The sequence below is a fragment of the Aquarana catesbeiana genome, linkage group LG02 (genome assembly GCF_042186555.1).
Source record: "Aquarana catesbeiana isolate 2022-GZ linkage group LG02, ASM4218655v1, whole genome shotgun sequence".
Lineage (NCBI taxonomy): Eukaryota > Metazoa > Chordata > Amphibia > Anura > Ranidae > Aquarana > Aquarana catesbeiana.
In genome coordinates this window covers 550,930,606-551,002,694 of record NC_133325.1, presented here as the reverse complement: position 1 = coordinate 551,002,694, position 72,089 = coordinate 550,930,606, and the positions used below count along the sequence as shown (strand labels likewise).

The window sequence follows — 72,089 nt, the reverse complement described above, 5'->3', positions numbered from 1 at the left end:
GGTGTCAGGTTGCTGGGACAATATTGCGTGGTTGCAGGGGTCTCGATGAGTATGAAGGTTTGTTTTTTGAGATGACATTGTGTGGTTGCAAGGGTCTCAGTCTGGTTTGCTGAGATGTTATTGCGTGGTTGCAAGAGTCTCAGTCTGGTTTTGCTGAGACGATATTACGTGGTTGCAAGGGTCTTGATGAGTATGAAGTTGTTTTGAGACAATATTGCGTGGTTGCAAGGGTCTCAGTGATTGTCAGGCTGCTGAGACGATATTGGGTGATTGCAAGGGTCTCGATTAGTATGAGGTTTCTTTATTTTATTTTTTTTTATGATGAAATTGCGTGGTCGCAAAGGTCTAGATGAGTGTGAGGTTGCTGAGATGATATTACATTTTGCAAGGGTCTCAAATGAGTGTCAAACTGCTGAGACAATATTGCCTGACTTTTTTTTTTGTTAAAATGAAAACGACTGTAAATGAAACGTTGCTATACGTGAGTTACCACGTTTAGCAGCGCTTACAAGCTGTTACAGGCATTTGGCATTTCAAATGCCTCTGAACATCCGTCTGAAAATTTTTTTTTATTTTTTTGCGTTCCAAAAAAAGCTTCTAAACTCAACTGCCTAGAAACGACTATAAATGACCCTGTGTACATGTACTGATAAGATAACATAGAGGAGAGTTCAGGGGCAGCAGAAAAAAAAGACCAACTGCTCCTAAACGTCTGTTTACCAGCAGCAGTGTACATGAGGCCTAAGACGATTTGTCTGGCTGCAAGGGTCTTAATGACTGTCAGGTTGCTGGGGTGAGACTGTGTGATCACAAAGGTCTTGATGAGTGGGAGTTTGCTCGAGACGGTATTGCGTGGTTGCAAGGGTCTCAATGAGTGTGGGGCTGCTGAGACGGTATTGCATTTGCAAGGGTCTCAACAAGGGTATCAGGCTGCTGAGACGATTTTGCGTGGTTGCAAGGGTCTCAACAGGTGTAAGGTTGCTGGGCCGAGATTGCGTGGTGACAAAGGGGGTATTTACTTATTTATTAATTTTATTTATTTATATTCATTTTTTAATTTATTTTTTTGACAAGTGAGAGTGAGAGTGCAGCCATAAGACCGTACAATAGAAGAAAAATATTACAGCGCACACATGCAAAAAGACATTCACCTCCAGCAAGGCTAGTTTAAAAACACCTAAACATTCTCAAAAAAAAATTTTCAAAAATATGGGGATTTGGTCACACCATATTGCTATATGGTGCTAAGCCCACTTACTGCGACAAAGTACCCCATGATTAGTGGGTCCTACACTATCCATAGATTTGGGAGATCCTGCTTCTTTGAACCATGAAGGCTACACTCTTCTAAATGGGAGAATATTGAGGTCTCCACTTATGACACAAGTGGACACTAATGAGAGGTACTTAATGAGGGAGCAGGGTGCTCCTATCCCAAAAGGATTTGGTCAGAATCCATACAATACACAAACAAAATATTTGGAGGTTACACCTTCTCATTAAAGCTGGTGCAGCCATAAGACCATACAATAGAAGAAAAATATTACAGCACACACATGCAAAAAGACATTCACCTCCAGCAAGGCTAGTTTAAAAACACCTAAACATTCTCAAAAAAACATTTTCAAAAATATGGGGATTTGGTCACACCATATTGCTATATGGTGCTAAGCCCACTTACTGCGACAATCATGGGGTACTTTGTCACAGTAAGTGGGCTTAGCACCATATAGCTTCTAAAGATAATGCACAAGAAAGCCCGCAAACAGTTTGCTGAAGACAAGCAGACTAAGGACATGGATTACCGGAATCATGTCCTGTTGTCTGATGAGACCAAGATAAACTTATTTGGTTCTGATGGTGTCAAGCGTGTGTGGCGGCAACCAGGTGAGGAGTACAAAGAGAAGTGTGTCTTGCCTACAGTCAAGCATGGTAGTAGTAGTGTCATGGTCTGGTGCTGCATGAGTGCTGACGACACTGGGGAGCTACAGTTCATTAAGGGGACAATGAATGCTAACATGTACTGTGACATACTGAAGCAGAGCATGATCCCCTCCCTTCGGAGACAAGGCCACAGGGCAGTATTCCAACATGATAACGACCCCAAACACACCTCCAAGATGACCGCTGTCTTGCTAAAGAAGCTGAGGGTAAAGGTGATGGACTGGCCAAGCATGTCTCCAGACCTAAACCCTATTGAGCATCTGTGGGGCATCCTCAAACAGGAAGTGGAGGTGCGCAAGGTCTCTAACATCCACCAGCTCTGTGATGTCGTCATGGAGAAGTGGAAGAGGACTCCAGTGGCAACCTGTGAAGCTCTGGTGAACTCCATGTCCGAGAGGATTAAGGCAGTGCTGGAAAATAATGGTGGCCACATAAAATATTGAGACTTTGGGCCCAATTTGAACATTTTCACTTAGGGGTGTACTCACTTTTGTTGCAGTTTAGATATTAATGGCTGTGTGTTAAGTTATTTTGAGGGGACAGCAAATTTACACTGTTATACAAGCTGTACACTCACTACTTTACATTGTAAACAGTTAAATAAGGTGTAAATACCGCGCTAAGACAAAAGCAAAATCAGCAAAAAAGCAGCAACAATAAACCATCTAGTATCTAATGGTGCTAATAAATGTCAATGTAAGAAAAGTTGCGCTACATTAAATATTTCTTATGTAAGAAATAGTGTGAACCACTACCCTGCAGAAAACCAGGACACACCCAAATCAGGAGTGCATCCTGAGCATCCTAAACTCCTTCAGATGATGTATACATAAATGAATTTTGAAATATCTGGACCTTGATACCTGCTGTGGATTATAACTCACATATTTTTTACTTTTTTATTACATCTAAAGAAAACGCTGCTCCTTTTATTTTATCTTTATATGGACACCAATGGTCATATGGACATTGTTTTTTCATTTATTGATTGATGTGCACATGATTTAGTTCAATTGTCGCTATTTTGTTTATTTTATTTTGTTTATTTCACAATTCATTTATTTCACAATTGTATACATCACCTGAAGCAGTTTAGGATGCTCAGGATGCACTCCTGATTCGGGTGTGTCCTGGTTTTCTGCATGGTAGTGGTTCACACTATTTCTTACATAAGAAATATTTAATGTAGCGCAACATTTCTTACATTGACTTTACATTGTAGCAAAGTTTAATTTCTTCAGCGTTGTCACATGAAAAGATATAATAAAATATTTACAAAAATGTGAGGGGTGTACTCACTATTATTGGATACTGTATGTATATATATATATATATATATATATATATATATATATATATATACACACATACACACACACACACACACACACATATATATATATATATATATATATTCCCTTTTTATTGATTGAACTAGATGGACTTGTGAATTTTTTGTAACCAGACTATGTAACTATGATGGACTGATGGACTGGAGGGATAACCAGTGAGGAGGGAGTTGCAGTAGCCGAGGTGAGACGAGGTAAGCCATCTGGTCCTGGCCATTCATTCACATGAAGTTTTTCTAGTCTTTTTTGAACAATGGTCTCTGTCAGCCACACGGGTACATTCTGAACAATGTTATTAATACTACTGTCTTGTTTATGTAGCACCACCCCCGAAGGAGCCGCTTGGTAAATTTGGATTTTCTGATCTCCGCCTCAACTCTAAAAATGACCTCAGCCCTTCTGACACACCTGGTTAAATAAAATGACTGCAAACACATTTAAGGACACGTGGTAAATACCGTTATCCTGGCTGTGGATTATCACCAAAAATAGACACACGCCTGGTAGTGATAAACAAGTTGAATATATTAGCACGGTTTAAAGCGTATGGAAACTTACAACACTGTTAAACCTTGCTACAAGTAACTAATACATTAGAAAAGACAACCTTCAATATTTAGCAACTGCAGGTACAGAAAGGGCAGTAATCTCTATGCCCTTAACACAGGCGCTGAGAGGGAGGAAAGAAGACTTGTCAACTTCTCAGCTCCTTCTGGGCCGCAAACACCTTTGAGATGCAAACACACAATGAAAAGAAAAGGGTTATACAAGTACAGTAAGCACAGTTCTGTAATGTTGCAGGTCCTGAGGTGAAGAATACTAGTGTCTTCTGCCAGAAAATGGTGGGGCCCTTGTTTTAAGAGATGGTTTAAACAAGCTTGAATGGAGCAGTAATCCTCTAGAATGTTCCGTTAGAGATTTAAAAGGGCAAAGTACTAGAGATGGCAGCTCCAAACAGGCATTCCATGACACTAAAAAGGGAAATTGGTGTCTGCATGCAGTGTCAGTATGGTGTCAAGAAGGATGTTGGGTTTACACCTGCTCACCAGTCCTCTGTGCTATGACACAACAATAGCCCCAGGTGCTGGTTCAGGCTCCTGATGCTCCTAGCGATGTTTTAAGCCACTGGATCTCTTGCTGATGGCTGATCGAGATGACTGGTAGCGAAACTCTCAAGGTGAACAGTCAGTGGCCGATCCAAAACCCATATGGGTATTTCGATCCCTGAAAGGCGTGGGTCGTCTCTGCTGAGCTGAGTGGTGCTGGGCTGCTGAGTAGGGTCCCTGGACTAAATAGTAGTGGACCACATGGCTGTCTCTGCTCCTGGCTCGCCTCAGGCGTCCTCACTCTTCCGTCTCCAGGCAACACTCTCTTGGCAGTTTCTGGAAAAGCTTGGCTTTCTCCCTCTCTGATGCTGCCAGAGTCTCTCTCTCTCTCTGTCTCAGCGGTTTTCCTCACACCTGGCACCTCACCACACTCTCTCTCTCTCTCTCTATCCCTCTTTCTCTCTCTCCTTAGACCGCTCTCCTTATTCTCCTCACATACTTTTTTTCCCGAGCTTCAGAATATCCCTCCTCCTCTGTTGGGGCACACAGTCCCTGGTGTCCGCGTGTGCCTCTCTCCTCACTCTGGCACCTCAGTTCCTTCCCCTCACACACTCCTCCTCATCTCACTGTTAAGTGTCACTGTGTCCCAGCAAAGAACTTTTTGAGATTTGGTATCTCCCTCACTTTTAAGCAATCTCCTCTCCTCTGTTTCAGGTCGGCACTCTATCTCTCTTTTACCTCAGTACTTCCCTCTCTTCTGTCCCCCTCAGCACTTCCTGATACTCCCCCTTTTTTTGCAGTGTTCTCTGTCTCTCTCGGTTTTTCTGGAAGGACCAGTCAGCATCTCTCTGTCTCCATCTTGTGGCCAAAAAGAGAAATTGCATTACAACATGCCTGCTACATTTATTATACACCTTCTTCTCATGTATAAATATTAATAATTTGTCAATACAGCAGTTACCTTCTAACTGGCACTTGTGATCAACTTTTCCTGATTATCTTATATGGGGCCAATATGTTCTGACATAGCCTTCTTGCTATTACTGTATTTTTCACTCCATAAGACGTACCTAACCATAAGACGCACCTAGGTTTTAGAGGAGGAAAACAAGAAAAAAATATTCTGAACCAAATGGTGTACTAAAATATTTAATATCATACTACAACTATAGGTGGGTAGTGAACACAAAGCAATACCACCCCCTATCAAATCAGCTCAGCTGCACTATACCTGACTGGTGGTGGTGGACACAGAAACCTCCCCCCTTCCCAGATCAGCATAGGGGGCAGGGCAGACACAAACACCCCTTCAGGGTCTTCTATCACAACAACTCAGGTGACTGGGCAATGGATACCATGCCAGCCCACACCTCCCAGCCCTTTATCACCAGCTCACCTCAGGCAGCGGAGGACACTGCCATTACAATGCACAACGCTGGCTCACTGGCTGGCTCTCAGCCTCAGATGCACAGCAAGTAGGAAGGAGGACTGGGGACATAGTTTGAATCAACAGCTGCCAGGGGAAGGAGCAGGAAGTGAGACTGGACCAGACTACAGCGCTTGGGGTGTTCCAGGTGAAAAAAGTACAGCCAGGGCTCTCGCTGCTTTCGGTATGGTGTCACCTCTGGCGGGTGTCACCCGACCTGGGTATCCTGGGTACCATAGCGATGCCACTGACACCTTCCCCCATTGGCACCCAGGGCGGACCGCCTCCCCCAGCTCCCCCTTGGTATGCCCCTGCCAGGATGCGCCTCACATCCTGTCCTCTCTCCTCCACAGAGAAGCCGAGCACTGGTATTCTGACGTGGCGGTGGCGGCGGCGGCGACAGGGGGGGGGGGGGGGGGGCGGTGCCTGGTCAGTGTTCACTCCAAAAGACGCAGGAAAATTTTCACCCCATTTTTTGGGGGGGGGGAAAGTGCGTCTTATGGTGCGAAAAATACGGTAATATATTTGAAATAATTTTTTTTTTTTTTTTTTTTACTCTCCTCAGCAATGTGTCTCTCAGTCTATTTTAACTGCTCTGATTGTTCTCTTGCATTTCTTATTGCATTCTTTGTAATTTTGGAATACTTATGGTGACCCTTCGGCCTTATATTTTTTAAAGGACAGCCTTTTCTGAATAATACTGTATGCCTTTGTGCATTAGTATTTAGCCACTCAAGTTTAACTCAAGTTGTTTTATTTGTTTGCGCATTAATTGAGTGCATAGTTCCACATGCCATTGCCCAATCAATATCAAGATAGTGGATGTCTCCCATGAATATACCATTACCCTGCTTCCCTGCCATCTCTAACTGTCAAAGTAGATGCGTCTGTTCCTCATCCTTAATATTTGGGGGTCTATAGCAAACCCTCAAAATTAATTTACCATCTGTTTTGTCCCTTTGAAGCTCCAGACGCAAAGACTACACCACATCAATAGCCCCGTTAGCAACGTCAAACCTCATATTCACAATCAAAATTACTGTTGACATTCAGGCCCACCCCTCCCCCTCTTCACATGAGGAACAAACCAAAGTGAACTGCATGGAAAGACTATGCTTACACTGTAGCTCATATAGTAGATGACATTAACCGCTTAAAGACCGGCCGCCGTCATCTTCATCGCGGTTATACCCAAACCAGGGAAGGACAACTCCAGCTGCTGGAATTACAGACCTATTTCTCTCTTATGCCTTGTGCACACGGTCAGACTTTCCCACGGAAAATGTACAATCGGAGCTTGTTGACGGAAATTCCGACCGTGTTTCAGCTCCATTGGACTTTTTCCATCGGAATTTCCGACACACAAAGTTTGAGAGCTGGCTCTGAAATTTTCCGACAATAAAATTCGTTTGCGTAAATTCCGATCATGTGTAGACAATTCTGACGCACAAAGTGCCATGCATGCTCAGAATCAAGCAGAAGAGCAGCACTGGCTATAGAACTCGGCTCGTCGTACGTATTGTACGTCACCGCGTTCTTGACGTTCGGAATTTCCGACCAACTTTGTGTGACCGTGTGTATGCAAGACAAGTTTGAGCCAACATCCGTTGGAACAAATCCGATGGATTTTGTTGTTGGAATGTGCGATCGTGTGTACAGGGCATTAAATGTGGACCTCAAGTTAGTTTCAAAAATCTTGCAAACTGTGTAGTCCCACACTTACCAGCTTTGATACATAGAGATCAGGTCGGCTTCGTCCCAGGACGAGAGGCGAGGGACAATACGACCAAAACCCTTCATCTCATTTCATATGCCCATCAACATCGCATATCAACGTGCCTTCTAGCTTGTGATGCAGAGAAGGCATTCAACAGGGTTGACTGGTCGTTTCTCCACCTGTCTCTCCAACAGATAGGTTTGGTCCCTAAATTACTCTCTAAAATCATGTCCCCATCATGTCTCCTCTCTCTCAGCAGTGGTTCTCACCAATGGGACGAAGTCTGACACATTCTCTATAGCTAACAGCATCAGCATCCCTATACTGTTTACCATAGTTATTGAACCTTTAGTGTAAGCCAGTGGGCACAACCCCTCTATACATGGCATCCAAACAACATCCGCCCATTGTATTACCAGATACGCAGCCCTCATAAGCATCCCCTCCTTTTTACAGAAACTTCACAGATTTGGTACCTTTAGCAACTTCATGAAGTCATGGCATCACTTGAAAATTATCTGGTTTGGCCATATAAATATCCTAAAGATGGACATATTACCTAAATTATTGTATCTTTTCCAAGCCATATCTGTTAGTTTTCCTGTAGCATTTTTCCACACCTTACTTTCCTTGGCGCTTCGGTTTCTTTGGCAGCAACTTCCATCTAGGCTGAAACATAAATTCTTATTTGCCCAAAAGTCAATTGGGGGGCACAGGCCTCCTTGCCTTTGATATATACCTTGCTTCAGCTCTTTTTTTCCCGCTTGCTTGAGTGGTTTCCTCGCCCGTTTACAAAGTGTTCTACCATCGTAGAACAAGATACTGTATGTCCCCAGTCAACTGCAGGCTCTTTTATGGGGCTATGATACCGCATACCACTCTCTCTTAACTAACATCTGTGGTTTTGTGGGTCTGGTATCGCCAACGGGGGGCCCTATTCTTTTATCACAGAACCAAGCAAACTGATCACACATAAATCTTCAGTCTCCTTCTATGCTCAGTAGAAAAATTTCAAAATATTGTCCAGATGGTACCCCATTACCCTTAATAGGATTTTTCCTAATCCTTCGGACCGTTGCTGGCGTGGTTGCAGAGAGAGGGGCACCTATTTACATGTATGGTGGGAGTGTGACCGAATCTGCCCTTAGGGACTGGAAGAATTTACCCCTTAATGACCAGGCCATTTTTTGTGATACGGCACTGCGTCGCTTTGACAACTGCGCGGTCGTACAACGCTGTACCCAAACAAAATTGACGTCCTTTTTTTCCCACAAATAGAGCTTTCTTTTGGTGGTATTTGATCACATCTGCGGTTTTTATTTTTTGTGCTATAAACAAAAAAGAGCGACAGTTTTGAAAAAAAACAAACAATATTTTATACTATTTGCTATAATAAATATCCCCAAATTTCTTTTTAAAAAGAAATTTCTTCATCAGTTTAGGCCGATATATATTCGTCTACATATTTTTGGTAAAAAAAAATCGCAATAAGCGTATATTGATTGGTTTGCCCAAAAGTTATAGCACCTACAAAATAGAGAATAGATTTAGAGCATTTTATGGCATTTTTATTATTATTATTTATTTTACTAGTAATGGCGGTGATCTGTGATTTTTAGCAGGACTGTGACATTGCAGCGGACAGATGGGACACTTTTTTTTTTTTTTTTTAAATTCTTTATGTATTTATTTTAAATATGGTTCCTTGGCATACCACAAAATACTTCAATTCTTTAGACATACGCATCTTAGTCAAAATGTTCCATATGTTAAAAGACATTTCATGACTTGAAACAATTTCATTAACCACTTGCTTACTGGGCACTTAAACCCCCCTCCTGCCTAGACCAATTTTGAGCTTTCAGCGCTGTTGCACTTTGAATGACAATTGCGCGGTCATACAACACTGTACCCAAATTAAATTTTTATCATTTTTTTCCCACAAATAGAGCTTTCTTTTGGTGGTATTTAATCACAGCTGGGGTTTTTATTTTTTGCTAAACAAACAAAAAAAGATGGAAATTTTTGAAAAAAAAAAAAATCATGTTTAATAGTTTGTTATAAAATTTTGCAAACAGGTAATTTTTCTCCTTCATTGATATGCACTGATGAGGCGGCACTGGTGGGCACTGATAGGCTGCACTGATGGGCATGGATAGGCACAGATAAGGCGGCACTGATAGGCACAGTTAAGGCGGCACTGATAGGCACAGTTAAGGCGGCACTGATAGGCACAGTTAAGGCGGCACTGATAGGCACAGTTAAGGCGGCACTGATGGGGACAGATAATGCGGTACTGATGGGCACAGATAAGGCGGCACTGATGGCCACAGATGGGCGGCACGGATGGGCGGCACGAATGGGTGGCACGGATGGGTGGCACGGATGGGTGGCATGGATAGGTGGCACGGATGGGGGGCACTGATGGGGGGCACTGATGGGCAGTGATGGGCGGCACTGGTAGGTGACACTGATGGGCACTAATAGGTTGCACTGATGTGGGTGCTGATGGGTGGCACTGATGTGGGTGCTGATGGGTGGCACTGATGGGTGGTACTGTGGGCACTGATGGATGGCACTGTGGGCACTGATTGATGGCACTGTGGGCACTGATGGGTGACTCTGGTGGGCACTGGTAGGCAGCACTGCTGCCTATTGCTTTGTGTTATAAGATCGCCGTGCTCGGGACTAATGTCCCGATCACGGCCGCCGGTGATCGGGTTTTTTTTTTCCTCCTCACGCTGTCAGCGCGAGGAGGAAAAATAGCCGATTACCGGCTCTGTTTACATCACATGATCAGCTGTCATTGGCTGACAGCTGATCATGTGGTAAGGGGTCGGGACCAACCCCTTACTCTGATCTGTGATCAGGCGAGTCTCATAGACTCGCTGATCACCGAGCGCGCCGCGCGCGCCCTGCAGGGGGCGCGCAGGCCGCTCGTGCACGGGACGACGTCAATAGACGTAGTCCCGGCAATTTAGATCCGCGCTGTTGCCGTCATTTGGCAATGGCCCGGATCTGAAGCGGTTAACATGATAACAACTACTTCATCTCAATCATACCTATAAAAGGATATAAGAAACCAAAGGGCCTCATGGAGCCCCCTGCACATTTGCCAAGTTAACCATAGTATATATATCTGGTCTTTCAAATACTTGAACATATATCATCATTTCAACAGACTAAATTGCAAACTCAATGGGGCTGATTTACGAAGCATTTGCGCCATGACTTGCAGTGCATGCCGATGCGCAAATGACATTTTCATATTTACAAAGCATTTGGGCCGGTAACACAGCGCGATCCCCCATTTACTATTCTCTTCCCGGCGCACGGGAAGAGGTGATCTGTACGCCACTATAGACCTGATGCACAGCATGTTTAACTTCAAGTTTAAACAAGCTGGAAGTGCCAATAATATGGGGGTGATGTGGGGTGATGTGGGGAAGTGTTGTACTAACTGCCCAAGTCACAAACATGGCCAATATAGAACGAGAAAGTGACTTTCTCGGAACAAGCCGGCAGCGCCGGCAAATACATTTAAACTGCGGGAGGTGAATTTATACACTGCGCATGCTCAAACGGAATTTGCGCTTGTTCAAATACTTTAGTTCAGTGCGCCGGAAAAATATTAGTAAATATCTGGCAACGTAAAAACATTTGCATAGGTTGAACGGGCGCACCTCTAGACTTTTTTTTTTTAACGCTGGTTCACTTTGTGCGGCATTAAGAAAACAAACATAATTCAGAAAAAAAAATGCGTGGGGTTCCCCCGAAATTCAATACCAGGCCCTTCAGGTCTGGTATGGATATTAAGGGGAACCCAACGCCATAAAAAAAAAAAAAAAAAAAAAAAAAAGACGTGGGGTCCCCCCAAAAATCCATACCAGGCCCTTCAGGTCTGGTATGGTTTTTAAGGGGAACCATGCGTCAAAATTTTTTAAAAAATTGGCGTGGGGTCCCCCCAAAAATCCACACCAGACCCTTATCCGAGCACGCAACCTGGCAGGCCGCAGGGGGTACTTTTGTACCCCCTTACCATTTCACACGGGGGGAGGGCCGGGATCTGGGGGTCCCCTTGTTAAAGGGGGCTTCCAGATTCCGATAAGCCCCCCACAACCACCGGCCAGGGTTGTGGGGGTGAGGCCCTTGTCCTCATCAACATGGGGACAAGGTGTTTTGGGGGGCTACCCAAAAGCACCCTCCCAATGTTGAGGGCATGTGGCCTGGTACGGTTTAGGAGGGGGGGCACTCTCTCGCCCCCCCTCTTTTCCTGCGGCCTGCCAGGTTGCGTGCTCGGATAAGGGTCTGGTATGGATTTTTGGGGGGACCCCACGCTGTTTTTTAAAAAATTTTGGCCGGGGTTCCCCTTAATATCCATACCAGACCTGAAAGGCCTGGTATGGAATTTAGGGGGACCCCCCACGTCATTTTTTTTTTAAATTTTGGCCGGAGTTTCCCTTAATATCCATACCAAACCTGAAGGGCCTGGTATGGAATTTAGGGGGACCCCCCACGTCAATTTTTTTTTTAATTTTGGTTCGGGGTTCCCCTGTGGGGAATTCCCATGCTGTTTTTATCAATGAACTTTTATGTGTATTGTTGGACCGGCAATTCATTAATAGCCGCGAGTAGTTTTAAATGACTTTTTTTTCTTTGAAATGTCATTTTGCTGTCAGACTGTTCTAAACATGGGAAACATGTGCCCCTTTACAGGCATACTATAGACACCCCCCAGGTACGAAATTTAAAGGGATATTACACTTTTATTGTTTCACTTTAAGCATTATTAAAATCACTGCTGCCGAAAAAACTGCAGTTTTTAAAACTTTTTTTTGCATTGATACATGTCCCCTGGGGCAGGACCCAGGTCCCCAAACACTTTTTATGACAATACCATGAATATAAGCCTTTAAAATTAGCACTTTTGATTTCTCCCATAGACTTTTAAAGGGTGTTCCTCGGCATTCAAATTTGCAGTGAACACCCCAAATTGTTCGCTGTTGGGCGAACTTGCGAACAGCCGATGTTCGAGTCGAACTGAAGCTCATCCCTACATATAAGCCTTTAAAATTAGCACTTTTGATTATTCATGTTCTTCTCCCATAGACTTTAACGGTGTTCGTGTGTTCGAACACATTTTTTGCCTGTTTGCAAGTTCTGGTGCGAACCGAACAGGGGGGTGTTCGGCTCATCCCTAATTGCCGGACCGACATTTCATTAGAGCCGCGAGTAGTTTTAAATAACTTTTATTCCTTAAGGGCCAGTTCACACCACATGCAGTCCAGTGCGTTTTTTTTCTGCATTAAAAATGCACGGAAAGTAGGTTATATGGTTTTCAATGGCATAGTTCACACCAGTGCTTGCAGTTCCAGTGCGTTTCCAGGTCCCCCCCAAAAAAAGTCGAACATGCTGCATTTTTTATGCACTGGACTGTACTGGAACGCTGTAAAATGCACTGGAACACACCTAAATGCACCAAAAACCCACTGCAATACACTTGTCCTTATTTAGGCCTGATTCACATCTATGCATTTTTAGTGCTTTTTGCATTTTGCAGATTTGCACTACAGAACGTGTTCCACAGGAAACCATGTTAAATGGACTGTAGTGCAGATCTGCAAAATGCAAAAAGCACTAAAAATGCATAGGTGTGAATCAGGCCTTAAGGTTAAGAAAAAAGAGGGGGGGAGCACTGGACTGCATCAAAAATGCACCAAAAACGCACTGGAACACATAAAAAACGTGCATGCAGAAAAGCACCTGGAACGTGTCCAGACTGCGTTTCTATGGTGTGATCTGGCCCTTAGGGCCAGTTCACACCATAGAAATGCAGTCCGGACGCGTTCCAGGTGCTTTTCTGCATGCACGTTTTTGATGCATTCCAGTGCATTTTTGGTGCGTTTTTGATGCAGTCCGGTGTTTTTTTTCACCCCTCTTTTTTCTTAACCTTAAATAAGGACAAGTGCGTTCCATTGCATTTTTCATGCGTTTTACAGCTTTTCAATACAGTCCAGTGCAGAAAAAATGCAGCATGTTCTACTTTTTTTTCTGGAACTGGAACACACTGGAATGGCAAGCACTGGTGTGAACTATGCCATTGCACACCATATAACCGAATTTTCATGCATTTTTGATGCATAAAATATGCACTGGACTGCATTGGTGTGAACTGGCCCTTAAGCAATTTGGCATATTTAAAGGCATTTCTCCTTGCTTCGTTTTTGGGGTTGTCCAATTGGTGACATTGATATATGTCCCTTAGGTGGGACCTGGGCCCCATACTAATTTTAAGGCCAATAACTAGAAGATAAGCCAGCCAAGTGGGGACTAGTAAAATTGCCAAGTCAGTTCCCTTAGACTGCAATGGTATTTGCACATGTTAGGCTCTATAGTTGCCCCCCTGGACTGGGGGGTGTTTTGTCCCATCTGTAATTTTGGTGCATGCTGGATGATGTGCTTAATTTTGGACAGTGGGTGGCTTATTTTGTGCTAGCTACATTTGTGTTGTTCTGAGCATGCTCAGGTACTTTGGTTTTTTTGGTGGTGCTTTTTGTGTGTGAACAGCATTTGGATGTTTCTGGGCATGCTCAGAGTGTGTTTTTTGGGTTAGTAATTTAAGGACATCCTTAACAGGTGTACCCACTTTAAAGTTCTCTCTACATTGGGTGAACTTGCATTTTGTGTTTAATGGACTGTCCATGTGTTTGCAATTGCCTCATTAGCAGACAAACCTATGTTATATAAAGCTTGCAGATAGCAATCTTTACTTTGCCCTGAAAAGAACCAAGATTGGGGAGGGGGGGCTGGAAAGAGTACATTTGGGTGTCCTTATCGAGTTTTTAACACATGTATTTTCTATTTGTATTTTGTTTGGTATGTTGTTGCAAAACAGATGTGTTTTTATGCAATTTATTTGTTACTTTGGTTTGCTGTTTTTTTTTTGGGTGGTGGTTATTTTACCATGAAATCTTTTTTATGTTGGCAATTTTTGTTTTTACATTCACTTTGATTTAACTGTCTGTGCTGCCTTATTTTTAAAATTCTTTCTCAAGATGTGCCTAATGTTGTTTTAATCCTTAATAGATGTCCATTTGTGGGTGCACTCCTTTTAACTCCTGTTAATTTACACTGCAAAAGGGTCAAACCTATTCTGTTAGTGTCTCAAATTAACATACATGTGTGTATTTTTTTTTGGACCAATAAAATTGTTTCAAATTCTTTGTTTTATGTGTGTTCTTTTCATGCATCGGATTTCCCAGCTGCAGCTTAACTAGGCTGATTGGCATGTCTTGGACAAATCCCTTTTTCATTTTTTTTAGTTTTAAGTTACTTTCCTGGTGCCTTCATGGTAGCACATGCATGGATTGTACATATGCTGCCATGGCTAGTGACCAGGAAAGTAACATTTCAGAGTGGTAAGTATTCAATTTTCTTGTTGAGCAGTGGTTTTCAGCCTCAGTCCTCAAGTACCCCCCTGACAGGACATGTTTAGGAAATTTTATCTTCTCTAAAATAGCTGTCCAAAATACAAAGCCATTGACTTTGATTAAAAGCACCTGTGCAAGATGAAGGAAAACCTACAAACATGGCCTGTTGGGGGGTACTTGAGGACAGGGTTGAGAAGCACTGATTTAGAGCACTGAACTAAAATCAAGCTGAAGCCAATCCTTTTCCAATTGTGGACATTTGAGGGAAATCAAGATTTTTATTTATTTATTTTTTTTTTTTTTTTAAAGGTTGGGCTTTGTCCCTTTTCTTAAAATTGGCTTCACTTCCTGTCATAGCCAAACAGGAAGTGAGAGTAAAACCCTAATTTTTCCTTGGGGACACACAGGTCAATCTAACTAGTGCCCCCATTATGCAAATTGCACTCTAGCACTTTGTTGTGTACACCCCAAATTATTAGGTATTTTGGGGTTTATTAAAGGCAAATCCTTTCTGCAATACAAGTGTAGTTGATGAAAATCAGAAGGGTAGCACTGGTGATTTTATCATCCAATCATGTAGAGGCAAAGATGCTGTTTTTTTTCTTTTCCTTGCATGTCCCCCTCGGATCTCCAGCAACTGAACTTCTAAGTGCACTTGTGGTGCAAAGTGGATTTACCTTTGTAACAAGCCCCTTGCTCGCTCGGTTCCACTCTCCCGACACTCCTCTGCAGCTATAGAATCAGATTGCAACATCTGATGGTTCGGTCATCCAATGCTCCGGGATTAGAACTTCAGCTATGTGCCGTTCTAACCCAATTGTGATAGCTCAGAACAAACACCAGGCAGGCTGTATGTAAGTTCAAACAGGAATCTCTCTTTATTGACAAAATACAGGCTTTTATACACTCAAAGTGGAGGTGCAGACCTCCTGCTCATATTACTCTAACAATACAGCTGTAACCTAATTAACCTAATTAACATGAGCTAATTAACTAATCCCTTTAGACAGCCTAGATGACTCAGACATGACCGTTAGGCCAGACTGGCCGTCTTGTAGCTCAGAAAATCCAATCAACATTATCACAATCAACATAGACTCTTCTTCACACAATAGCAGAGTTAATTAACACAAATAGCAATGGGGATCGAATGACTCTTAGATCCCATAGTAGACTTATTCACAATATACATTTTAGCAGACAATAGACAGACAGGTGTTGGAATTTACATCAGCATCTCCTAACAGTATCTGTCCCAGCATTATGAATCAGCCACTATTCCAATATGGCAAATCCAGGGTCCCCAGACATACAGCTCACAAAGAGCACCGTTCCCCCAAATGCAAGGGCCCCCGATCGATCGGCAAGAGGCTAGCATACAGTCCCCTCCAAAAGTCTCTTTCCCGGCTAGGTCTGTCACATTTCTCCCCTTTCGGCAGGAGACTAACACAGGAGGAGACCCCAGACGGGTTGACTCCGAAGTTAGTCAGTAGTTCCAGTCCTCTAATGCCAGTACCCACACAGTACCCCAAACAAATTGTTCCAAACAAAGTATTACTCACCCAGCCAACCTCTGCCTCTCTCAGAGAACATATCTGCCGCTGGGGAGAGGCCTGGACTGGCCCTTCTCCCTGGAGTCCTTTCTGCCGCTGGAGAGAAGACAGGGTGTCTGGGCTCACTCCGTCATGCTGTTGTGGATCTGGGCCGACTCCCCAGCATCCCTGGGGTATACAGGTGGAGACTGAAGTCCCATCCAGCTTCACAGGACATCCATCCTCTGTTAGTTGAGGGCAGAGTCCAGCAGTACTCAGCCCTGTTGCCAGCCCTTCTGCTGGAAACCCCACACCATCTGCTCCGGCTAACTGTTGGGGAGGGATGACGAACACCTCCTCTCCCTTCTCCCCCTGTATCCTGATCTGCTGCTGGCACGTGACCACCTCCTTCTCACCCTGAGCCTCTGGAACCGCCGCCGGTGTAGGGCAGAGATCTTGGACCCTCTGTCCGGTTGCCAGCGCTTCAGCTGGGGAAGTTCCTTGTGACTTCACAGATACTTCTGTTGGTGCATTCTGCTGGACAGGCACATTCCTCCATCCAAGATCATCCAATGCAGAAACAGGTTCATCAAGGTCAGTCAGCACTTGCTGCATCCGCCATAAGACCTCCGCCTCCATAGCTGAGGGTGCAGGTTGGCAAAGCACACCATTACTCTGCCACATTGTCAACTCTTCAGCCAGGATTTCAGAGTTGTCAACTGGTATTTTCTGATAGTCCCAGGCAAAGGGAGCACCACCCTGCTGCTGAGCAGAGTCTAACAGCTGTTTGTAGGCGATCTCCAACTCCCATTCCTGAACGGCCAGAAACTCCAAATCTTCCAGTGCCCAGTGCACTTCTGAGACATTCAGTCTCCGCTCTCTGTGCTCCATTATTTTCTCCAAACGCCACTCCCGATCACTTCCAAAGTCAGGGTCCCTGGACAGCCTCCAGTATAACAATCCCAGGCCATCGTAGTCAAAGCCTTCCGTGGGGCTGTCATCCGCTGTCCATGGGCACACTTGGGCTACATACCACTGGAGGGCTCTGTAGCTCTCGTCCAACCGCATTTCTGCCCGGATCAGCCTGCTTAACTCGGCTGTCCACTCCTGGCTGTTCCCCCAAAAACAGCATTCGCACTTCATACTGCGACCAGTACCTCACATGGACGGAGGGGAGAACTTTTCCCTGGTGTCGCTGCTCACGGGCTAGCGCTTCCTTCCAGAGCTCACAGACAGAATCAAACCATCCTAGCAGGACCTGCTCTGATATTGGTCCTCTGTGCTGTATCTCCTCTCGCAACCTCCTTCTGAATTCCTCATCCATGGTGGCTGGTATTTCTCCTCTCCTGCTATCCTGCTACCTTGGATCCAGGTGATGGTTTGGATGTGTTCACGGCAAGGAAGCACGATCCCACCATTCCCTCCACGGCTCTCAAGTAAGTCTTTCAGCGTGGCTCTCCTGCAGGCTGGTTTGGAGTGTCCCAGTAACTGGAGAGCAAATCCCACGGCTGCCAACCAATGTAACGAGCCCCTTGCTCGCTCGATTCCACTCTCCCGACACTCCTCTGCAGCTATTGAATCAGATTGCAACGTCTGATGTTTCGGTCATCCAATGCTCCGGGATTAGAACTACAGCTCTGTGCTGTTCTAACCCAGTTGTGATAGCTCAGAACAAACACCAGGCAGGCTGTATGTAAGTTCAACCAGGACTCTCTCTTTATTGACAAAATACAGGCTTTTATACACTCAAAGTGGAGGTGCAGACCTCCTGCTCGTATTACTCTAACAATACAGCTGTAACCTAATTAACCTAATTAACATGAGCTAATTAACTAATCCCTTTAGACAGCCTAGATGACTCAGACATGACCGTTAGGCCAGACTGGCCGTCTTGTAGCTCAGAAAATCCAATCAACATTATCACAATCAACATAGACTCTTCTTCACACAATAGCAGAGTTAATTAACACAAATAACAATGGGGATCTAATGACTCTTAGATCCCATAGTAGACTTATTTACAATACACATTTTAGCAGACAATAGACAGACAGGTGTTGGAATTTACATCAGCATCTCCTAACAGTATCTGTCCCAGCATTATGAATCAGTCACTATTCCAATATGGCAAATCCAGGGTCCCCAGACATACAGCTCACAAAGAGCACCGTTCCGCCAAATGCAAGGACCCCCGATCGATCGGCAAGAGGCTAGCATACAGTCCCCTCCAATATTTGGTAGGTGTCTTCACTCTATCAGGGGTGTAGACATCCCCCAAAACTTATAATCTCTCTGCAATCTATCCCCAAGCAAAAATAAGAAAGGATTTTAATGAGTTTAACTTTGCAAAGACACATTCCTAAGTACAATTGTGATGCATGTTAATGGCCCATTTAGACCTTTAATAGAAAGTCATCAGTTGCCTTTGACTCTAAACATTATTTTTGGCCAGTCCTAGAAATCTGCATCTGTTTTTCTATTAACCACTTGGTGTCTGTGCTATAGCCAAACGATGGCCACAGCGTGGACCTGAATTTCTGGGAGGCTGTCATAGGACGTAGTCACTGAGACTCGGGTGATCACAGATCGAAGTAAGGGCCGATCTGTTTATTTTTTCTACTCACGCTGACAGCATGAGGATAAACATAAAAGCTGATCACCGGCTTAGGTGCAAGGGACATTGGTCCCGAAGAAGCAATTCTTGCCTCATCTGTGCCCACCAGTACCCCCTTCCAGTGCCACCTATCAATGTCCACCAGTGATCCCAAGCAGTGCCGCCTCATCAGCATACATCAATGAAGGAGAAAAATTACCTGTTTGCAAAATTTAATATCAAAATATCCAAAAATATACCAAATTATTTTTAAAATTTATTTGTGGGAACTTAAAAAAAAAAAAAAAAAAAACATTTGGCTAAGTATGACCGCGCAATTGTCATTCAAAATGGATCAGCGCTGAAAATTGGTCAGGACAGCAGGGGGTTTAAGTGCCCAGTAAGCAAGTGGTTGATTTCCATGCCAACTATGGATTTCTGTAATAAGGATGTGTGCCCGCTGTGTATACGGTGGATGTGTATGTGCGTAAGCAAGTCGCACACATATGAACGGTACTCATTGTAAATCATGGGGTAGAACTTGTGATGCAACTTTTCAGTCCCTAGTGGCATGACAAGTTGCAATAGTGGAAAACAAGCCGAAAAAGCACATTGTAAATCACGCAACTTTGGTGTTGAAATAGTGGAATGAGAGCATTAGGCTAAAGCGGTAATAGGAAGATGCACTGTAAGAATTACTTCTAATTGTAGAAAATCAAACCGGCTCTTGCACTGAATCTAATTTATGGAAGATCTAACTGATTGGCCACTGTATGGTGACCTTTAAAGATATGAAAACTTGAATTTCTGGTGTTTAAGCCTCATACACACGATGGGACTTTGTACCCCGTGTACGGAGCCCGCTCTGCTCAGCCGGGGAATCGCTCCGTCGATCCCCGCTGAGCAGGCAGATGACAGGTCTGTCTCTGCACACTGTGCAGGGACAGACCTGTCAGAGTGCCGCTCTCCTCTATGGGGGATCGGATGATGACGGACCGTAGAGTCCGTCGTTACCCGATCCGATCCGCAGATGGATGGAAAAATAGGTTTTTCCTCCGTTACACTTTTTAGGATTGGAGTGGGTCGGATGTCAGCGGACATGTCACCACTGACATCCGACCCTCCATAGAGGTCTATGGAGTGTCCGTTCAGTTCCGAGGCGGACCTGAAAGGTCCGTCCTTGTGAGGGGGGCCTTAGGCCCCTTTCACACTGGGGCGGTGTGGGCGGCAGCATTTTTCGCGCAGCTTTACTGGCGGTATTCGGCCACTAGCAGTTTTAACCCCCGCTAGTGGCCGAAAAGGGGTTAAATCCGCACGCAAAACATCACTGCAGCGGCGTTTTGCCGGCGGTATAGCCGCGCTGTCCCATTGATTTCAATGGGCAGGAGCGGTTTAGACACCGCTCCAAAGATGCTGCTAGCAGGACTTTTTTTAGGCCCCTTTCACACTGGGGCGTTTTTAGGCGATACGGCACTAAAAATAGCGCCTGAAAAATGCCCTAAAGAAGCGGCTCAATTCACACCAGTGAGGGCTTTCACACTGGAGTGGTGCGCTGGCAGGGCATCACAAAAAGTCAGTCAAAGTCAAAAGCAGCTTTTTTGGAGCGGTGAACTCACTGCTCCTCCCCATTAAAATCAATGGGGCAGCGCTGTGATACCGCCGGCAAAATGCCGATCCAGCGGCGTTTTGCGGGCGGATTTAACCCCTTTTTGGCCGCTAGCAGAGGGGTTAAAACCGCCCCGCCAGCAGCCGAATAACGCTGCTAAAACGACAGTAAAGTGGTGCTAAAAATAGTGCCGCTTCACCGCAGACACCCCCACCGCCCCAGTGTGAAAGGGGCCTTAGGCTCTATTCACACTAATGCGTTTTTTTGATGCATTTTGCAGAAATACATGGGAATTTCTATGGAACATGTTCACATCAATACATTTTTGTGCCTCTGTATGCTGTATATAGCTGGTTGCTAAGAAGGGGGCCGGGAAGCCGGCCGCCGCGTCCTTAACCACTTCCCGCCCGCCATATGCAGAATGACATCCGGGAAGTGGTTCTGTTATCCTGACTGGGCGTCATATGACGTCCAGCAGGATAACATGCCGGCACGCGCCTGCAGGTGTGCGCATCGCGGCGACCGCAAGTGCGGCGTGTCAGTCTGACACCCCGCATCTCCGATCGTGATAAGAAGCCTCTGTCAGAGGCTTCTTACCACGTGATCAGCTGTGACCGTTCCTTGGTTCGCGCTGACAGGGAGAGCCGAACGCGTCTCTCCCTGTCAGAGGGGGGGTCTGTGCTGATAATCAGCACATTGATTATCAGCACAGCCCCCTCAGATGTGCCACAACACCTCAGATGTGACCCCTCAGCTGTCAGTTCCCCAATTAAAAGACAGCTCACAGTGCCCATCAAAGTGCCAATCAGTGCCCATATCAGTGCCCACCACAGTGCCCATCTCAGTTCCCAGCAGTAAAACCTGTCAGTACCTCAACATCAGTGCTGCCCATCAGTGCCACCTGTCAGTGGCAATCAGTACCGCCTATCTGCCCATCAGTGCTGCCTGTCAGTGCCCATCACAGCCGCCAGTCAGTGCCCATCACAGCCGCCAGTCAGTGCCCATCAGTGCCGCCAGTCAGTGCCCATCAGTGCCGCCAGTCAGTGCCCATCAGTGCCGCCAGTCAGTGCCCATCAGTGCTGTTTATCACTGCCGCATATTAGTGCCCATCAATTCTACATATCAGTGCATCCTCATCAGTGCCCATCAGTGCCACCTTATCAGTGCCAATTCATCAGTGCCCATCAGTGCCACCTCATCAGTGCCCATCAGTGTCGCCTCATAAGTGCCACCTCATCAGTGCCCGACAGTGAAGGAGAAAACAAAATTTTATAACTGAAACGAAGAAAAACTTTTTTTTTCCAAAATGTTGTTCTTTTTTAGTTTGTTTAGCAAAAAAGAACTGCAGAGTTGATCAAATACCACCAAAAGAAAGCTCTATTTGTGGGAACAAAATGCTAAAAATGTTGTTTGAGTACAGTGTAGCATGACTGCCGAATTGTCATTCAAAGTGTGACAGTGCTGAAAGCTGAAAATTGTCCTGGGCGAGAAGAGGCAAAAGTGTCTGATATTGAAGTGGTTAACAACCTATGAGACTTCCCGTAAAAAAAAAAAAAAAATGCCAGCTAAAAAAAAAAAAAAAAAATTGTGAAAAAAAGCAGCGTGGGGTCCCCCCAGGTTCTGGTATGGATTCGGAGGGGACCCCCATGCCAAATTTTTTTTTAAAAATGGCGTGGGGGTCCCCACCCCCAGGGGCATACCAGGCCCTTCGGTCTGGTATGGATTTTAAGGGGAACCCCCTACGCCGAAAAATCGGCATGTGGTCCCCCCCAAAATCCATACCAGACGCTTATCCGAGCACGCAGCCCGGCAGGTCAGGAAAGGGGGTGGGGACGAGCGAGCACCTCCCCGAACCATACCAGGCCGCATGCCCTCAACATGGGGGATGGGTACTTTGAGGAAGGGGGGCGTGCTGCGGGCCCCCCCAAAGCACCTTGTCCCCATGTTGATGAGGACAAGGGCCTCTTCCCAACAACCCTGGCCGTTGGTTGTCGGGGTCTGCGGGAGGGGGGCTTATTGGAATCCAGGAGCCCCCCACCCTATGTGAATGAGTATGGGGTACATGGTACCCCTACCCATTCACCTAGGGAAAAAGTGTCAATAAAAAAAAAAAAAACACTGCACGGATTTTTAAAGTAATTTATTAGACAGCTCCTGGGGGGGCCTTCTTTCAGCTTCGGGGGTCTTCTTCTGGCTTCGGGGTCTTCTTCCGACTTCGGGGGTCTCTCCAGTTCTTCTCCGCTGTCTCCGGCTTTTTCTCCCGCTGTTTGACCTGTTCTCCGCGCTCTCCGGGTCTTCTGCCGGGCTCCTCCGCTATCTTCTGCTCTTTTGCCGCTCTTTTGCTAGCAGAGGAGCCTGGTCTGTTGCCTTCTGCCTTCTTCCCTCTTCTTCCGATGTTGACAAGACGCTCTCTCCGGCTGGAATGCTCTTTGTGCGCTCTGCTATGGCTTATATAGGCGGTGACCCCGCCCCCTTATGCCGGCACAGTCCCTGGGCATGCTGGGACTGTGACGTTTTAGGGGGCGTGGTCAACATCACCGGGTGACCCTCTCATGGGAGAGGGTAGCGGCGCAAGGCCCGTTCTGCAAAACGTTAATCTAGCCACCCTAAGGGTTTCACTTACCAAGGGATGGTTCCCTATGTCTTCTGGAAGAGAGCAGGTGAGCCATGGGGAGGTCAACAGCGGAATAGAAACATCCTCAATCTCCATCCTCGCCCATTGTTTGAATTCTTTATTACAATGCCAGTCTACTATCTTCGAAAGGTGTACTGCTCTGTAATAGAGGAGATCGGGTAAGCCAATGCCCCTCTTCTCTTTGGGTCTAGACAACGTTTGCATTTTGGTCCTCTGTGACTTATGTGACCAAATAAACTCTAATTATCGTTCGGAGCTGTTTAAAGTATGTTGAAGGTATTCTAATTGGTATGGTTTGGAGTATATATAATATCCTTGGTAAAACCGTCATATTCAGGGCATTACAACACCCAAACCAGGTCAAGGTCAAAGTGTGCCATTTACGAAGGTCAGCTTTCATTCTCTGGAGCAAAGGTTCATAATTAGCAGCGTACAAATGCACCAAGTCCGATGTAATATCAATACCCAGATATCTTATTGATTTATCCGCCCAATGGAACGCAAAGGACGTACGCATACTACGAGCCTCCAAATCTGGGATCGTAATATTAAGCACAACGGACTTGGCGCAGTTGACCTTAAAGTTTGACAATTCTCCATATCTCCAAACCGCTGCCAAAATATTGGCGAGTGAGACTCATGGGTTAGAGACAAAGAAGATTAAGTCATCGGCACAAGCCGCTATTTTGTGGTGTCCTGAGGGTTTCCGCACCCCTGTAATATTTGGGTCTTCTCTTATATGGCACAAAAATGGCTCTAAAGTCAATATGAAAATAAGGGGGGACAGGGGGCAACCCTGTCTCGTCCCATTCGCTATCATAAAAAACTCTGAGCACCATTCATTTACCCGAACCGCCGCCATCGGTTTAGAATAAAGGGATGAAATCCAATTAAACATATTAAGGCCAAGACCGATGTATTCCAGGATGGCCCACATAAAATGCCAGGACACCCTGTCAAAGGCCTTTTCCACATCTGTCGAAAGCAAGAGAAATGATTTCCCTGTCTGACGCGCCTTGTGGATAAGATTCAAAACCCTAATGGTATTATCTCTTGCTTCTCACCTCGGTATGAAACCTACTTGGTTGGACTTTGACTACAAAAGTCTGACGGACGGCGACGGACCAAGTCAGGCAGACAATCCGATCGTGTGTGGGCTTCCCCGGACTTTCAGAGGACTTTTCCAGTCGCAAATCTGACGGACTTTAGATTTGGAACATGCTTCAAATCTTTACGTCGTAACTCCGCTGGACCCAGAAATCCGCTCGTCTGTATGCTAGTCCGACGGACAAAAACCCACGCTAGGGCAGCTATTGGCTACTGGCTATCAACTTCCTTATTTTAGTCCGTTGAACGTCATCGCGTACGAATCCGTCGGACTTTTGTGTGATCGTATGTAGGCAAGTCAGTTCGTTAGAAAGTCCACCGCAAGTCCGCCAAAAGTCAGTTGAAAGTCTGTCGGACGGGCCGTCGGACTTTTGTAGCCGAAAAGTCCGACCGTGTGTACGCGGCATTAATGTATTCATTTTGGAATAAGCAGTATGAGTCGATTAGAGAGTATTTTGGCAAAGAGTTTTAAGTCTATGTTGAGAAGTGCGATCGGGCGATAGTTCCCACATTGGGATAGATCTTTCCCTTCTTTAGGTATCAGGGATATATAAGCCCTCAACGAGTCTATTGGCATGGAACTATCTCCTTTCAGCTCATTGTAGGCCGCCAAGAAGTGTGGAGTCAGGGAAGTCACAAAAGATTGGTAGTAAGTCAGTGTGAAGCCATCAGGCCCCGGGGCCTTCCGTGGTTTCGTTTGGGCCAAGGCCTCATGAAATTCTTCAGCTGTAATCTCAGATTCAAAAGAGTCCCTTACTTCATCCGATAATATGGGCATGCCTGAGGCCCTGATGTATTCAATATCTGACTTTGTCTTGTCCGTCATGGCCTCAGTAGAGTCCTTGGGATGTAGATTATACAATTGTTGGTAGTACTTATAAAATTCATCTGCTATACTCTTGGAGGTGTGTATTTTAGTCCCCTGGCTAGTTGTAATGTAGGGGATAAAGGTGCGCTTTCTCGGTCCACGTAAGGCTCTAGCTAACATCGAGCCCGGTTTATTTGAGAATTCAAATAACGAGCGTCTTGCCCATGCCAGCTTTTGAGCTGTCTTTTGAAAAAGCAAGTCTTTCAACTCTCCTCTGACCTTCAGAAGGGCCTTAAGGTGGTCTTCTGCTAAGGAACGTTTGTATAATAATTTGAGAGAACGCACCTTAGAAATCAGCAGATCAATCTGCTTAGTTCTTTCCCGTTTCTTTAAGGCGCCGATCCTAATCAACTCTCCCCTTAACACACATTTATGCGCTTCCCACACAATCATTGGGCTCATCAATGGATCAACATTTTCTAAGAAGTAGTTTGTGAGGGTCTTTCCCACCTCACTGCGTACTTCAGGAATTTGCAACAGAGATTCGTTCAATTTCCACGTCGGAGGAGAGCAATGTTCCGTGTCTAAGCTTAAAGTCATATGAATCGGTGCATGGTCAGAGAGGGATATATAGTCAATCTGGGAAGAGGAAACAAGAGATAGATCTTTATGCTGAATCATAAAGCAGTCAATCCTGGAGTATGTCTGGTGTACATGTGAGAAGTAGGTGTAATCCCTATCATCAGGATGCATAATTCTCCATGGGTCGACCAAACACATGTTCAACAGCTCTGTTTTTTAAGGTAGGAAAAAGAAAGATGTGATGCCCCTCTCGAAACATCGAATAAGGGCTCTTGTGCAAAATTGAAATCCCCCCTAGCAAAAAAACACCCTCACGGAATTCTAATATGATAGGTACTAAAGACCTTAAAAAGGCCAGATGATCTGAATTCGGGAAATACACGTTCACCAGGGTCACAATAATATTTCCAATTTTCCCTTTCAAAAGCAGATATCGACTAGCGGATCTACCCGTTCCTCCACAAAGGTCCAGGGGACCAACTTGGCAATTAAAATACTCCTTTAGATTTTGACAAGGGAGAGGGTGTGTGATATACCGTGGGAAAGTCACGATTATACAACCTTGGAATCGCTTGCTGCTTAAAGTGTGTCTCCTGCAAGAACAATACCTGGCTATGCGACTTTCTAAGATCATAAAGAAGTCTGGAACGTTTCTCTGGTGTGGCTAGGCCACGAACATTGAAAGAAGTAAATTTGACCCCATGTAAAATGGAGCAAGATTCAGTCCCTCCCACACGGGTCATAATGCCTAACGGAAGAAAAAAAAAAAAAAAAAAAAAACCAAGGGGAAGGAGGGAATAAAATAGACTCAGAGAAAAGAGTGAGATTAAGAAAGGAATAATTGAAAAGTAGAAACAACCACCACAAAAAAAAAAAAAAAATATTTCAAGAAGAAAAGAATATCCAAAAAGTATTAAATAGTTAATAAAAGGACCCACTTTATTGGGAAAGGATTCTAAAAAGAATAACAGCAAAAATTGCTAATATGCTCTCCAGTCCTACACTGGAAAAATGAGCGCTAACCTACAAGGGGGTATAGTCAGAGAAAACCGGGAGGGTGCTCCCCTCCTCCCCCCTGACCCCCACCACTCTAATTATTTTACACATTGAGTTCGCAATTCTACTTATTTTAAACAATACATAATATTATCAAGAAACATACAGTTATACAAAACCATACACATATAGCGTGAGTTTTATCACCTACTCCTACCTAAATTCGGGAAGGAAGAAAAATTACCTTTGATTTATCTTCTTCTTGACCCCCTTTTAAACTATCTTCTCCCCTCTATACTAGGGGTATTCTATCAAATTCCACTTTTCCCCCCCAAGACACCCCAACCAATCCCCCTCCCATACTCTCACAGGTGCTGAGATCAACCCTATGGGCAAAACAGCAGCACTGCTGTCTACCTCTTCCGAACCCAAGATCAAATTCTACCTATAAAGTCCTTGTAATTAGCAAATAATATATCTGGGAGGCAAGGGGGGGGGGGGGGGGGGGGGGGGAGTGCTAAGGTGCTAAATTTAAAAACGTGTAACTAAACTAAAAACCAAACACACCCCTTGCACCCTGAAAAATATGGGATATTAAGATGCATGACGTGTAAGGTCATACAATAAATATTAGTGCAAAAAAAAAAAAAACCCACAACAAAAAGAAAGCCCCCCCATCGCCCCCAAACCTCTCTTAATAGTGACAAAATAGATGATAATTGTGAGAGAAAGCCCCCCCAGTGGATATATATACTCCAATTAATACACCCCAACTTCAATTTCCTGTTATATTGGGCTGACAATGTTCCCAAAAATAAAGTACACAAAATTAGTGTTATATTCCAATGCATTCCAATATAATGTGTCTCTGTTTAGTGTCAGACAATACTAATTATAAAAAGGAGAATACCATCCAAGTAGGTCATATGGGTTGCCACCATCCCTGATATCAAGAGAAAGAGAGAAAACCCCTCAAAAAATTGGTGGGACTTTGAAGGCAACAAAGTAGTAAAAAATAATTTTATTGATACAAATATACAAAGATATAAATATACAAAATAGGAAAAGTCTAATACAATTCACTACATAAACAATAAAATGAATAAGGATATGAATATGCTGATGTAGAATTCGAATGTATATTCGTGTTATCTTCCACCTTGGGCCTACGCGTTTCGGGACTACCTATAGAATCCCTTCATCAGGGAAAACTTGTAGGAGGAATCACACTACATAATGAAATGTAAATTTGAAATAATTAGAGATCATGTGCATTAAACATATTGTTTGCATCCTAGACAGTTCTGTATAATCGGACAACAAAAAACATGAAAAGTAAAATAAAAATAAAAATAAAAATGAAAATACATACCCTAGCATATTCAATCAAAGAGACTCACTGCCAAAGTCCCGGAGGCGAGTACGTACAAAATGCCCAGAACATCCAAGGGAAGTCGGGCGTGTTACTGGCCCCGCCTTAGCCACACTGGTCCCCCTGTGTGACCCCAGAGGAGTGAAGCTCAACAGGGGAAACACTATCCCAAGGGAACCTGGATAGGATAAGAACCAAAAGGGGGTATCTGAAACAAAGAAAAAACACCCAATAGGCTGGTATCCCACTGCTAATGAAAAAAACAATATAGAAGTGACGACCACAGCGTGGACGCAGGTCCACACATCCACCATGCGGATCCGCGTTCAAGCAGGGTATCCAAGTAAAATAAACTAAACTTATCCATATAGCTTACCCTAATAATGGTGCATAAAACGAATTGCCAGGGGTAATGAAAAGGAAACCCCAAAATCAAAAAGCGGAGTGAGACCCCTTTAATGCACAGGCAGCTCCAAAGAAGATACAATAGGTAGGAATTTCCTGAGAGTACAGGATCTATAATATAAGACAAAAAGGCCTAATCACCAAACGCAAAAATGTCTTTTATATCCAGCCATATATAGTATATATTGCCACAAATCGCAATAAAAGACAGGCAACGCTAGGAGCCTACAACAGATTGCGACTACAAAGGGTAAAAAAGAGACAGAAAGCAAAGTTACCGTATTGGTCATAGAACTGTAACTCAGTGCAGTAAGGGAGCTCCGCTCATCGAGTCCAAAAAACGCCGCCGCCGAGCAGGACAGTGTCACTGACTCGGTATGCGGCGGCTTAATAAGCAGTCAGATGGAGAGCCGACAGGTGCGGCGCTGATTGACGTACGAGCTCCGCGCGTCATGACGCCGCTCCGTACAAGGAGGGGAAAAGGAGGGAGCCATGGCAACGGCGGAGGAGCGTATAAATTACGGCATCCTCCTGTCACTTGTTGAAAACAAAAACAAAACAAGCACGTGCACGGCTCCTCCCCTGCCGGTGCGATAGGAGACACATATACAGCCTCAGTATCGCAACCAGAACAGAGGAGGAGACGAAAAGCAGAAAACTCGCAGACAGTTCCATATGTATAGTGGAGCAAAAGGATAATAAACAGGGAAACCTAGAGGGTGGATGAATAAAGATAGGGGCGGGAAGAAAATATAAGACACACGGAATTATCTGGAGTGATCCCAGATTTGCCGAATGTTGTTACCGCCCCGCACCCACAATGGCTACTTCCAGAGGCTAATAAGGTAAGGGGACCCTGAGCCGCGACTGCACGGCACCCCCCACAGCCATTAGGCTGTGAGAGGGGTCATGCAACCGTGGCCCACCGATGCAAAAAAGGCGACCGGGCTCGCGGCGAGGCCAGGCAACCAACCGCTGCCTAACATCCACCGCACAACACGGGCGCCAACCAGAGGCCCCCCAACAGGATTAAAGAATCCCGGGAGGCCCCCGTGCGCCGGGCGGGACAAGGGGGGGGCCAGGAGAATGTGGTCGTCACTTCTATATTGTTTTTTTCATTAGCAGTGGGATACCAGCCTATTGGGTGTTTTTTCTTTGTTTCAGATACCCCCTTTTGGTTCTTATCCTATCCAGGTTCCCTTGGGATAGTGTTTCCCCTGTTGAGCTTCTCTCCTCTGGAGTCACACAGGGGGACCAGTGTGGATAAGGCGTGGCCAGTAACACGCCCGACTTCCCTTGGATGTTCTGGGCATTTTGTACGTACTCGCCTCCGGGACTTTGGCAGTGAGTCTCTTTGATTGAATATGCTAGGGTATGTATTTTCATTTTTATTTTTATTTTTATTTTACTTTTCATGTTTTTTGTTGTCCGATTATACAGAACTGTCTGGCATGCAAACAATATGTTTAATGCACATGATCTCTAATTATTTCATATTTACATTTCATTATGTAGTGTGATTCCTCCTACAAGTTTTCCCTGATGAAGGGATTCTATAGGTAGTCCCGAAACGTGTAGGCCCAAGGTGGAAGATAACACGAATATACATTCGAATTCTACATCAACATATTCATATCCTTATTCATTTTATTGTTTATGTAGTGAATTGTATTAGACTTTTCCTATTTTGTATATTTATATCTTTGTATATTTGTATCAATAAAATTATTTTTTACTACTTTGTTGCCTTCAAAGTCCCACCAATTTTTTGAGGGGTTTTCTCTCTTTCTCTTGACAATACTAATTACACCTACCCTTCCCCTATTCAACAATAGTGATCACAGGTGTCTTGTGTTAAAGCAAAAAAAAAAAAACAACACACACCCCCCCCCAAATTCTTATTAAGTCATAAGACCCTAACCTATTGGTTCCCCCACCCCACCTTCCCTTCACCCACCTCCCATGGCCCACCAAATTCATATATTAAAGGATACCCATGTACCCTCAGTGCCCCCCCAAAAAAAAAAGGGGAAAAAGTTTTTAACCTATTTATATATCCCCCCTCCCCTATTCCAGCAATACATGTGTTCTCTCTCGTTACATATTTAAAAGGACACAATTTATACAAAATGCACTTCATGATATCTTCCAACCGACAGCCTAGTCATGGTGAACTCCCATCCCTACTCTAAAGCCGAGGGGAGTCTCATGTGTTCGTTTGATTCGGGTTCGTTCCGGTTTCCTTCCATCTATATGCACTTATTGCTAATTGTTCATATGATACAGGCACATGAGAATGAAACTTTCTGTCCATAGGTACCATACTCCAGTAAGAACGCCAGTCCAGGAATATCAAAAAACTACCAGTATTTCTGAAGTCCCATGATTAAGGAGTTTTTTACAAAAAAAAAAAAATGAGACACAAAAAAGGGAAGGGGGAGGGGGGGCCGGGCAACAGGGGGGGGGGGGGACACTACCATAAGGGGCATCATAAAATCTGTTGTTACCCCTTAATGTAACCGTTCCGTAACTGATGATATTCATCTTGAGTATAGTGAAATTTTGACAGTTTCTTAGACAGTAATCATAACTCACGTGACCCGTCTGCCTATGATGTTCAAGATCTCCCTCTGGGTCTTTGTACTTGAACAGGTTGGTTGTTCTAAATAGGAGCCTGGCCCGACCAACCTGTCGATCTAGGGATATTTTGAAGCTAATTGTGCACTTGTACTGGTTCTGCTCCCAAAAAAGTGTAGAAGGCTGTAAGGCCCGCCGGGGAACATAGAATAAAAGACGCCTGCGCTTTCCGGAATGTGACAGTTAGTGGGTAACCCCATCTGTAAGTACAATCATGGCGCTTTGCTAGATCCAATATTGGTCGTAGTATGGCTCGCCTTTGCAAAGTGGCTCTTGAAATGTCTGGGAGGATCTTCACCGACCTTCCCTCAATCTCTGCATCTCCATGTTCCCATGCTTTACGGAGAATAAGCTCCTTCTGTTGGTAGCGATGTAACCTGCAGAGGACATCTCGGGGCCTGTCCAGGTCAGAAGACCTGGGTCCAGGGATTCTATGCACCCTATCCAGTTCCAGGGAGGGCGGTGGGGTCTTCAGTACCTTATGAAAGAGAGCTATCACCGTTGCTGCCAATCCCTCTGGTCCTATAGTCTCCGGGATACCACGCAGGTGCAAATTATTGCGACGACTACGGTCTTCCAATTCCTCCAAATGGAGTTGCATGTTGCTAGCTGTAGCCTCCTGTGACGACTGAGAGAGTTCTAAGGCTAACGCTCTGGTCTCCAGGGAAGAAACGGAGGCCTCCCCAGCTTCCACCCGCCCGGTAAGGGATTGTATCTCCGCTCTTACCTCCCGGATGTCCCTGCTGTGAGCTTCCTCTATGCGGGTAATCAGGGCTTCTATGTCCGCTCTCGTAGGGAGGGCTTGCAGCAGAGACCTAAGTTCTTCGTCCAGTCTGCTCTGTTGTCATGCGGGACTCACTACATCCGCCTGGGGGCTACCGCCATCCCTGGGAGTGGAGCAAAAGCCTGAGAGGGGGCGCATAGCCCTGGTGCTGCTGAAACTGCTCTGTCGCCCATAACAGTTACTCGTGGAGCCGCCATTGTGTCTTCCGGCATCGGATGCTGTGGTTCACGGAGGAACCTTCGGATTCCGCTCTGTGGCGTCGCAGGTCTGCTCCCCCTGGTAGCTGATCTGGTTCTATATTTTCTCTGTATTGTCATCCCATGTCAGACAATCGGCTTGCAAGTGGTAGCGGTCTGGGGGAGGCAGGAGCTTCACAGATGCATGTCCCCACCCGATCATCTCCAAGCCACACCCCTCCCTATCTGTCAGATGGGACACTTTTAACACATTTTTGGGACCATTGATATTTATACAGCGATCAGTGCTATAAAAATGCACTGATTACTGTGTAAATGTCACTGGTAGGGAAGGGGTTAACCCTAGGGGGCAGTCAAGAGGTTAAATGTGTTCCATGTTATGCCACGTACACACGAGCAGACTTTTCGATGCACAAGGTCCAGCGGACTGGACTCTGTCGGACAATTCGACCGTTGTGTGGGCTCCAGTGGACTTTTTTTTCCCCCAAAAGTCCTATGGACGTAGAAATAAAACATGTTTCAAATCTTTCGACGGACTCAAGTCCGGTCGAAAAATCCGCTCGTCTGTATGCTAGTCCGACGGACAAAAAACGACGCTAGGGCAGCTATTGGCTACTGGCTATGAACTTCCTTATTTTAGTCCGGTCGTACGTCATCACGTACGAATCTGTCAGACTTTGGTTGATCATGTGTAGGCAAGTCCGTTCATTCAAAAGTCCATCGGAAAGTCCGTCGGGAAAGTCTGTTGAAAAGTCCGCCAGACCTAGTCCGTCGAAAAGTCCGCCCATGTGTATTAGGTGTTTCTAACTGTATGAGGATGTGACTTACTAGAGGAGGAGACATATCGCTGTTCCTACTTAGTAGGAATAGACAATCTGTCTCTCCTCGCCTGCTAGAGCTCTTTAAAGGGCTGACATACAGCTACGGAGATTCATGGGAATGTGCCGACCTGCCGCAGTATAATGATGGCGGCTGGTTGGCAAGTGATTAAGCAATGCAGTGTGTTTTTTTTTTTCAATCCTAAATACCTTTTTTCTTTGTGCTCATTTGTGGTCACCTCCTGTCTCTGCTCTGTATCCCGATCTAAGAGAGCTAAGTGGGAGGGGCCAAGATTCCCCTTCTGTTTTAGGTAAACAGTATAATCAGTGAATGCAGGGTGGAGGAGAGGGGAGGAGCTGTGAGGAGAGGATAGGGGAGGGGCCGTGAGATCGTGTTCTCACTACACACTACAGAGCTGACAGGAAGAGAGGAGGGGGGAGCTGCAGAAACACACAGACGCACAGGAGAGAAGCTAGATGACAGAGGCATGTATCCTGACCACGATCTCATGGCTCAGCAGCCATCATAAATGTGGTCAGCTCACAGAGGGGAAGTCAGGACCAAGCAGAATCAACCAGGAACTGTAGGACAGTGGTTCTCAACCCTGTCCTCAAGTACCCCCAACAGGCCATGTTTGCAGGTTTTCCTTTATATTGCAGAGGGTCTTTAAAATCAGAGTCAATAGCTTGGTATTTTGGACAGCTATTTTATCTAGAGAAATTCCCACAACATGGCCTGTTGGGGGTACTTGAGGACAGGGTTGAGAACCACTGCTCTAGGAGATACAAAGGAGCAATTGACTAGGCAAAAGCACTATGCTACAGCTTGTGCCTTAAAGGGACAGGAGCATGACTTTTTTATGCTAGTATGCTAGATGCAACTGATATTAAAAATAAAAAGACATATTATACACCCACAGCCAGATTTAACTCTAACTAAAATTATTCATAATTACAATTAGAAATGGGCCGAAACCCCCCGGTTTGGTGTGCGCCAGAACTCTTGAACATCGCAAAAGTTTGGACCCCTACCGCGAACACTATGGGATCCGAACTTGAAAACCCCCCATTTTGAAGGCTTATATGCAAGTTATTGGCCATAAAAAGGGTATGGAGCCCAGGTACTGCCCTGGGAGACATGTACCAATTCAAAAAAAAAAAAAACTTTTAAAAAAGATTGTTTTTAATGATGCTTAAAGTGAAACAATAAAAATGAAAAATTCCTTTAACCCACTTGACAACTGGGCACTTAACCACTTCAGCCCCGGAAGGAATTACCCCCTTCCTGACCAGAGCACTTTTTACAATTGGCACTGCGTCGCTTTAACTGCTAATTGCGCGGTCATGCAATGCTGTACCCAAACGAAATTTGCGTCCTTTTCTTCCCACAAATGGAGCTTTCTTTTGATGGTATTTGATCACCTCTGCCGTTTTTATTTTTTGCGCTATACACGGAAAAAGACCGAAAATTTTGAAAAAAATTGATATTTTCTACTTTTTGTTCTAAAAAAAATCCAATAAACTCAATTTTAGTCATACATTTAGGCCAAAATGTATTCGGCCACATGTCTTTGGTAAAAAAAATGTCAATAAGTGTATATTTATTGGTTTGCGCAAAAGTTATAGCGCCTACAAACTAGGGTACATTTTCTGGAATTTACACAGTCTTTAATTTATGACTGCCTATGTCGTTTCTTGAGGTGCTAAAATGGCAGGGCAGTACAAAACCCCCACAAATGACCCCATTTTGGAAAGTAGACACCCCAAGGAAATTGCTGAGAGGCATGTTGAGCCCATTGAATATTAATTTTTTTTGTCCCAAGTGATTGAATAATGACAAAAAAAAAAAAAATTACAAAAAGTTGTCACTAAATGATATATTGCTCACACAGGCCATGGGCATATGTGGAATTGCACCCCAAAATACATTTAGCTGCTTCTCCTGAGTATGGGGATACCACATGTGTGGGACTTTTTGGGAGCCTAGCCGCGTACGGGGCCCCGAAAACCAATCACTGCCTTTAGGATTTCTAAGGGCGTACATTTTTGATTTTACTCCTCACTACCTATCACAGTTTTGAATGCCATAAAATGCCCAGATGGCATAACCCCCCCCAAATGACCCCATTTTGGAAAGTAGACACCCCAAGCTATTTGCTTTGAGGCATGTTGAGTCCATGGAATGTTTTATATTTTGACACAAGTTGCGGGAAAGTGACAAATTTTTTTTTTTTTTTGCACAAAGTTGTCACTAAATGATATATTGCTCACACAGGCCATGGGCATATGTGGAATTGCACCCCAAAATACATTTAGCTGCTTCTCCTGAGTATGGGGATACCACATGTGTGGGACTTTTTAGGAGCCTAGCCGCGTACGGGGCCCCGAAAACCAATCACCGCCTTCAGGATTTCTAAGGGCGTGAATTTTTGATTTCACTCTTCACTGCCTATCACAGTTTCGGAGGCCATGGAATGCCCAGGTGGCACAAACCCCCCCCAAATGACCCCATTTTGGAAAGTAGACACCCCAAGCTATTTGCTGAGAGGCATGGTGAGTATTTTGCAGCTCTCATTTGTTTTTGAAAATAAAGAAAGACAAGAAAAAAAATTTTTTTTTTTCTTTTTTCAATTTTCTAAACTTTGTGACAAAAAGTGAGGTCTGCAAAATACTCACTATACCTCTCAGCAAATAGCTTGGGATGTCTACTTTCCAAAATGGGGTCATTTGGGGGGGTTTGTGCCACCTGGGCATTCCATGGCCTCCGAAACTGTGATAGGCAGTGAAGAGTGAAATCAAAAATTTACGCCCTTAGAAAGCCTGAAGGCGGTGCTTGGTCTTCGGGGTCCCGTGCGCGGCTAGGCTCCCAAAAAGTCCCACACATGTGGTATCCCCATACTCAGGAGAAGCAGCAGAATGTATTTTGGGGTGTAATTTCACATATTCCCATGGCATATTTGAGCAATATATCATTTAGTGACAACTTTGTGCAAAAAAAAAAAAAAAAAAATGTCTCTTTCCCGCAACTTGTGTCACAATATAAAATATTCCATGGACTCGACATGCCTCTCAGCAAATAGCTTGGGGTGTCTACTTTCCAAAATGGGGTCATTTGGTTTTGAACTGTCCTGGCATTTTATGCACAACATTTAGAAGCTTATGTCACACATCACCCACTCTTCTAACCACTTGAATACAAAGACCTTTCTGACACTTTTTGATTACATGAAAAAATTATTTTTTTTTGCAAGAAAATTACTTTGAACCCCCACACATTATATATTTTTTTAAAGCAAATGCCCTACAGATTAAAATGGTGGGTGTTTCATTTTTTTTTTCACACAGTATTTGCGCAGCGATTTTTCAAACGCATTTTTTGGGGAAAAAACACACTTTTTTAAATTTTAATGCACTAAAACACACTATATTGCCCAAATTTTTGATGAAATAAAAAAGATGATCTTAGGCCGAGTACATGGATACCAAACATGACATGCTTTAAAATTGCGCACAAACGTGCAGTGGCGACAAACTAAATACATTTTTAAAAGCCTTTAAAAGCCTTTACAGGTTACCACTTTAGATTTACAGAGGAGGTCTACTGCTAAAATTACTGCCCTCGATCTGACCTTCGCGGTGATACCTTACATGCATGGTGCAATTACTGTTTACATTTGACGCCAGACCGACGCTTGCGTTCGCCTTAGCACGAGAGCAGGGGGGACAGGGGTGCTTTTTTTTTTTTTTTTTTCTTTATTATTTTTTTGCTTTTTTATCTTATTTTTAAACTGTTCCTTTCATATTTTTTTTTTTTAAATCATTTTTATTGTTATCTCAGGGAATGTAAATATCCCCTATCATAGCAATAGGTGGTGACAGGTACTCTTTTTTGAAAAAATTGGGGTCTATTAGACCCTAGATTTCTCCTCTGCCCTCAAAGCATCTGACCACACCAAGATCGGTGTGATAAAATGCTTTCCCAATTTCCCAATGGCGCTGTTTACATCCGGCAAAATCTAAGTCATAAAATGCTCGTAGCTTCCGGTTTCTTAGGCCATAGAGATGTTTGGAGCCACTCTGGTCTCTGATCAGCTCTATGGTCAGCTGGCTGAATCACCGGCTGCATTCTCAGGTTCCCTGTTGAGACAGGAGAGCCAGAGAAAAACACGGAAGATGGGGGGGGCATTCCCTCCCACTGCTTGTAAAAGCAGTCTAGAGGCTAATTAGCCGCTAGGATTGCTTTTACATGAAAGCCGACCGCTGGCTGAAAAGAATGATACCAAGATGATACCTAAACCTGCAGGCATCATTCTGGTATAACCACTCAAAGTCGTGAATGGCGTACCTGAAGACAAAAAAAATGGTTAACAATAAAGCACAGTAAACGGTAAAGTATAAAAAATTGCAGACCTGAAAAACAAACATGATAAAACATAATAACAATAAAACATTGCAGAATAGAATATAGTAAAAAAGAGCAGAACAATAGAGAGAGAATAGAGAGAGAGAGAACAATAAAACGACAACTATTTTTTTTTTATTATATATTTTTGTATGTGTTTTTTTTTTTTTGTTTACACTTTTTTTTGTAACTAACTTTTATAACTGTAACCGGTTCCAGGTTCGGGTCTCTCAAAATGTGATGGCATCTTGGGAGACCCTGTGAAAGTGTGTCTAGTCTGTGCAGTGCTGTACCCTACGCTAATACTCAACTAGTGAATGGTAGCGTTCAAAACATTCACCAATGCAAAGACCAGGATTGTCAGGACAGGAGGGGACAATAATAGCGGGTGTCATGCCTATATCCGCGCTTGCTGCAGACACAACATCTTTTTTGGGGGGGTTCGTTGGGTAGGGGTACTCGAGAGGACATAAAGAAAATGCCTCTCATGCAGCCGACTGCATTTGGTTGGGGATGTGAATGGGGGAAGTACGGGCGCTGCAGAAGTGGTCGGTTCCCAATTAGGATTGGCGAATGCAGCAGGAAGGGGCATTATGGGCACGACGGGCCTGTGTTTGTCTTCTTCTTGGTGGCAGCGGGACACTACTTGTGCTTGCCACCTCACCAACTTGAACTGCACTTATGGGACTCGCCACGTCACCAAGTGTTACTGCAGTGCTGGTTTGACTACGACCGGGGGTGTACTAGGCCGCTGGTGCTTGCCAGTTCACCAAAACGCTACCAAAAAACTGTTAGCGATCGCAGGGATCAGGCCTGACTCTGAGAACGCTGCAGTTATGCATTTAGTGTTTTGTAAGTGACAGTGATCGATCGATACTGCACTTGGGTGGGCTGGGCCGGGCTGGGCGGAGGGGCAAAACGCAGGTGCTAGCAGGTATCTGGGCTGATCCCACTAACACTGCGTTTTTGGGAACCCTAAACTGCTGGGGACGCTAGTATAGATCTGATCGGATCAGGTATTGATCTGATCAGATACTATACCACTAAGGGAGGTGTACGGTGCGTGCGTGGGGTGTTAGCGCGACTGGCGCTAACCTGACGCTGCCTGGGGCTGGTGCTTGCCAGTTCACCAAAAACGCTACCAAAAAAACTGTTAGCGATCGCAGGGATCAGGCCTGACTCTGCGAACGCTGCAGTTATGTGTTTAGTGTTTTGTAAGTGACAGTGATCGATCGATACTGCACTTGGGTGGGCTGGGCTGGGCGGAGGGGCAAAACGCAGGTGCTAGCAGGTATCTGGGCTGATCCCGCTAACACTGCGTTTTTGGGAACCCTACACTGCTGGGGACGCTAGTATAGATCTGATCGGATCAGATATTGATGCATTCAGATACTATACCACTAAGGAAGGTGTACGGTGCGTGCGTGGGTGTTAGCGCGACTGGCACTAACCTGACGCTGCCTGGGGCTGGTGCTTGCCAGTTCACCAAAACGCTACAAAAAAAACTGTTAGCGATCGCAGGGATCAGGCCTGACTCTGCGAACGCTGCAGTTATGCGTTTAGCGTTTTGTGACAGTGATCGATCGATACTGCACTTGGGTGGGCTGGGCCAGGCGGAGGGGCAAAAAGCAGGTGCTAGCGGGTATCTGGGCTGATCCCGCTAACACTGCGTTTTTGGGAACCCTAAACTGCTGGGGACGCTAGTATAGATCTGATCGGATCAGATATTGATGCGTTCAGATAGTATACCACTAAGGGAGGCGTATGCTGCGTGCGTGGGTGTTAGCGGTACTGGCGCTAATCTGACTCTGCCTGGGGCGACGCATATCACCGCCGGGCGATCAGGGGGCTAAACCTTTATTCGGTAATAAACGGCGGGGTGCCCTGACACTATAAAAAATAAACGAACTAACCAGCGTCACCCGTAACGGTTATACGGTGATCAGTGGTGAAAGGGTTAACTAGGGGGCAATCAAGGGGTTAAAACATTTATTAGGTAGTATATGGGGGTCCCTGTCGCTATAAAATGCTGACGGCGAACCTAAATATTTACGTTCCTAACTAGCGTCACCAGTGACACTAATACAGCGATCAGAAAAATGATCGCTTAGCGACACTGGTGACAGGGGGGTGATCAAGGGGTTAAAACTTTATTAGGGGGGGGTTAGGGGGGGTACCCTAGACCTAAAGGGGGGTAACACTCACTGTCCTAACACAGTAACTGTCACTAACTGACACCCTGCAGTAATCAGAAAAAAAAAAAAAATACTGCTTGGTGTCAGTGTTACAGGGAGGGGGTGATTGGGGGGGGGATCGGGGGGCGATCGGGGGGGGATCGGGGGTGTTTTGTGTGCCTGGCATGTTCTACTGTGTGTGTGTGTGTGTGTGTGTGTGTTGGTGCACTTACATGTCTTCTCTCCTCGGCGCTAGAACGGAAACTGCCGAGCCGAGGAGAGATGACATCACATCCTCTGCCTGTGTGTACTATACACAGGCAGGGGATGTTCCTCATTGGCTGGGAGAGATCGCGAGGGGGGGGCCACGATCGGATGGCCTCCCCCTCATCTCTGATCGCTCCTAGCCAAATGCCGACCGCCGCTGGCACCGGGGGGGGGGGGGTCCGATCGGACCCCCCCGCCCGCGGGAAGGCAATCACGTATGGGTACGTGATTTTGCCTGCCCGTGCCATTCTGCTCACGTATATATGCGTGAGGCGGTCGGCAAGTGGTTAAACCCCCTTCCTAACCAGACCAATTTTCAGCTTTCGGTGCTCTCACATTTTGAATGACAATTACTCAGTCATGCAACACTGTACCCATATGCAATTTTTGTCCTTTTTTTCATACAAATAGAGCTTTCTTTTGGTGGTATTTAGTCACTGCTGGTTTTTTATTTTTTTGCGCTATAAATCAAAAAAAGACTGAAAATTCGGTAAAAAAAATAAAAATCTTTGTTTCTGTTAAAATTTATTGCAGAGTATTGGTGAGTATTGGCAGAGTATTGCCGAGTATTGGCAGAGTATTGCAGGGTATTGCAGAGTATTGGCAGATTATTGCACATTATTGCAGAGTATTGGCAGATTATTGCACATTATTGCAGAGTATTGCACATTATTGCAGAGTATTGCACAGTATGGGCTGGGCACAGAGCAGCGCTGTGGGCACTACAGATCCAGACCACAGCGCTGCTAAAAATTATCTCTCCCCCTCTCCCCTCTCACTGTACAGATCGGTACAGAGAGGGGAGGGAGGAACCGGCGTCATGACATGACGCTGGTTTGCTTACAACTGATTGCTCGTCATTTGACGGATCGATCAAGTAGTAAATGGCCGCTACAAGCGGCCATTTACCACGATCCGTGATGTGTCGGGTCTTCCGGACCCGGCGGTCATGGATGTTCTGTGGGAGCGCGTCCCAGGGGGGTGCGCGAGAGCAACATTCTGGGAGGACATCCATGGACGCCCTTCCAGAATAAGCTGACCGTGCTGTAGCCGTCTTTCGGCTATGGCCCGGTCCCCAAGTAGTTAAATATAGTTTCCGGGGGGGGGGTTCCCCTTAGTCTGCCTGTAAAGTGGCGCATCTGTACCATGTATAGAACTGCTGCTGCAAATCTGACATTTATAAAGAAAAAAAAAGATATTTAAATTGATTTTCCCTGCAAGCTTTCTTTATTTGGACAAACTGCAATTTAGACTCTGGGCATGTGGGTGACAGGGAGTGTATTTTTTTTTCCGATGTAACAGCTGGGACAGAGAAATTTTCCTGCTGTACTTTACAGCTGGTGGTGTTCTGCTGGCAGATGTGTTGCAAGGACCTGTGACACTCTTTTTCTATACTATCAAACCTGTCAGTGGAGGCTTCTGAGAGGTCATGAGATATAGCGGGGGTAGATATGAAAGGTGAGGAGGAGAAGAATTGTGTCCGTGTGTGTGGCTTTCAGGTGCTCTTGCCAACAGGCTGAGTGGTGGGAGGTTATATGCCTTTGCAAGCATGTGGCACCCAAATGGCTGTTGTTTTTGCCACGCTTGATCTACTTGCGGCAGAGATTGCAAATTGCAACAGTGCAATTGGCTGTATATGTGCTAAAAAAAGGCCCACACAACTGAGTTGTGGGAAGTGGGCCGAGAGATAACAGCTTGACAATCTGATGGAATAGGATGGCTGCTCTTTACTCTTCCATGATGGTTGCCTCTGGAGGACATCCTGCCTCATGGGGTTTGTGCCTCCCCCTCACTTTCATCCTCTTTTCTATCCGGCACCCAAGTCACATCAGCGAGCTCATCATCATCATCCCCTCCATCCTCATCATCACTGGAACCAATTTGGCAATAGGCTGCGCGACTAGGGGAACATGACTGCCAATTTGTTGTTTATCAGTGTTCTCCCCCCTCTGTAGGCTCATGTTACTCCCTTCCTCCACCTCAGAACCAACATCAGAATCGAGTAATGTCTATGCATCCTCAAGAAGCAGGTGGCTGACACTGTGTTAAAATAATTCAGCTGACTCCTCCATGCATGATGCTGGGGCTATGGTAGGAGTAGCTGTGGACAAGAACACAGAATAAGCCACTCTGGCAGCTGCGGTGGACTGAACACTAGTGTCAGCTTGGGTCATAGAGGATAAGGAGGATGAGGATGGTTTAGTAAGCCAGTTCACCACCTCCTCTGCACGCTGTGGCTGGATAGCACAGGCAGCATCACTAAACAGAGACAAATGTGCCCTGCCTGAGGATAGACCACGTCTACCTTTGCTGTGGACACAGATGCTGCTGGCCCCTTCATAGTGGTATGGAAACGTCTGCCTCTCCCCGTTGACCTCCCAGACATGATGGGGGGGGGGAGGGGGTTATCACCCAAATTTTATAGAAACTGGGAAATGTGTGATTGGATGCACTTATTGAATGAAAAGTGGTGTTTGGTGCACTTTAAATTGGGACTGTTGCTGACAGAAATGTGAAAATAATAAAAAAAAAAGGGGGGGGGGGGGAACACCAGCGTCACAATCAGAAAAACTGCAGCTGAGAAAAAAAAAAACACGCACACTATACTGACACGCTACACTATACTCACACTATACTGACACACTATACTCACACTACACTATACTGACACACTACACTATACTTACACTATACTGACACACTATACTCACACTACACTTTACTGACACACTATACTAACACTACACTAAAACTGTACACTCAGAGTCACAATGTGAACACACTAACTTGCAAACTGAGCCTCGCAAATTCAGCCGAATGGGTGGACAGGCGATGTTCTGGCTGAACTATTGCTTGGCCCAAACAGTCCACCCAACTCTACTTTCAATATTATTTACATCTGTTAATGGAGATTTCACATCAGTTCATATTGTAACAAGTTATTTCTTGCTATTTCAGCATTTAAATCTAACAATAAGTCTATATCTGAAAATATATAGAAAACAATCTGTGCAAGTGAAATTTTTTTATGTGTTATCTACTAATATTCGGAAATCTTGGCTGCCTTAACATCTTCAAATGTAAAATGTGGACAGAACAGTACTTAGAAGTTAAAATAGGGAAAATCACTTTGGAATCTTGTCTTTTTCATATCAGTGTTGGCAACTTAATGTTCTCTAGCGTTATCAACTTGTGTTATTAAAGTGTTTATAAAATGAAACACAGATGTCAAGCATACAGAGTTGAAGGTTAATTAAACTATTTTAAATGCTGGAAAATTACTGATTAGTATCGCTTATCTTAGAAAATGCTGCCTTTTGCCAATTTGTGGTTTGGTGGTAGGTGATAGTATACACCTTCTCTCACTATATATATAAGGAACTCATTTTACAAAAATCAGCCAGGCTTCTTTGGTAAGAGGTTGTGAAAATTTGCAATCATGAAGATTCTCATCTTTGTGCTGGCATGCCTGCAGCTCTCTCATGGGCTTGTCAGGTAAGTACCACTACATACATTTAAGAAATAGTATGACAGAGTAACTTAAAGTGATTTTTGACATACAAGGCAGATCATATTAAAATTGACCCATCTGAAAATATGTCAATATCACTTTTACTTTCTGAATTCATATTGCCTTTGTCATATAAACTGTGGTAGAAAATCATGCATTTTTGTTTTGTTACTAACACTGTAGCATGCTATAGTATAAAACTTTTGAAAACATCCATACCCAAAGCGAACTCAGCATCATACTGTCACGTTAATCCAGATACAGATGGAACTTAAAAAAGAAACGTATAACTGTAATTAGTGAACTGCTGCATTTCCAAGCCATTTTATTTATTTACTTTTTATTAATTTGCCTCAAGTAAGAATAGCGAAAATTAATAAAAGTTGTAGTCCTTTGAAAGTTCTGAAAAAAAAATGTTAATTTTAGATGTAAAAATAACAAATAGATTTATACTTACCTGCTCTGTGCAATGCAACGGCCCTGCAAATCCCCTTCTCGAGACCCTTGCTAGCGCTCCTGGCTCCTACTCTTCTCGTTGTGCCACTATAGAAAGCTGCTTTTTATGGTGGCATACCTCTGAGCTCGATCCGGAGCCACGCTGCCAGGAATCATAGACACAGACAACGGGGGCTTTGCCCCTCCCCCCCACACTTCTAATCACAGGATTTGACTGACAGCAGTGGAAGCCAATGGCTCCCGCTGCCTCAGCAAAGCATATGAGATTGCGAAGTGAGAGGAGAGATCTGCTGCAGACAGGCACAGCGCTGGATCGAGTGAGGGCTCAGGTAACTATAAGGCGGGGGGGAGGGATGAGAGGGTGATACTTTTACCTAAACATTTTTTTACCATAAAGCAAGGAATTATACATTTGACATTGGAAGAAAAAAAAAGGAGAAATTTTGCAATGGGGAGACCTGTTCTGTTCACAGCTGTCAAAGAGTGTATTTTCTCTCATATTTGAGAAATTTCAAATTACTTTCTGTTTTGTCTGTGGAGCAAGAAGTGAAGAGAATCTTCCTAGTGGGACACAGGCAATAAAACACATTTTAAAAACTCCCCACTCTATCCAAACCTAGAAAAGGAAATATATATATATATATTAGAGGTCGACCGATATGGGTTTTTCTCTGGCCGATGCCGATATTTAGAAATCGCGGTGGCCGATGGCCGATATGTGATGCCGATTTTTTTGGGCCGATATATTTGGCCGATTTTTTTTTTTCCCTTTCTTTTTTCCCTTCATCTCATAAAATCTAACAGTTAGACCCCTTTCACACTGGGGCGCTTTTGGGCTAAAAATAGCGCCTGTAAAGTGCCTGTAAAACGGCTCCCCTGCAGTCTCAGTGTGATATCCCGAGTGCTTTCACACTGAGGCGATGCGCTGGCAGGATGTAAAAAAAAGTCCTGCAAACGGCATCTTTGGAGCGGTGTATACCGCTGCTCCACCACTCCTGCCCATTGAAATGAATGCGCACCGCTGCCGAAGCGCCTGCAAAGCGTTTTGGCAGCGGCGCTTCAGGGGCGCATTTAACCCCTTCCTCGGCCGCTAGCTGGGTTATAAGCGCCCCGCTAGCAGCCGAATAGCGCCTCTAAAATGACGGTAAAGCGCCGCTAAAACTAGCAGCGTTTTACCATCAACGCATGCCCGCTCCAGTGTGAAAGCAACCTTAAGTAATACAGAAATGTTTTTTCATTTAAACATTAAATAAAACAAACCTTCAATCAGTTCACTTGTATGTATAATTTAGAAAAAAAAACAAAACAAAAAAAAAAATCTTAAATAATAAATACACAAAAACAGGTAATCAATTTTTAATTCATTACTGTATTTTTTTTTTTTTTTTAAATTGCGTTTGAAAGACCGCTGCGCAAATACCGTGTGACATAAAATATTGCAACAATCACCATTTTATTCCCTAGGGTCTCTGCTAAAAAAATATATATAATGTTTGGGGGTTCTAAGTGATTTTCTAGCAGAAAATACAGGATTTTTACTTGTAAGCAACAAGTGTCAGAAAAGATTTAGTCTTTAAATGGTTAAACTGAGAGCTTCTACACACGGAGTTCAGTCTATTGATAAAAAGAACCTGAAAGATACAAATGTATCTTCTTATCAGACTTGGCAGGCTGCCCAGAGGAGGAGAGAATCCTCTCCACAGATAACTTCAGGAAACTTGCATTAACTTCTATTACAGAAGTCATTTGCAAGTCACGGCTGAAGTTATAATCGGCCTTTTTTATCAGCACAATCGGCCAATGCCGATTAAGTAAAAAACGCCAAATATCGGCCGATATATCGGCCGGCCGATATATCGGTCGACCTCTAATATATATATATATATATATATATATATACACACACACACACACGTACACACTTTAAGATAAGCAGGTGAAATTAATTGTGAAATTCTTTAAAGGGTGAGTGTCAGCTTAGAAATACAGTTGGCTTTCAGCACCTAAGGTTGGCCATAGACGGTTCGAACCTTGGCCAGTTCAGCAGGAACCAGACAAGAGTCAAACCATGTGTGGGCAGGCTGAATGTACCAAGTTGATCAACCTGGGTACAACCAGCCTGCCGGATTCACATGTGATTATCGCTAGCAGCTGCTATAGTCGCTACCAATAATCACTGTCTTCTCCCGGTGGGGGCGGCTTCCCCCCCACCAGGAGCAGACAATTGTTTGGTAGGAGGGATTCCCCTGTCAGCACTGTCTGTGTTGATGGGGGAATCTGTGGTTGCAAATATGACATTTGCACAGTCTATGGCCTGCTTAAGAATGTGCTTTTATTTAAAGAATCTGCGCATTGTAAAGCAGTCCATAAATTAGTCTTTTTTTTCTGTTCAACCAGCGGGTTTGTTGAGTGAAAAAGAATGACTCAATGCCTCCATCCACACATTCAAGGTGGATGGGGGAATCCTCCCTGCTGAACCTTTGTATTCTGACAGTAGGGAGACTTCCCTGCCATCAGAATACACTGATCAGCACTGATGGCTATAGCCTGGCTTTAAGGGAGAATCAGTAGATTGACTTCTGTACAACCAAAGTGCCCATACATGGATCGAAATTAAACCAGTTCCTGCTGAACTGGCCACAATTCAATCCACGTATAGTCGGCTTAAAGTGGTTGTAAGGGTAGAAGTTTTTTTACCATAATGCAATCTATGCGCCCCTCCCCACAGCACCACCTTATATTTCCCTGAGCCCATTTTCCAATCAGCTTTGTGTTCAAGAGCAGTGGCTCTCTTCGATCTCTTTGCCATTGGCTTCTGCTGCTGTCAATCAAATCCTGTAAAGAGAGAGCTGGGGGTGGGGCTGAGCCACATTGTCGGTGTCAACAGATGCAGACAGTGCAGCTTAAGAAAAAAAAATCTGTTTGATGTTACAATTGCTTTAAATATTTCAACTATAATCAAGCTATGTGAATCCTACTCACATCCTTTAAGCAGAACTCAGCCTAAACAACTGGATGGATCTTTTTTTACCCTGTTCCCCCTGGCATGTAAGATAACTGGGGTTGAAAGCTAGTGAAGATGGACTGTAGTGCAGGCAGATGGCAACCATGAGGTCTCCTAAAGGCTTGATCACAGAAAAGTATTTTTTTTCTGCATGCGTTCTGCAAGGGCACAGAGAAAACAAAGAATCTATATTACATATGTGCAGAAAAAATCCGCCTGTGATAACCAGTGTTACGGTGTGAACAGGACACAAAGAAAACAATTGTTTTCTTTGTGTCCCTACAGAGACATATGTAATAAATACACACATCTCTGCACATGGTGTGAAGAAGCCAATGCAAGTCAAATATGCACCTTTTTTCCATCAGTTTTTATGCACATATGGTGTGAAAAAGGTTTAAAACAAAACATGACATTTTCATATTAGTTTCAGCTCCCTCCCAGGATTCGTGCTCTCCGCCCACAGTATTTTTTTTCACAGGCATCCCATCATAATGCATTAATAAACCAAATAAAATATATATATGTTTGCTAGTGTGTATGAATTCTATCTTTTTTCTACTTACTATTTAGAAATTCTCTTCTGGTTGTTGCCATGATGATTGTGGGCATGTGAAGCCCAATCTCAACCTCTTCCTGGATTAGTGATGGAGAGGTGCATGCTAAATAACCAGCATGCACGTCTCAATCTCGCATGCGCAATGCTCCAGCAGCCATAGCGACGATTGTTTACCAAGTTGCCATAACAACAGGCGGCGACAGAGGAAAACCTCGCCCCATTGTTTTGGCAACCTATATAGATCCGCCTTAAATCACGTCATTTCCTGTTGGGAAAAAAACACTATTTTTTGACACACTCCTGCCCACTGACTCCTGGGAAATGATGGCTCACATTTCCCAGGAGCACAGGCAAGGAAGGAAGTGATGCAGAACCCCATGGACCCAAAAGTGGCAGAATAGGAGCCACCACATAGCAACAGGGCATTTCTGGTGTGTAAAAAAAATATTTTTAATCCAAATTTTTTGTTTGTTAATACAAGTAAAGGACTGTGATAATGTAAAAATGTTTTTCAGGGTGGAACTTCGCTTTAACAATATTTTAGTACTAACATATAAAAATAACTTTGCATGTTTGCACTAGAGAGATACTTATAATTCTAAACAAAAAATAATTAATTATAATTTAAATAAAATCTTTGCACTGCCTGCTCATTGAATCAAATGGCTTCTGACAATTTGCAGTAGATGGGTGCTCTATCTTCTAGTTGTTCAGAGCTTAAATGTTGTTTACAATGCTTCTAGAGGTAAAGCCAGCATTTACCCTAAATAGGAAAATGATAGATAGTTACACTCAATCATTGATGGGTTATGGCACAAAATCCTATCTATATAAATATATAGAATCCAATCTATATAATCTCAAAATCTTATACTAAATTTATTTTCTAAGGCATACATTCAAAATAGAGCAAGCATTAGCTTAATGTTAGAAGTAAACCATGATTGAACAAGTACATCGTTTATCTGCGCTGAAATATATTGCTTTATATTGGTAAACTCAAAGGTTATTCTTTGATTTATTTTCCTCTCTTTGCTAATAGGGAACTGTGAGTGCACACCTTTGGGCTGATTTACTAAAGAAGTTGTGAATCTTCACATGATAAATTGCGTGAATAATTACTTTAAATTATCCAATCATTTACATAAATGATTGTGTTATGATTCTCAACTACTTTAGTAAATCAGCCTTAGCACTCTCTTTTTGGAAATGTGTGTTGTATACCTTTTTTTCTTTAAAGCTACTGAAGACACTGAAAAGGACCTCCACTTCTTATTTTACTCAGTGAATCAGTCCTGTTTATATATATATATATATATATATATATATATATATATATATACACACATACACACACACACATTTCAGATAAAATGTATTCTCAAAACCATTCTTCTTATTAAAAATATTTCTGTCCTATTTTTCAGGGTTCCTCTGAATAAGGGGAAGTCCATCCGACAGAATATGAGGGAAGCTGGAGTGCTGGACAAGTATTTGCAGTCTCATAAGATTGACCTGTCTGACAAGTACAGGGGATATGCTGTCGTTTCAGAGTCTATGTATTTCGATGTAAGTTTACAAAAAAAATCACATCTGATAGTTATTGTAGAACATTTTCCTGAATTATATGGCCAGGGTTGTACTCTCCAGCTGCACATATGCAACAACATAATTTACAGTTTATGTTTCCTTTGTTTGACTTTACCTTTTCATTTTGAAAACTATTCCAGCTTCAAAGTTGATAGAAGCACAGTATGGAGCACTGAGAGGAGTCACAAGACTCTCCAGAGCTCAATATGAAGCTATATATTTTTATGTTGGCTGTTGATTGGAGATTTTTATAGTGCAATAACGAGGCTTTATAATAAACCAGCCATTCTCAACCAGTGTTCTGTAGAACCCCGTGATTCCTTCAGAAGTTGCTAGGGGTTCCTTGAGCTTTGGCTGGCTGACCTCCCATGTGATGGTTCCTGCATAGCTCTGGAGCCAACCACTGTGGGGGGCATTCTGTAATGGAAGTGATTTTTTCCCATTGACTTAAGCAGACAACATGCTATCTCCATTAAGTCATTCTTGTTTAATTTTCATATACATTTTATTTTTTAATTGCTTAGAATTCATTGTTGTAGGCTCTTGCCCTGAACTAAAAACACAAAGATCCTATTTTCAATTCCCATTACAGTCATGGCAATAACTGTTTTTATGAAATAAAATATTTTAGGTAGCAACACATTAAAGTGTATCTAAAGCCCAAACTATTTTTTTTTTTCATTTTGGATACAGTGATGAGGAGTTACAACCACTGTCAGGTTTTTATAGCTAGTAAAGTCTAATGAGAGTGCCAGACCAAAGAAATGCAAAAATCTTTTAATACTGGTATTAGTTCATAACAAGAAAACAGCCAATGCAGTTTGGGGTTCCAAGATCTCCCCCTTGATCAAGCCTCAAATATTGTATTTTTTTAGGAGGACTGTAAAAATTACAAAAATTAAAGACATCAAAATAAAACATCTAATGATTGGTAATGGTAAGCTGCAATATGTTACATTTTTGGTTTTGGGTTTAATACTGCTTTAATTATTTGAAGGGTGAACAGTGAAAAGTACACTCAGCTGCTATGCTGCTACATTGCCCTTGGGTACTTTTCAATGTTGTCCTGAAAAATGGGGAGATCACTGAGCCCCCAAAATTTGTTTGATGCTTTATGTTTTCTTGTTATGAACCAATACTAGTAGTAAAGATTTGTGGACTTTTAGGTCCTTGGTTAGTCCTTGGTTACTCCTTAATTAGACTTTCTATACCTGGATTCCAAACACTGGTTAATGGGTATCCTGTTTTGTGCTAAGAGCAGCCTCACCAGAGCCATTGCACATTGTATAAAGATGTTTGACCTTCTTCAACCAGGAATTATTGCTTCCACCATCTCAGTCATACATATTCTAGGTTTTTATTGCTGCCTGTGTCTCTGTTAAGGAGATTTGCTTTCTATGGGGCATTTTTATAAAATAGTAAAAGTGACATTCCCCAAACATTTGATGCAAGTAAATTATTTACTGTAAATGAAAACAAATTAAATGAAAGAAGCCACTTGCAGTGAATATTTAGTGAATGTCACATTCGCTGCTTCATAAATATACCCCTATGTGACTTAGTGACCACTGTCACAGGACTGACAGTGGTGGAAAATTCAAAACTCTAAGTTGTCAACAGAACAGGAAAAGAGGTGTAATGTTCCAAATGGGGATCCTTGTTCAAGGTGAGAATTGTCTAAGGTGAGAATGGAGAGACATCTCCCCCATGGTACGCAGATGGCACACAGCTTCTATCAATCAATCAATCAATCAATCAGCTTCTATTGTATCTTTCATTTTCCAAGCTTAAAGCGGTTGTATGCCCTGAAAAAAAAAGCAAAAAGCAAAGGCATAATGAGCTAGTATGCATACTAGCTCATTATGAAATACTTCCCTTAGAACAAAGCGCCCGCACCGCCTCCCGCTCACCGCTGAGGAAACTAACCTGTTCCCTCTGTGCTTCTTCCAGGTTTGCGGCTCCGGCGCTGTGGCCAGATCCACCATGACGTCTTTCCCATGCATGCACGCAGGGGTCCTCTTTCCAGCAAGGTCCGGCAGCATCTGCCGGACCTTCAGAGCGCATGCGCTGCTGATGTCAGAGGCTGCATGCAAGGTGAATATCTCCTAAACCGTACAGATTTAGGAGATATTCGTTTTACCTACAGGTAAGCCTTATTATAGGCTTACCTGTAGGTAAAAATGTGCAATCAGGGTATACAACCGCTTTGTATGAAGAAGCTGATGATAGAAACTGATTGGTTACTATACACAACTGCTCCAGGTTCTATCTGCTCCAGTTTTGATAAATTCCCACTATGCACTGTGTTTTATTGTGCTTTGCAATGGCTATATATCTATACTGAGCAAAATTATAAATGCAACACTTTTGTGTTTGCCCCTATTTGTCATGAGCTGAACTTAAAGATCTACAACTTTTTCTATGTATACAAAAGGAATATTTCTCTCAAATATTGTTCACAAATCCATCTAAATCTGTGTTAGTGAGCACTTCTCCTTTGCCGAGATAAATCATCCACCTCACAGGTGTGGCATATCAAGAAACGAATTAAACAACTTGATTATTGCACAGGTGTGCCTTAGGCTGGCCACAATAAAAGGCCACTCTAAAATGTGCTATTTTACTGTATTATGGGGGGTTGGGGGGACCTGAAAACCAGTCAGTATCTGGTGTGACCACCATTTGCCTCATGCAGTCCAGCACATCTGTATAGAGTTGATCAGGTTGTTGATTGTGGCCTGTGGAATGTTGGTCCATTCCTCTTCAATAGCTGTGCGAAGTTGCTGGATATTGGCAAGAACTGGAACATGCTGTTGTATACGCCGATCCAGAGCATGCCAAACATGCTCAATGGGTGACATGTCCGGTGAGTATGCTGGCCATGCAAGAACTGGGATGTTTTCAGTTTCCAGGAATTGTGTACAGATCCTTTAAACATGGGGCCTTGCATTATCATGCTGCAACATGAGGTGATGGTCGTGGATGAATTGCACAACCATGGGCCTCAGGATCTCGTCACGGTATCTCTGTGCATTCAAAATGCCATAAAAAAAAATGCACCTGTGTTCGTTGTCCATAGCATATGCCTGCCCATACCATAACACCACCATGGGCCACTCGATTCACAAAATTGACATCAGCAAACCACTCACCCACACAACGCTATACATGCTTCCTGCCATCTGCCCTGTACAGTGAAAACCGGGATACATCCGTGAAGAGAAAACCTATCCAAAAGTGCCAGACGCCTTTGAATGTGAGCATTTGCCCACTCAAGTTGGTTACGACAATGAACTGCAGTCAGGTCGAGACCCCGATGAGGACGACGAGCATGCAGATGAGCTTCCCTGAAACGGTTTCTGATAGTTTGTGCAGATATTCTTTGGTTATGCAAACCGATTGTTGCAGCAGCTGTCCGGGTGGCTGGTCTCAGATGATCTTGGAGGTGAAGATGCTGGATGTGGAGGTCCTGGGCTGGTGTGGTTACATGTAGTCTGCGGTTGTGTGGCCGGTTGGATGTACTGCCAAATTCTCTGAAACGCCTTTGGAGACGGCTTATGGTAGAGAAATGAACATTCAATTCAAGGGCAACAGCTCTGGTGGACATTCCTGCAGTCAGCATGCCAATTGCACTAACACAGATTTAGACAGATTTGTAAACAATATTTGAGAGAAATAGGCCTTTTGTGTTCATAGAAAAAGTCGTAGATCTTTAAGTTCAGCTCATGATAAATAGGAGCAAACACAAAAGTGTTGTGTTTATAATTTTGCTCAGTGTATATATCTTATGCATCTACAACAGCCCCAACACAGGTTTAACAAGCTGAATTTTTTAATGGTCCTATCTTATTGTTTTTTTTTGTAACTCCATGTATAAATATTTTCAGAAAGGCAAATTGTCTATGATAGGTACCTATGGAAGAACCCAAAAGCTTGCTTTTAAAAGCTTAAAATGGATGTAAACCTAATGTCATCCTATCTAAACTACTGCCATAGGGGTTATCTATAAGGATATACATGCCTCCTGCATGTATCTTTACCTGTCAAATGTCTCCCCTCTGTCTGTTATTAGACCCCAAAAACTGCATATTCTGTGGGTGGGTCTGTTGTCTGGAGCTCGGTGGGTGGAGTGGTGATGTCAGTAGACTCCCCGCTCACCTCTACACTCCCCTTGTCAATATGCATTTTCTCCTGTGTATTTCTTACACTGAACTTCTGCTATGATCTCTAACAGATGATCTCTAAAGACAGGAAAGTAACCACATGACTTCAGCATGCCAAATCATGCTGTGGTGTGGAACTGCCAATCCTTGCAGAGCTGATGAAGAAAGGAGTGGAAGGGAATTAAAAAATACTGCATGTCTCTTAGGCTAGTGCATGAGATATGTAAATCACCTGTCACTCACAGCAAGGGGAAGGATTTGACAAAGTTTTTCTCTGTTTGTCAAGATTTATCTCACTGAACAATAAATGAGGATTGCTCAGAGCTGGATTAACTCTGTGTGGCAAGGCTGGGCTCAAATCATAGGAAATCTTATGCTGTACAGTATGATAAAAAAAAAAAAAATTCGGGTTTACATCCACGTTAACCGGTTCAAAACAGGGCATTTTCACCCCCTTCCTTCCCAGGCCAATTTTTAGTTTTCAGCGCTGTCGCATTTTAAATGACAATTGCGCGATCGTGCGACGTTGTACCCAAAAAAAAATTGACGTCCTTTTTTCCCCACAAATAGAGCTTGCTTCTTTTGGTGGTATTTGATCATCTCTGCGGTTTTTATTTTTTGCGCTATAAACAAAAGAAGAGCGACAATTTTGAAAAAAAACACAATATTTTTTACTTTTTGCTATAATAAATATCCCAATTTAAAAAAAAAAATTTTTCCTCAGTTTCGGCCGATACGTATTCTTCTACATATTTTTGGTAAAAAAATCGCAATAAGCGTATATTGATTGGTTTGCGCAAAAGTTATAGCGTCTACAAAATATGGGATAGATTTATGGCATTTTAAAAAAAAAATGATTTATTTTTTTTTTTTACTAGTAATAGCGGCAATCATGATTTTTTCTTCCTGACTGCGACATTATGGCGGACACATCGGGCACTTTTGACACATTTTTGGGACCATTCACATTTATACAGCGATCAATGCTATAAAATTGCATTGATTACTGTGTAAATGTGACAGGCAGTGAAGGGGTTAACCACTAGGGGGACACACGGGGTTAAATATGTTTCCTAAGAGAGTGTTCCTAACTGTAGGGGGCGGGGACGTACAAGGGGAGGAGACCGATCAGTGTTCCGCTGTACTGGGAACACAGATCGGTCTCCTCACACCTGACAGGACGTGGATCTGTGTGTTTACACACACAGATCCACGGTCCGGCCCGGTTAACGGGCATTCGCGGGTGCCCGGCGGACATCGCGGCCGCCGTGCACACGCCCTGGGTCCCGAGCAACTCGCGGGCGTGCGCGAGCCCCCTAGACGGCCGGGAATCCCAGGCCGTCATATGACGTCCACCCAGGATGGGAGATCCCATCTGTGGACGTCATATTGCTGAAGTGGTTAAGTTAGCTCAACTGTAAGGGCACTTTTCACACTGGGGCGGGCGTCGGTGGTAAAGCATTTTTAACAGCGCTTTACCGACAAATAAGCGGAGCTTTTCAGCAACTAACGGGGTGCTTTTAACCCCCTCTAGCGGCCAAAAAAGGGTTAAAAGCACCTGCAAAGCACCGCTGCCGAAGCGCTTTGCAGGCACTTCAGCAGTGCTGGCCATTGATTTCAATGGCAGGGGCATTTTAGGAGCGGTGTATTCACCGCTCCCGCAACTCCCCAAAGATGCTGCTTGCAGGACTTTTTTTCCCATCCTACAAGCGCACCACTTCAGTGTGAAAGCACTCTGCATTTTTCAGGTGCTTTACAGGCGATATTTTTAGCCCTTTAGTGCCTATAAAACGCCTCAGTGTGAAAGTAGCCTAAATTTTTTTTGGAAAGTTGTTCTTTAAGATTTTTAGTAAAAACTCAGCAATGCACTGGATAATGTGCACAGGTATTGTTCGAATTACATTAATGTTTGCAACTGAATTTGTGTACCATATATCTTTGATTGGCAGACTTATTACTATGGACCAATAAGTATTGGAACACCTCCTCAAAGTTTCCTGGTTCTTTTTGACACTGGATCCTCCAACCTCTGGGTTCCATCAACCTATTGCCAGAGCACAGCCTGCAGTAAGTATTACAATTCTCTAGTCATTTATTGTTTATTTTAAAGCAGTGGACTAGACCATAGTTGCAGATTTACTAGTCTACTATTTGTAGGCAGAACTGCAGGAGAACTGCTAAATACAATGTTGAAGTATGTACTGTATATAATTGTCTACCAAAAGCTTTTCAATTTTGTTTGGCTAGTCTTGTGATCCAGGCAATTCTGTGGCCAGGTCCTGTACCAACCTGCAGACTGCATTGTAGTTATCCAATCCAGCATACACTAGGAACCATCTGAGCTTACTGATTGAACATTAATAGAGCTGCAAATTAGGAGACCCATTGATTCTCTACTTTAGTAAGCATGTTCAGCCTGCAAAGCTGATAGTACTGTACAAAGTAACAGAGCCCAGATTGGCTCAAAATGCAAGTCCTCATTCTCTCAGTATAGCGCATTTCAGTCTGGGAATTATAGAAGGTTGGTATCAAAGCAGCTCCAAGTACTAGTTAATAGCTATACAGTGGAACCTTGGTTTAGGAGTAACGAGGTTAATTAGCGTTTTGAAAGACAAGCAACTTTTAAAAAAAAATCCTGACTCGGTTTGCGACTGTTGTCCCGCAAAACAAGCAGGATTCAAGCCAATGGGGTGTGCAATACCGCATTTGGCCAGAGGTGCGGGGGCACAAGTGACACTCGGAACGGTGCGGAGCCATTCGGAAATACTCCTTTCCCGAGTGTTTCCGAGCCTTTCTGAGGGTTTCCGAGTTCATCATGGAAAAGAAAAAAGGTTACAGCACTCTCTGCAGGGACAACTCAATCCATACACCAGGTCCACTCACAGGTGCTGAGGCTCGATGTGTCCCAACACACGCCAATGCAACAATAGTAAGAAGAGCCGGCAAAACTGTAATCCTTGAAGTGTCATTTATTGGTACATCAGAGTGACAATAAAACAATAAAGCTGACGCCTTTTGGCAATAGCCTTAGTCATAGCTATGACTAAGGCTGATGCTGAAACGCGTCAGATTTATTGTTTTATTGTCACCCTGATGTACCAATAAACGACACTTCAAGGCCCCCCCACCTCTGGCCACATGCAGTATTGCATGCAATAGAAGTCAATGCGGAACTAATTATCTTTGTTTCCATTGACTTCTATGAGAAATTTGCTTTGATATGCGAGTGCTTTGGATTACAAGCATTCTCCTGGAACGGATTATGCTCGTAATCCAAGGTTCCACTTTACCCAATAAAACAAATCCATTTAATGTTTTTAACCACTTCCGGACCACCGCACGCAGATGTACGTCCCTACTTTGGGGACGAATATCGTTGTTAAGGCAGCAGCTAGCTGCCATAACCCCGATATCCCTGTGTTCGGCCGGCGGTCCGGTACAAGATAAAAGTGGTCTATACGGCGGATTCGCCACAAGATCACTTTTATTGGAGGTGGGAGAGGGGCCCCCAATCACTTTACCCGCTTGCTGACCAGCCGCTGTAGCTATACTGCTCTTTAAGCCACTAAAGCAGGCGCGCTCGCACACTGGCAGTGTGTCCCCAGAGCTGACGCTCGTGTCCGGCGGGCGCAATGTTCGCCGGGCACAGGCGATTGCTCATTACAGATGGAGAACGGGGATGTGTGTGTAAACACACAAATGCTGGTTCTCTCAGGGGAGAGGAGACAGATTGTGTGTTCATACTAAGTATGAACACCGATCGGTCTCCTCCCCAGTCAGTCCCATCCCCCCTACAGTTAGAACACACCTAGGGAACACAGTTAACCCCTTGATTGTCCCCTAGTGTTAACCCCTTCTCTGCCAGTGACATTTATACAGTAATCAATGGCTATTTTTAGCTCTGATTGCTGTATAAATGTCAATGGTCCCAAAATAGTGTCAAAGCTGTCCAATCTGTCCGCCGCAATCTCGCAGTCCTGATAAAAATTGCAGATCGCCGCTATTATTAGTAAAAAAATTTTTACCAAAAATATGTAGGAGAGTACATATCGGCATAAACTGATGAAAAATTTGTTTTTTTACATTTTTTGGGAGGATATTTATTATAGCAAAAAGTAAAAAAAATAGTGTTTTTTTTTTAAATTGTCACACTTTTTTTGCTTATAGCGCAAAAAATAAAAAACGCAGAGGTGATCAAATACCACCAAAAGAAAGCTCTTTTTATGGGGAAAAAAGTACATAAATTTTGTTTGGGTACCACGTCGAACAAAGCGACGCAGTGCCGTATTGCAAAAAATGGCCTGGTCAGGAAGGGGGCAAATCCTTCCGGGGCTGAAGTGGTTAAAGTGGAACTAAACCCTTCTATCCTTTTCATTCAAGGAGGTGCTGTATATATAATCAGTTATGACAGCAGCCATTTGATAGTTTGACAGTTTGACAGTTTGACCAACAGCACACACAAATGTGACAGCATTCTCGGCATACCGGGAATGTAACTGTGTTTTGCAACTGTTAAATCAATGGGTTTGGATCTGTTTTAAAGCCTTGGATGACAAAAAGAGATTCTGGAATGAGTAAAAAGTTGGAAAACTTTTCCACCTCAGCATTCATATAACCAGGATAGGGATGATGGCACAGGTTTTCAGTGATCACCCCAAGAGCCAACAGTTTCCTGTGCAGCTCGAACATAGAAAACTGCTTGGAGCTGGAAATAAATTATATTTCTCTCTCTAACTGAAAAAAGTTAAAGTGGAACCCATAACAACTTGATAGAAAATAATGTTCTTTAACAAGGAACATTGAAACATTGGAACATCTGAAACACTATAGGCACTTATTTATTTATTTATTTTTAATTATCTCCTGTTTATTGAATTAATTATTACAAAATTTAAAACACGCACAGCATCATGCAGTAACATGTAACATGTAGTAGCACATAATACAAAAAAAAACTATTGATATTTTATATTTCCTTTCCCACCCCACCACCCCCACTACTCCCAACCCTCAACCACACGACATCGAGACATTAATTATGCAAGTCTAATTATCTATTGGGTATCAAAAAATAAGGAAAGATAGAGAGGAGACCCACGCTGTGGGCAAGGAGAAGGTGCAGGAAAAAGGTCTCAAACAGCAGAAAGGTGGAAGGGACGGGAATATGATGGGGAGCCGGAGGTGAGTTCTCCCCAGCTCACAATATCCCCTTAGAAGGGACATCCCATCTTCTCCAACCAAGGTCTCACAAACTTTCCGAGGTTATTTTGCCTAACATACACCACTCTCTCACTCCAAACCATTGAATTGATAGACTCAATCCAGTTATTCACAGTTGGGGGGGACTGTGCCTGCCATTTAGTCTATTAGTCTCCTCACTTGGAACAGACATCTCAGCACTGCTACCGTAGTATCGGGTGGAGCCCTAGCTTTCTCCAAGCTCCCTAATAGACATGTCTTGGCCACGGGTTCCAAAGTAGTCCCAAAAATTTGATTTATCCTGTCAACTATCTCCACCCAATATCTATAAAGCTTTGGACACTTCCATACCATGTGTATAAGATCACCTGACATCTTACACCTAGGGCACTCATCATTTGGTTTCCATTCAAGTTTAAACATTTTTTGGGGTTTATAGTAGACTCTATGGATTAAAAACAGGTGGGAGACTTTCTGTGAGGGGGACCTTATTTTTAATTTTTTACATAGCTATACCTGCCAAAGGTGCCAGCCTCAAGTGATCTAGCAGGACTTAATTTTCTGACTAAAGTTCAACTTTAAAGGAGTTGTAAACCCTTAAGGTTTTACACCTTAATACATTCTATGCATTAAGGTGAAAAACCTTCTGTGCTGCAGCTGCCCCCCAGACCCCCTCTTTTTCTTACCTGAACCCGATCGTTCCAGCAACGAGAACGAGCCCAGCAGCTCCAGCCGCTGTGTTGGGACCTCATTGGATAGATTGATAGCATCAGGAGCCATTGCCTCCCTTTGCTGTCAATCAAATCCAGTGACACAGGGGGCGAAGCCGAGTCCTGCTGTCTGTGTCAATGAACGCAGCAGCAGGACTCAGGAGCGTGCCTGCACGAGTGCCCCCATGGAAAGCGACTCTCCGGGGGGCACTCAATGAAGTGGAGGAGGCAGGAGGGCCGCCGGGGGACCCCAGAAGAGGAGGATCGGGGCTGCTCTGTGCAAAGTTGTACTCCATAGACCTCAATGTTAAACCCTGAAGTAGCATGCAAGTCGTGCCTGAATAATATAGACACGACTTCAGTACGACTTTGTAAGCACAAGCCTGGCCTCGCTATTCGGGAAAGGAAAACTTTTCTTTCCTTTCCCGATGAGCGACAGGCAGTGCTGACAGCTGTCTGGTATGAATCCAGAGGGGGAACACCGCTCCAAGTTTTAAATGAAAAAACCGGCGTGGGTTCCCCTCCCCATACCAGGCCCTTAGGTCTGGTATGGATCTAAGGGGAACCCCCTACGCCGAAAAATCAGCGTGGGGTCCCCCCCAAAATCCATACCAGACCCTTATCCGAGCACGCAGCCCGGCCGGTCAGGAATGGGGGTGGGGACGAGCAAGCGCCCCCCCCCTCCTGGACCGTACCAGGCCGCATGCCCTCAACATGGGGGGTGGGTGCTTTAGGGCATGGGGGCACCCTGCCGGCCCCCCCCACCCCAAAGCACCTTGTCCCCATGTTGATGAGGACAAGGGCCTCTTCCCGACAACCCTAGCCGTTGGTTGTCGGGGTCTGCAGGCTGGGGGCTTATCGGAATCCGGGAGCCCCCTTTAATAAAGGAGCCCCCAGATCCCGGCCCCCCACCCTATGTGAATGAGTATGGGGTACATGGTACCCCTACCCATTTACCTAGGGAAATAAGCGTCAATAAAAAACACAGTACACAGGTTTTTAAAATAATTTATTAGGCAGCTCCGGGATCTCCTTCCGACTTCGGGGGTCCTCTTCCGACTTCGGGGGTCTCTCCGCCGTCCCCTCCCGGTGTCCGCATCTTCTGCCGGCTCCTCCGCTATCTTCTGCAGCTCAATTGCTTGCGGTGGTCCGGACTTCTGCCTTCTTCTTTTCTTCCAGAGATGTTGACACGACGCTCTCTCCAGCCAGAATGGTCTCTGTGCGCTCCGCAAGGGACTTATATAGGCGGTGGCCCCGCCCCCTTATGAGGTCACTGTCCCAGGGCATGCTGGGACTGTGCCGTCATAAGGGGGCGTGGCCATCACCCGGTGACCACGCCTCCTAAAACGTCACAGACCCAGCATGCCCAGGGACTGTGACGGCATAAGGGGGCGGGGTCACCGCCTATATAAGTCCCTTGCGGAGCGCACAGAGACCATTCTGGCTGGAGAGAGCGTCGTGTCAACATCTCTGGAAGAAAAGAAGAAGGCAGAAGTCCGGACCACCGCTAGCAATTGAGCTGCAGAAGATAGCGGAGGAGCCGGCAGAAGATGCGGACACCGGGAGGAGACGGCGGAGAGACCCCCGAAGTCGGAAGAGGACCCCTGAAGTCGGAAGAAGATCCCGGAGCTGCCTAATAAATTATTTTAAAAACCTGTGTACTGTGTTTTTTATTGACGCTTTTTTCCCTAGGTGAATGGGTAGGGGTACCATGTACCCCATACTCATTCACATAGGGTGGGGGGCCGGGATCTGGGGGCCCCCTTATTAAAGGGGGCTCCCAGATTCCGATAAGCCCCCCGCCCGCAAACCCGACAACCAACGGCCAGGGTTGTCGGGAAGAGGCCCTTGACCTCATCAACATGGGGACAAGGTGCTTTGGGGTGGGGGGCCGCACTGCGCCCCCCATGCCCCAAAGCACCCACCCCCCATGTTGAGGGCATGCGGCCTGGTACGGTCCAGGAGGGGGGGGGCCGCCAGCTCGTCCCCACCCCCATTCCTGACCGGCCAGGCTGCGTGCTCGGATAAGGGTCTGGTATGGATTTTGGGGGGACCCCCACGCCGATTTTTCGGCGTAGGGGGTTCCCCTTACAATCCATACCAGACCTAAGGGCCTGGTATGCCCCTGGGGGGAACCCACGCCAGTTTTTTTATTTGAAACTTGGCATGGAGTTCCCCCTTATGATTCATACCAACTACTGTATGTTTTCATTTGTTAATGCCAAAAACGTGGCAAAGTAGTACTGCTCCAAAATCGCGGTAAAATCGCGGCCGCGAAATCGCGGTAAAATTGTGCGACTTTGAAGTCGTATAAGTGTGAAAGGGGCCTAAGCAATAGCTCTGAAATAATACTAGGATGGACTCTGGGTAGGATGAACTATGTATAGTTAAAAAAAACACCATAATTTACCTATATTTTTCTACAATTTTACATAGGAATTGTGCTTTAGGGATTCAGCAGTCTTGTTATGAATTTTGCTATTTGATCTTAAGGCCTCTTGCACACTGCAGCTTGAAAAAGCTCAGTACAGCTTTTTTTTTTACTGAGATAAAATACAGCCCATTAATTGTAATGTGCCTATGCACACAGGCATGTTACATAGTTACATAGTAAGTGAGGTTGAAAAAAGACACAAGTCCATCAAGTCCAACCTATAAATGTAAACAAGCGCTGTGCATTCTTCGGTAGAAATAAAAAATAGAAAAATCAGCTTTTTTGGTCAGTAATTTACTCCTCATGCGCAAATGCATATACGTGAAAACGCTTGTAAATACGCGCAAATACATACAAAAAAAAGTCTGAAAAAGTAGATGCTCAAACAGAAGTATCATGTGCAAGAGGCCTTACAAGTGAAAAGCATGCATGCATTTAAGAAATATTATAAATAAATGAATGACTGGAACATGTTTATGATAATGTGGTAACCTTTTCAGCAAACCATCATACATTTAACCCAAGCCAGTCCTCCACTTACTCTTCTAATGGACAGCGATTCAACATGGGATATGGTGGTGGGAATGTTGCCAGCAGTGTTACTGGAGTGTTTGGTTATGATACCGTTTATGTAAGTAACATATAACTTATCTATCTATCTATCTATCTATCTATCTATCTATCTATCTATCTATCTATCTATCTATCTATCTATCTATCTATCTATCTATCTATCTATCTATCTATCTATCTCACAGTATAGAGTGGACACCTTGTGGCACAGAATCTCAGAACTGCTTTGGATTCAATGTACCAAACCAAGAGGAAAGTGTCCGTAAAGAGACAGAGGTCAGGGCTGATATTTAGGCTGAGTCAAAGGCAGAAAGTCAAGGAAGGTAGTAGACAGGCAGTCTGAGAACAATAACTAAAACGCATACTAGGATTTCCTTACAAGAATTCTTTTCATAAAACAGGAGCCTTTCAATGTTACCTCCATATTCACTTTGGCTGTGCCAAAACCTAAATTCTGCTTGTTATTCATGTCATTCAGGAATGGCTAGGTGCAAGAATAAGTATTTCCTACACAAACTTTTTCTATGTAAATATGGTCTGTATATGCAAAAAAATAAAATAAAAATTCTATCGCTATTACAGTGAAATAGCTGGTACATTAGTTCTGTGTGAATGAGGCAAAATCGATCAGTCTCCTTTTATTTCTTCTACAGGTCAAATGTTATGCATGCATAAAGTATAGCAGCTTAGAAAAATACTGCATTATAGCCACTAGATGGAGCTAATGTTCATGGAAAATTAATACTGATCCTCAGCTCCTTCTAGTGGCTATAATGTGGTATTTTCCTCAAGCTATTTTTTAATGAATGAACAACATATGATCTGTAGAGGAAATAGAAGGCGAGCATTTGATTTTGCCCTGTTGGCACAGCACACATGTATTGGCAGATTCCCTGGAGCTATGCAATATTTTTTATAACTACACTACACAAATAATTTTTATGTGCAATTACCAAACCAAGTATTACATATAAAACTAAAACTAAATATTCAGTAGTGACAGTAATGACTAAATAATTATCATGTCATCATAACAATGTTGTTTGAAGTAACACAGTGGAATGTTTTTAAGGTAAAATGGGAGGACAATGAGCATTGACTAATAAAAAGATTTTTATACACTATTCATATTCCTCCTGTTTTATCCACATTGGATACAGAGGGTCATAAACCACCAGAATTGAGCGTATTTTTGCATCCAGGAGTCACAGGTGTTGGTTTACAGCCAAAGCCAACAACTTGTACAAATCCGCTTCATTTGAGGCATTACAACATTGGCTCTGTGGATTGATGTCAGTGCTGGCACCAATGGGTGGTATATCCATCCATCCATGGCTTCACTGCCACAGCACCCTGTAACTAGCTATAGGTAACTAGCTCTAGGTATGCTACTGGCCGTAAGGGCCCCATTCTTCTTTGATATAGTTATGTCCTATACACACCCTGAAGTCCCTCTAGTGTACCTATCAATTTAGTGTAATCTACCATTAGGCTCCTACCTGCTGTACAAGCACTATTTGCATTAGTGGGAATATAATTTACAAATGATTTTATGGCATTGCATTTTCATTAGATTCAAGGACTTACCATCACAAATCAAGAATTTGGACTGACCATTACAGAACCCAGTGGTAATTTCTACTATTCTCCATTTGATGGTATATTGGGATTGGCCTATCCCGGTCTGTCTGTGGGTGGTGCCACCACTGTGATGCAAGGAATACTACAGGAGAATCTCTTGAATCAGCCTCTTTTCAGTGTCTATCTTGGCAGGTATGATGAACGTGCTTGTCTTGGCTAAAAAAATTATATTTGGTTTGAATGTGTGTTTTATGTCTTTAAGTCCTAAGTGACAACTGGCGAAAGCTCATATGGTAATTCAGTTATTTTCATCTTAACATTTTTTAAGAGCTGTGGTGGGGGCATTAACTGATTTTTGAGGATTCGCCTTAAATAATGCATGTTTATTTCATTTTATGATACACCTCTAAAATGAAAATAAATAACACAGCAAATCCAACAAAAACCAAAAACATGAAGTAAAGAACAAAACATTCTACTGATATCTTAACTAGAAGCCACCTTAGATACTTGTGGCGCAATTTGTTGTGCCCCAGCAACACCCGTTGCTGGTATCTACCAAACAATGAAGCAGCTCTGAGTAGAAGCTTTCACAATGTGCCACAGGCCTGCATCATGGCGCTGTAGGGCAGAATAAACAGTTCTGAGTAAATAATGGGCACTTTTTAACGTGGATCAGTGCATTTTTGAAGCATAAAAACTCAGTAATAGTGCATATGTTATATTTCGATCACTAGTAGCAATTCTGTTTTTTTTTTAAATAAATTTATATTTCTACATTTCTATATTTCTATATTTTTTGAGAATTCAGCCAGCAGTACTTAAAGAGGAGCTCCAATCTCCTGTGTAAAAATTAAAAGTCAGCAGCTACAAAATCTGTCTCAGAAGACTGCGGGGAGGGGGAGGAGAACTTCTGCTTCCAACCACTTAGAGGATAGGAGCGGAAGTGAGAGTGGGAACCTATCAAAATTGGGGCCCCCCTTCTCAAAAGTGCCATTACTGAAAGAGGAGCCGGGGGAGGATGTTTTAAAGTGGAACTTCCCCTTTTGAGTGGAGCTCTGCTTTAAAGAAAAACTGTAACCAGGCATTGGATAAAGTATAGTTGACAGCAACAATTGACATGCACAGCGTAAATATGGATGCAAAGCAATCACAATTCCATTACATTTTGTATTATTTGCTTTCTTAACCGCTTGCCGCCCACCTGCTGTCATATGACGGCCAGGCGGCACAGCTCTCGTTCTGGGAGGGCGTCATATGATGTCCTCGCCTTCCCAGCCCACCAGGGGGCGCGCGCCGGCAGCGGCAATCGCGCCCGCCCGCCGTGTCACTGGGCACCCGATGCTCGTGCCCAGCGGCCACGATGTCCGCCGGGCACCCGCGATTGCCTGGTAACACGGCAATTATTTGTTTAAAAAAAAAAATTTGGATATTTATTATAGCAAAAAGTAAAAAATATTGTGTTTTTTTCAAACTTGTCACTCTTCTTTTGTTTATAGCGCAAAAAATAAAAACTGCAGAGGTGATCAAATACCACTAAAAGAAAGCTCTATTTGTGGGGAAAAAAATAATAAAAATTTAATTTGGATACAGTGTTGCATGACCGCGCAATTGTCATTCAAAGTGCGACAGCGCTGAAAGCTGAAAAATGGCTTGGGCAGGAAGGGGGTGAAAGTGCCCTGTATTGAGATGGTTAAACTTTTCTTACTAGCACCAGATGAAACAATGTAATAACATCATTTATTATTCTGGAACAGCTACAACGCTTTTCAGTAAATTAAATTGGCTGCCCTTGTGACTCCTTACTCCTGCATATGTGGAGAGTTTTACATTTTAGTCCCCCTGAGCTTGTCTAAACCATAAAAAAATAGAGCTCTCATTATGCAATGAGCTTTTTTTAAAAAACTTTGCTGTTCAGTTTAGTGCTGTAAAGTAGGAGTTAACACACAGGGAATTCCTGAGGCTTTCAGAAAAATGTTTTACTAATTTGTTACATTTAACTAACCAAAAAAGAGTATTTCTCCTCCTCTCTCTCTATTTGTTTTATGTGTCCATGTTTGTAATAATGTGTAACAAAACACGTCTTTTAAATTAAACTCAATAAATAACTTAATAATCCTTTGGACTACAAAGTAAATTTTAGTATCACAAAGGGGACAATTTATTTTTATTTTTAATCTTTTCTTTTGTAAAATTTGTAAAAAAAAACTAATATTTGAAAAAAATGCCACCAAAAGAAAACATAGGGGGTTATTTACTAAAGGCAAATCCACTTTGCACTACAAGTGCAAACTACAAGTGCAAAGTGCACTTGAAATTGCACTGAAAGTGCACTTGGAAGTGCAGTCGCTGTAAATCTGAGGGGGACATACAAGGAAAGAGCAGAGCTTCCCCTCATTTCAGATCTACCCCTCAGATTTGCAGCGACTGCACTTCCAATTTCAAGTGCACTTTGCACTTGTAGTTTGCACTTGTAGTGCAAAGTGGATTTGCCTTTTGTAAATAACCCCCACAGTTGTCCCCACAAAAAAACACAGACCATATGTTTCACTTCAGTATTGTAACCAATGACAAAGTTATTTATGAATACACTATAATACTGTAAAACTAGTATGTAAAAAGCTTGTTAACATAATGGTTGTTATATTTTGTTATATTGTACTTAATGTTTTATGATACCACACCATTCTTATATGTCTTTCTTTTGCAGCCAATCTGGTGAGGTTATTTTCGGAGGTGTGGATTCCAACCTTTACACTGGCCAGATCAGCTGGGCTCCATTGTCTAATGCTCTGTACTGGCAGGTTGCTCTTCAAGAGTGAGTTTTCTTTTTAATGTATGCTGTCTACCTATGAGAGACCTCTGCTTTTTACCAGCTTTAGCACCTGTGTTGATGGCAGTGGCGGCTGGTGCTTAATTTTCACTTAGCCAACCAACCACATAACCCCCCCCGGCGCTTGCTCGATCAATCGATCATCGCCCCCCCCATTGCTCGATCGCTTGCCAGTCACCCACCATCAACACAGCCCCGCCAGCTCCGCATTTACCCTATCCAGGTATCGGCTTTGGCAGCTTCCCCCCTGCGTCTCCTCCTGAGTCCCGGAGGTCGCTTCAACTCCTGGCCAATCACGAGTTAGGACTTGCTGCCAATCGGGTCTTAGGACTCGCAGCCAATAGGGTCTCAGGAGGACCCGCTTCTTGATTGGCCGGAAAGATAATCAGGAAGACATTAGCGAATATTAATTTGCTAATGTCACACAACTGGATGGGCTCCAGGTGTAGTGCTCTGCGCCCCCACACCACTCTTTTTGAAGCCAATTAGAGCCCCTGGCTCTAATCATGTGCTTCGAAAAAAAATCCATTGGAATCCATGCATCTGGCACCCTGCATGTAGATTAGGGATCGGGCACATAGATTAGGGGGGCGGCGCCCTTGCACCCTGCATGAGTGGCCACCATGATGGGCGTTTGTTCATTTTAAGCAGGTTTTGCATTCCCATGCAAATCTATAGAAATGCAGAAACATCTCGGACTAGATCAAATACAGGTCAGAAGATTTACTGCAAGTTAAATACACCTGTTGGTGAAATCTGAATGATCTCAGGACTGTTTTAAAGTGGAAGTAAAGACTTTTTTTTTTTTTTACTAGCCTAAAATAAGGCTTTCTTGTAGGTACAGTGAATATCTCCAAACTTGCACTGTTTAGGATATATTCACACTGCATGCAGCCGGTGACATCAGCGGTGCGTGTACTCTGAAGCGACGGCATTCTTGTGTCGTCCCTTCAGATCTCTGTACCGCGACCATGACTCCCGCAGACATGCATGGCAGTGACGTCATCACAGTTTGGCCAATCAGACGGCCGCAGGACATGAACCCGAAGGAAGACTGGGTGAAGATGGAACCCCTGTCAGCAGTGACAGTGTGCTGCTGGAGGGCTTCATTCGAAGGTAAGTAATTCTTAATGTGCTTGTATGTAATGCATACAAGCACATTATGCCGTTGTCATGTAGGTTTATAAAAAAAGCTGTGATTTACTACTGCTTTAAACTGATGCTAAACTAAAAAAAAAACTACATAAGCCCAAAGCCCATCGACACAGGTTCTTAGTTATCTATCTCTGCATGGAGATGTTGAGCAAAAGTCGTTCTGCTAAGGCACAGTAATTGCACTTTACAGTGTTTTAGAAACTAACTGTGGCACATTCACCAAGCTTATTAAGCAGTTACCACAATGATATTATAATTCAGGGCAAATGTAGGTATGAGAAAGGTATGACAGTAGGCGGTATGTGCAGAAGAGTATTGTGATGCACAGTATATAACTGCAGTGTGAATGTGCAGAAAAAGAGTGTATTGGGTTTGAAGGGGAAATATGTGCAAGGGAGGAATGGGTGGGTATGACAACCAGCAGTACAGTTAATCTTTAGATTTACAAATGAGGCTAAGGGGTTCTTACATAGGAAAAATATAGGAATTAATGCACACACAATGAATATGCTCTTGAAGCAGACCACATACAGTGCAAACAGGTGACTGAAGGGTTCATATTTTAAAGCTGGAGGGTTGGTGATTGAAGGGTTAACAGTCATTCTAAGATGTTCATGCACATACACTGCAGACAGGTTACCAGTGGGTTAATGCACACACTCTACCGATTGGTCACTAATGGGTTAATCCACATATTTTGCTGGTGTAAAACTTTCTACAGAGTTCTGTGTATTGGAGGCGAATATTAGTGCTGGTATTATACTAAAGAGTAAAATGTGTTTGCTGGGTGCAGGATACAGGAGTAATACAGATACAGCAATGTGTCCTAATACCCTAACACACACACACACTTCTATGCTGAGGACATGAGCGGCATTTGGTATACAATTTGTGTGGTGGGACTGTTTGACTGCAGACAGAGGAGTCTCTGGAGGAGAAACTGGAGTTTGTTTGATAGGAAGGGTTAGAGGGAAAAGACAATTGTATGTGCTGGAGGTGGGATCTTACAGAAGAACGCCCAAAGTGTGTGCTGGAGTGGGATCTTACAGGAGAATGACCAAAGTGTGTGCTGGAGGTGGGATCTTACAGGAGAATGACCAAAGTGTGTGCTGGAGGTGGGATCTTACAGGAGAACAATCAATGTGTGTGCTGGAGGTGAGATCTTACAGGGGAAGACCAATTTGTGAGCTGGAGGTGTGATGTCACTGGGAAGGAGCCAGGTAGTGGCAAAATTCTTTTGTGACAAAATGAAACTCAGACTTGGGCATTATTCTCTATAGGAAAATTAAATTGAGCTGTTAAACTAAACCATGACTTAGGCATTATTATAGTAAGGATGATTTGTTTTTACTGACATAATGTTTATTTGTACAGATTCTCCATTAATGGACAAGCTACTGGCTGGTGTAGCAATGGCTGCGAGGCCATTGTTGATACTGGAACCACCCAGCTGAATATCCCTGATCCATACATGCAACAATTGCTTCCATACCTTGGCATTCAGACACAGAATGGAGGAGTAAGAATATATTTAATAGGAAATAATAAATAGGCAATTCATAATTTTAGTCTTACAAATATTTTTTGCTGTTGTCCTAATCGTAGTTACATAGTTACATAGTTAGTCAGGTTGAAAAAAGACACAAGTCCATCCAGTTCAACCTTAAAAACAATAAAATAAAAAATATCGTACAATCCAATATACCCAATTTTATACCCTCAGTTGATCCAGAGGAAGGCAAAAAACCCCAGCAGAGCATGCTCCAATTTGCTACAGCAGGGGAAAAAATTCCTTCCTAATCCCCCAAGAGGCAATCAGATTTTCCCCAGATCAACTTTACCTATAAATGTTAGTACCCAGTTATATTATGTACATTTAGGAAAGTATCCAGGCCTTTCTTAAAGCAATCTACTGAGCTGGCCAGAACCACCTCTGGCGGGAGTCTATTCCACATTTTCACAGCTCTTACTGTAAAGAAACCTTTGTGTATTTGGAGATGAAATCTCTTTTCCTCTAGACGTAAAGAGTGCCCCCGTGTCCTCTGGGTTAACCGTGAAGAGAATAACTCAACACCAAGATCACTATATGGACCCCTTATATATTTGAACATGTTGATCATATCCCCCCTTATTCTCCTCTTCTCAAGAGTGAATAAATTCAGTTCCTCTAATCTTTCCTCATAGCTGAGCTCCTCCATGCCTCTTATCAGTTTGGTTGCCCTTCTCTGCACTTTCTCCAGTTCCCCGATATCCTTTTTGAGAACTGGTGCCCAAAACTGAACTGCATTGAATCCTTGGTTCAATAAAAAGCATTGATAGGAAGAATATATTTTTATGTCCCTATTTAAAGAAAAGTAGTTTATATACTATAAAATGTATTGTACTTCTGCGAAATCAGTTGGATTGGCTTAGCTTTTAATATTATTTAATTGTATTTGTATTTTTTCTTAGCTTGGCCTTACATTGTGTCTGTTTGTTTTTCTTTTTTTAAGTATGCTGTGAACTGCAACAACCTTCAGAGTATGCCTACTCTTAGCTTCACCATCAATGGTGTTTCCTTCCCATTGTCTCCTTCCGCTTATATTATTCAGGTATGTATGGAATTTTTGCTAGAACATTTGTGCATGCAGAACAAGACATCACAAATTAAATGGAAAATGAAGACAAAAAATGTGTATTTATGCCATTACACCTTGATGAGGTCCCTGACATAGTTCTTGGCATTATATGTTGGGATTTATCAGGCCTCTCCTGATACATGAAAAATGTACCATATTTATGTTTGTGATTTGGAAACAGAGATTGTAAAAGTCACAACCTAATACTTCAACCAATCTTTTGATACAAAAGTATGGTTTTCTCTATTGCTTCATACATTCAAACTAACTAAAGAGTTTCCTGCAGCACCTTTTCTGCTGCAAACATCTGCAACACAGACCTATATATTTCACATCCTTAACACTACATTTCCCACCCAAGGAAAAACAAAAAAGTTGCTTTTTCAGCACACATGTTACAATACTAAAACTATATTGTACATGATCACTGATGATAAATAGATACAAAGTTTGTTAAGTCTAAAATTTGTGTGAAATGCCAAAGCGACAAAACAAATTATGTTTTCAAAGTCTTCCATTAGAAACACTCTCAATATCTATACAGCTCATCAGTTTAGATATAACCATAAATAATGGCCCCAGAATTATACCTCTCCCTCTGATGTGCATCCTGGGGTTACCTGTGTATGTGTATGGTGGTGGGTACCATCAATTGTTTTCATTTTTTTGTATTTTATCCAACTTTATTTTTTAATTATATATATACTTATCTCTATATATATATATATATATATATATATATATATATATATATATATATATATATATATATATATATATATTATACTTACTGATTTTTTTTTTGCTCAACCATCCTGAGTCCTTGGAGGTAACTTCAAACTTTTTTTCAGGCCAGGAATGAAATGTTTAAAAGGTTACCCAAGTAATTCTTGAAGTACAATTAAATCCTTTGGGGTTTATGCCGGGGGGGGTTAACATATTTAGCAAAACTTTCATCAAATTACATGTATGCATACGTTCAGGGTATTCCAGTGTGTAGGCACCACATTCTGACTTTTTAACAGCTATCTCTGCATTGTTTTTCATATGCTGAGGTCTGGTAATGTTTTTAAAAAATGATTACATTCTTCTTTTAATCTTTCTAGGAGAACGGATATTGCTATGCCAACTTCCTTAGCATCAGCTTGCCAGCTTCGAATGGAGATCCACTCTGGATTCTGGGAGATGTTTTCCTGAGGGAATATTATTCAGTCTATGACTTTGGGAACAACCAAATTGGCTTTGCTACAGTGGCATAGATTGAATAAAGATAACAAGGTGCTTTGAAATGGCAAATTACATCATAACACCCTGAAATATGCAGAACAACCTGTTAGATCATGTTACTTTACAAAGTTCTTTATATTTTCTATGCTGTTTCTGACAATAAACTGGCTATACAATTAATTGTGTTTTTTTTTCTGTTTCCTATTATCATTGATAGAAATTGATGGCCTATCATCCAATATGTTTGTCAAATTTTCCAAACTGGCCCTGAAAAAAAAAAAAATCTCAGTATATATAAAGGTAGTGACTACAAAGTTCAGAGCTGTGACTACTGAACACACCATGTAATCAAATAATATAGAACTTATTGAAGAAGGGACCATTACACATACCTTTTTCACCTTTTGAAAAACTATGCTTGGGGTCGCAGGCTCCTTCTCACCCATTCTCAACCATTTATACTCTACCGCTGTCTGTCTTAACTCCAAGAGTACCATACAACATGAGTAGGCTGAGTGGGAAAGGGAATTGGGGAGTACAATCTCACAGGAAGACTCCAGAAAGGCATTCATGTGGACACACAAAATGTCCTAAATAGTAAAGTACAAGAAAAAACCTTTACATTAAAAGCAAGATGGTATCAATATCC

At 43.5% G+C, this 72,089-nt stretch overlaps 1 protein-coding gene across 1 annotated transcript; it reads left to right on the top strand.

Annotated features, from left to right (window-relative positions):
- Positions 1 to 43,169: 43,169 nt before the first annotated feature.
- On the top strand, positions 43,170 to 71,620 carry LOC141128565 (gastricsin-like). The gene is made up of 9 exons (XM_073615924.1): positions 43,170 to 43,322; positions 48,785 to 48,926; positions 55,060 to 55,177; positions 61,954 to 62,084; positions 63,600 to 63,799; positions 66,318 to 66,425; positions 68,970 to 69,114; positions 70,088 to 70,186; positions 71,320 to 71,620. The coding sequence occupies exons 1-9, from the start codon at positions 43,267 to 43,269 to the stop codon at positions 71,470 to 71,472; spliced, it is 1,152 nt and encodes a 383-aa protein (XP_073472025.1). The 5' UTR covers positions 43,170 to 43,266; the 3' UTR covers positions 71,473 to 71,620.
- The last annotated feature ends 469 nt before the right edge of the window (positions 71,621 to 72,089 follow it).

Coding starts and splice junctions, on each gene's coding strand:
- LOC141128565 (XM_073615924.1), top strand. CDS start 43,267: ATGAAGATTCTCATCTTTGTGCTGGCATGCCTGCAGCTCTCTCATGGG. Junction 48,927..55,059: donor CAGAGTCTATGTATTTCGAT/GTAAGTTTACAA, acceptor TTTGATTGGCAG/ACTTATTACTATGGACCAAT. Junction 69,115..70,087: donor TTCAGACACAGAATGGAGGA/GTAAGAATATAT, acceptor TCTTTTTTTAAG/TATGCTGTGAACTGCAACAA.